The following is a 72,089-nucleotide window of genomic DNA, read 5'->3' on the forward strand; positions in this document are numbered from 1 at the left end:
ACTTGATATCAAGAACGTCGTCACGTGGTACGATTCCGGTGACCTGGATGAGCGGAGAGCGATGGTCTCCTACGAGTTTAGCAATGGGTTTTTCAAGGGTTTGGAGGTTGAGACGAATTTAGCGCCGGAAGTCGGAGACGATACAGACAGGGGCGCAACTTTGAAGGGGCTGGGGTCGCCCGACCCCCCAAACTTTTCGCTCAACAGTGGTATATATGTAGTTTTCGTATAAAAATTTTGGGTATGTACGTTTTCGAGCCCAGTTCAATCGAAATTTTTGGATATATACGTTTTCGACCTGTAACACCCAGTTTATATTACTAGATTTAATAACATAGAACCTTACATTTGATGCCAAAATTTAGTGTTTACAAAAACTTTCAATATTTTAAACCATAACTAGACACAACATACATGTATTGTTCTTACGAAATCATAATCAAGACGATAACTGCAGTTGTTTATATAGTTTTTAAAACAAAAGATCAAGTGCGGAAGCGTTTGTTAGAGTGTTCGGTTCGGATACATATGCTTGATCATCACCCTTCTACGAGAAACCTGAAAACTGAGCATTATCGACCAATGTTAGTATTATGGTCTTTGGCCAATAATATACACAAAACGGTGTGTTAAATCCAATTAAAGAAATCACGAAATATGAATTTCAGCTTTTGGAACTGGGGGCTACCGTAACTTACGGTAGCCACCGTAAGTTACAGTGGCTCCTGGAAGCTTATGGCCTGCCGTAAGGCAGGAGAATCCCACCGTAGCAATTTGTTGGCTACCGTAAGTTACGGTATCACCGTAACTTACGGTAGACTCTGCACATGTTTTCTTGCTTTGTTGTTTTTGTCATTACAATTCCATTTTTGCAGTAATTTAACCCTGAACGTGTTTATCAACTACCCAAGGTTAATTACCCATGTTCGGGTTATTACCCACTATCATGTTTCGCTTTCCCACGAGGGATCGCTTACGCATTAATCTATATAATTAAATCCAAGACTTCGTGTTTGTCAACTATTCTACTAGACATGTTTACCCACTGAAGATCTTAACTCCTATATTAGGAGTTTAAACTTCGTAACTAACTTAGCATGTCAAATTTACAACTTACACAATGATTATAACCATGCTTTATGTAGTGATGTCTAACTTTATGTTATTTACAAACTTGTTTCGACCCGTTTGGGTACTGAATTTAAGCACCTTACGGACATTCAATTTCCATGTTTATTACTTGTTTAAGACAATAGTCGAATTCATGACATAATGGTAATTCTCGATCATCATGTTTTAAATAATGACATAAGGCTAACAATATATATAATGTAATGAAACGATAAATTTCATACCTTTAAAGCACGCCTTTTCCCCGTGAATTCCCTCCGGCTTGTCCGCTTGATGATCCGGACTCTTTGCCTAGAAAATTCAGTTTTTAACTTGTTTAGAATTCTTTTCATGACCATAATCACATCATTTATGAGACATGATCAAAATCTGCGTTTCCATCAAATTTAGCATAAAAACCCTCACTTAGGCATTTCAACAAACACCTAATGGGTCAGATTTTTCTACAAACATTACCAAGTTCATGACTTGCAATTTAACATCCAATTTCACTCTAAATTAATAAATTTTACATACATCTTGACATCAATATTTCTGAATTTACTTTATCAATTCAGATTTAGTTAGATTAAGAGTCATAATTCTAGTATTCACCAAGTTTCCTTCAAGTTCGTTTGTCTCCTACATGAAAACCCCAAACCTTATAATCATGATGCAAGGTTTTGACAAGGAATCACCTAGGGTTTAACTCTAGACATCATGTTACTTCAAAATTCATACATGCATAACATATCTAGGCTTAATTTCAGTTTCTCCTTTCTAACCTAAGATTCAAGATGGAACAAAATCCCAAAATTTTACATACCTTTATGATCCTTACTACAAGGGGATCACTAATTTGCGTTTAGAACTTGATTTGGAACGGATTTGGGGTTTCAATTTGCAGATTTTAGTGTGAAGTTAGGGTTTGGAGAATACCCTGGTCGCCCCTTTCCTCTTGTTCGACCAGACACACCCACAAATGGTGTGTTTGGTGAGTTTTGTTACTAATCAGCCTATAACTTTCATTCTTTGGCAAATTTAGTCCCTCACTTATCATTTAGCTTTAAATGCTAGTGTTTTAACCAAGTGTAAGTTATTTCAAGACTTGTGGTTTTAACTACGTTAAAATTTCTACATGGTTATTTCTTGTTTATGAAATCCTTAAAATTCTAATATAAAGATTCATATTTTCGGGGTGTTACACGACCCCCATCGAAAACGTCAAGCTTTGCCGTTGGATACAGAGATGAAACAACGGTGAGTCAACCTTGGTACACGCTGATGGACGTTGAGTGTGGGGATGTCGGGTGTTATATCGTTGTTGGAGAATGAAAATTAAAGGAAAAGAATCTCAAAAGTGGCATTGGATTAATTAATGGACTTATATGTATCAAATTGGGATGCCGACATCAACGACAGAAAGTTGTAGGTGGGTTTTGATATGAGTTTTTGTTTTGTATTATTGAATATTAATTCTTTTTATAACCTACATCAGCATAAAATAAAAAAGAAATTTAAAAATAATGCCACATAGGCATGTTAACCTCCTATATAGGTAAGAAACATAACATTTAGAATATCTTTTGAAGTTTAATGACCTATTTGGTACAAAAATATATTTGAGTGACCTAATTAGAACAAAGTTGAAAGCTGGTTACTATTATACAAAGTTACCCCATCTCTAAATCCCAAACTTGTCCCAGAACTGCGAAAAAATAAATAAAGACTAAACCCAAACCCCAACCTCAAACCCATCCCAAATGTGTCCGGTTTCAGGTTCGATTGTCATTCCTATCTGAATCTATATGAAAACTATCATAAAAATACCAAAATCTGCATTCTTAACCCATAGCTCACAACTCTGTGGGCTAAGTTATAACCACACTTTTCTAATATCATCACTTTCACCAAAAAGCAAAAGCGATGTTTGATATTTCGCATCTAGCTCCTCCCGTCTCAACATTTCCAACTTTTTCATGCATGCATCCACATCATTAGAAAGATTATGTTTATCTTAACAGTTAACACATTTGCCACGTTGGTAATACAATCCCCAACGTCTATTAGCGTTAAATCTAATGTTTGCCTTATATTTCCATTTATCCCCTCTTTTTTTTAAACCAAACTGATGACTCGTTACTAACACCTTGAGTCAGTGGTTCCATCTAAGTGCATTCGATATCCTTAATACCATTTAAATAGTGGCCAAACACTTCCTCAAATGGATGAGGAGGTACAGAAAATGAGGATATATAGAAGATGGCCCCGATTGTCAAAGTCATTCGAAGCAGATCCCTTAAACAACTGAATACAAAAGTAAGGGTAAGAGAGTGGCGTCCTTCTCAAAGCTTCTACGTATTTATTGGACTGTGTAAAAAATATTATAAAAAACTATAAGATTATTTAAATATAACAATAGCTATTATTTAATAAAAATAAATACCTTCATTTCTATTTGCCATTCTTCTTTTGAAGTTAAAGGTCTTGTTACATGATTATAAACGATGTCGGTTTTGTTTTCAGTTTAATTTAATTACACTGGGTCCCTCCGACACATTACCGTCTCGTTGATTAAATCTCGAGTCAACCATACCCGTCCACCTATTTTCCGGTTTAAATTTAGGATGTTACATGAATCAAGGTAAATGTGAAGGTATGACAAGGGCAATTAAATCTAATTTTTTCATTTAGCGTGTTTTTTTTTTCAGCTTAACGAGTGAGAGGTATCTTAATGAGTCAGATATGTGTTTAACCTTTAAAAAGTGTTATTTTGATGAACCAAAAGTGGGTACCGGTACCGAATATACCCGGTACCGTTTGGTACCGGTATTTGAGTGTAAAATCCGGTAAATACCGGTACCAAACCGCTATCACACAGGACCAATACCGAAATGTCAAAAATCGATACAAAAATTGTATCAGATATCATTTGCTCATCCTTGCACAATATTACCAAACAACTCCTAAAACTCAAAAGGGTATAAGGGGCTGTTTGTTTACCTCTTAATAGGGCCCTTAATGGTTCAGACCCCTTACTGGTTTAATACTTAATAGTTCAGACTGTTTGTTTCGCAAGCATATGTTTGAATGGTTCAGACATTTGCCTCTGAATGGTTAAGCATTATACTGAGTCTGAATGGTTAAGACATCTAATATGAATTTGTCAGACATTTGCTTCTGAACAATTAAGCATTATACTGGCTCTTAATGGTTCAGAACTCTTACTGATTTAGCACTTAGGGGCTGTTTGGCAACTTCTGAATGGTTAAGTGCTGAGCCAGTAAGAAGTCTGAACCATTAAGTGCTGAACCAGTAAGATGTCTGAACCATTAAGAGCCAGTATAATGCTTAACCATTCAGAGGTAAATGTCTGACCAATTCAGATTAGAGGTCATAACCATTCAGACTCAGTATAATACTTAACCATTTAAAGGCAAATGTCTGAATCATTCAGACATCTGCTTGCGAAACAAACAGTCTGAACCATTAAGTACTGAACCAGTAAGATGTCTGAACCATTAAGAGTCTCGTTAAGATGTAAAGCCTTACGAGAGCCTGACAAAAAAATAATTTTAAAAAAATCTATAGGCTACCACGCTATATACAAACAAGAGGGATATTTCTCCTTTGAAACCATCATTTATCAATAACTCGAAGGTTCGTATCTCTTCTACTCTCAAATCTCCACAAACCACCGAGTTCTGCCGCCACTTGTGCCACCGCCGGTAAGTTTCCGGTGATCTCACACCGAAGAAAACACAACAAACTACCCGATGTCTAGAAGCTTCTAGGTTTAATCCCCTCTTTTTTATCATATTATTCGATTTCTAGGGTTTTGAAATTCATCCTGATTTGATAAAATTGAGGCTTTTGGCTCACTTATATGTTGATTTCACATCGTTTTCATTGAATTTTGTATCGTTATTCATCGGTGTAGAAGCTTCTAGGTTTAATTTCCTGTTTCCCCTCTTTTATCATAACGTTCGATTTCTAGGGTTTTGAAATTGATACTGATTTGGTAAAATTGAGGCTCTCGGTTCAGTTATACGTTGATTTTGCATCGTTTTGTTTGATAATTGTATCGTTATTTATCAATCTGTGCATGTTGAGGTAGAATTACGAGATAAGGTTTGAAAGTTTATTGATTTTGGGGGTTAGGGTTTTAGAGGGGTGATATATTGTTCTGTTGTTATACATGAGCAAGTATATGGCGGCAGGAAGACATGGGGGATACCGTGACAATGAGTTTAGGGAGCGTGAATCGGATTATGATGTTTCCAAGAGGGAATTGCCGTATTCGAAAGGGGAGTATGATCGGTTAAAGAATGGGAATAACCACAACCCAGGTTATGACAGGGACAGGGGTAAGAATCAGGTTCGGGCTAGGGTTAGGCATAGGGACGGTAAAGATCGAGAGTTGGTGAATGGTGGGGGTTACCGTTCTGCTTCTAGGAATTCTTCAGGCGATCACCGCCTCAGAGTTGGGGATCGAGAACCTGGTGAGTTGTCTAGTGACAGTGGGTCTGATGAAGCTGTTGAGTCGGAAATAAATTTTAAGAATAATGAGGGTTTAAAGATAGAAAACTGTTCTCAGTCTAATAGTAGTAAAAAGAGGAAATTTTCACCTATTGTTTGGGATAGAGATGATAAGGAAGCTAGTAATTCATCAGTGACTAGATCTTCACCAGCGAATGTTGTTCTACCCCCTCCTCCTCCATTGCCTAAATCCTACCGTCGATCACCTATAGTTCCTACAGCTATTGCACAAAAATCCCCTGTAGAAAGTAATAAGGTTCAGTCTTCAGGTAATACTCCAACTGATACTGGCAAGCATGATTCTCCTGGATTTGAACCCCGTATTGCGAAGCATGATTCTCCTGGAATTGAACCGCATGTTGGTTTATCTTCTTCTGCACAGGAAGAGCACCTTGGGTACAATCAGGATGTAGGGCCACCAGAAGATGATTACGTGCCCACACGGACAATAAGATCCTCTCGGTGGGCCGATGCCAATTCTCCATCTGATGAAGGTGAACTTTCTGATGATGACAGGGTCCAGCAGAAGAAAGAATCTTTACATGGGTCTGTTGAATATAGATCAAGAAAGCGGTCATCAAGTCCAGAGATTGGGGAGCATTATAGAGAAAACTCTGAACAAATCAGAGGACGATCATCCGCTTCGGGTGACGCAAGTATGAATGATCTTTCTGATAATGAGTTGGAGAGGAAGGAATATATGGATATAGATGATGAGCCGAAAAAAGATGGTACTGATCGGAGCTTATTATCAGAGTCTGATTCGGAGAATGGAGATGAATCTCACGGTACACCCGAGGCTGGGGGTCCCCCGTCAAGAAGTGTGAATATGCTGCAAGGTTGTAGAAGCGTTGATGAGTTTGAGAGACTGAACAAGATAGATGAAGGGACTTATGGGGTTGTTTACAGGGCTAAAGATAAAAAGACGGGAGAAATTGTAGCTTTAAAAAAGGTAAAGATGGAGAAAGAAAGAGAAGGGTTTCCTTTGACTTCTTTAAGGGAAATAAACATTCTTCTTTCGTTTCATCATCCGTCAATTGTGGATGTGAAGGAAGTTGTCGTTGGGAGCAATCTTGATAGTATTTTTATGGTAATGGAATACATGGAACATGATCTTAAAGCACTAATGGAGACAATGAAACAGCCGTTTAGCCAGAGTGAAGTTAAATGCCTCATGCTTCAGCTATTTGAGGGAACAAAATACCTTCATGATAATTGGGTTCTTCACCGGGATTTGAAAACCTCAAATTTACTGTTGAACAATCGAGGTGAACTGAAGATCTGTGACTTTGGATTGTCTCGTCAATATGGAAGTCCTCTAAAACCATATACTCATTTGGTGGTTACTCTTTGGTACAGGTGAGCAGCCAGCACTTGTGCAATATTTCTTTTATTATGTTTAAATACCATTTGCGAACTTTACCTCGTTACTATGCTTTTATGGCAAGATGTATTTGTTTTTCTGATTTCATTTCAATCATCAGATAATATGATTGATATTGGCATCCTTCTATTATAGCGGATGATATGTTTTCTTTCGTAATCTTATTTGGTGGTTTAATACCTTTTTAGGGCACCAGAGCTTCTGCTGGGAACAAAACTATATTCTACTGCAATTGACATGTGGTCGTTGGGTTGTATCATGGCCGAACTGTTGTCTAAGCAACCAATATTTAATGGGAAAACAGAGTTTGACCAGCTTGACAAGGTAAGTTGACCAAGGAACTATGCAGTTAATATCGGTTATCAGTCCCCATGTAAAATATCGGTGGCAAATATCGGTCAGAATATCAGTACCAGTATTATCGGCATATTGACCGATATATCGCCGATTTTTCTGATATCAGTACCTTTCTTCTTAGTTCTACCATTCGTCTTTCTTCTTATTGCTGCTATTAGTGTTTTAAGTCTTAATTATTAACTATTAAGTGTTTTAACTTTTAAGTCTTAATCAGTTCTTACTTGCTACAATTGTTACTTGTTTTGCTAGTTGCAAAAAGTTAATTTGTTAATGGTAGGTGAGTATACTGAATTGTTAGTGTTAATTGCTATATATATAAATTCTATATTATACTCCCTCTGTCCCATTAAATGTGTCTTATTTTGAATTTTCAAAGTCTTTATTTATAAACTTTGACTTTAATTATATATATTTTTGTGTTATATAAAATTTGATGAAAATTAACCCGATAAAAACACTTGTAAAACACACTCAAATCATACAACTTTCATCAAGTATTATCTAACACAAACAAAATTATTTAAGGTCAAAGTTTATAACTAAAGACTTTGAAAATTCAAAATAGGACACTTTTAATGGGACGGAGGGAGTATTAAAATTACGGATATCCCACCCCGATAACCGATACCTCAAATGTCGATCCTTGACCGATATCCGATTTTTTACCGCATTAACTGCTTAGCCAAGGAGTTGTATTTTACTGTATTATCATTAACACTTGGTCACTTCGGACTCTTATAATGACAGATATTTAAAACACTTGGCACTCCGAACGAGACTATTTGGCCCGGATACTCTAAACTTCCCGGAGTCAAGGTGAACTTTGTCAAGCACCAGTAAGTGTGAACTTTCGTGAATTTATTCATCAATGAAATAAAAAGTTCACATTTTCTTATTTTGCTAATGTTTTCCCAGGCTTCCAGCTTTGGGTGATTTTCTGGTCTGGCTTTCTAGCTTCTGTTGGCGACAACATTATTTACGTTTTCAATTCCCTTGGTTTTATTTACTATTTTACATTTTTTTGTAGGTATAATTTATTGCGGAGGAAATTCCCGGCTACGTCTTTTACTGGATCTCCTGTTCTGTCTGATGCTGGATTTGATTTGTTGAATAAACTTCTAACATATGATCCCGAGAAGGTATTACTAATTGGATAACTTTATGTGATTATGAGGTTTCATGTTTTTATATGAACATGACATGTAATATATATATATTTTAAATGTCTGAAATACTCCCAGAGGATAACTGCTGAGGAAGCTCTAAACCATGAGTGGTTCCGTGAAGTTCCGCTTCCAAAGTCTAAAGATTTTATGCCGACGTTTCCAGCTCAGCATGCTCAAGACAGGTATTTTAGCTGTAGATTTCAGAACTTTGATATGCAAATGTGGGTAATATTAGTTTTTTTTTTCCTCCTAAGAAGGTACAAAAAAATTTGGATTTTTTTCTATATTTAAGGTTATTGACTTCCAAGTTAGTTGCACTTTGGGTAACCAATATTATACGTGTTTTCTAGCTAACAAAATTTTACACACAAAAACACACACACACACACATACATACATACATTCATATATATATATATATATATATATATATATATATATATATATATATATATATATATATATATATATATATATATATATATATATATATATATAGGGAGGGGCTCATGCGAGAACCACCCTTATTGTGAGAACCTTGAGAACCAATGTGAACACAACCTAAAATAGCTAAAAAAATCTAAAAAAACCTAACCCCCCCCTCCCCCAAACCTAACCCCCCCCCCCCCCAAACCACCCAAGCTAAAATGCTAAAAACTAAACCCCCAAAAAAGCTAAAAAAATCTAAATTTTTTTTTGAATTTTTTATGTTAAAATCGCTACTTTTAGAAGCCAAAAAAAAAAAAAATTAAAATTTTTTTTTTTTTTGCTTCGAAAAGTAGCATTTTTTTATAAAAAATATTAAAAAATATTAAAAAATTCAAAAAAAATTTTTTTGTGTGATTTTTAGGCATTTTTGGTGTGTTCACATTGGTTCTCGCGGTTCTCACAATAAGAGGTGGTTCTCGCATGATCTTCTCCCTATATATATATATATATATATATATATATATATATAGGGGATGGTTATCTTGAGAACGCTAAATATTGCGAGAACCGTGAGAACGAATGAAAAAACCAATAAAAATCATTTTTTAATACAAAACTCATTATACTAAACTACTACATTAAAAAAAGAATTTACTCTTTAAATAATTCATCTCTTCTCTCAAAATCACTCTTGATAGATTTTTTACACGTGTAAATACAACTTTACACATGTGTAAATGGCAAACTTACACGTGTAAATTTTTCTTATTTACGAATACATGTAATTTTAAACTTCTTAATTTAATTTCTAATATTGTATTCGAATAATAATGATAAGTGTAAAAAAATGAATTTGAATTGTTTTTGATTGAGTTCTCGCGGTTTTTCATTAGTTCTCATGGTTCTCGACTTCTCGCAATATTTAGCGTTCTCAAGATAACCCTATATATATTTATATGTGTGTGCGCATCTGTACTGGGTAAGTGGGTGTTGCCTAAAATGGTTATTTTCACATCTATGTTTTAGGAAAGTGAAACTGTTTTACCCATAAAACAATTTTTACGAAAATTGGTTATCTCTCCATGCATTTAGTACATAAACTAGTCTTAATGTTCTGGAATTGTTTATTCGGCTATTTCAGGCGTACACGGAGGGTAATGAAAAGTCCCGATCCTTTAGAGGAGCAACGCCGGAAGGAGCTGCAACAAGCTGAATTTGGGACAGGTGGCTTATTTGGATAGGATAAAGAGTTTATATATCCGATTCAAATTTACGATGTACTAAAAATTTGACATTGTTGATTTGAGAGTCCATGTGCTGAGGTGGCATTGGCAACACTGGTTTGAGGTGATTATCATCAATGCTGCTTTTTAGCAGGCACTCTTCATCATCATCTAGGAGTTGACTTCTGCTTTAACTCTCAACTTGATACATAGCAGGTTGACTTCTTTGTGCAAGATGATACTTTTTATCAGTTGTTCTTTTGGGACTTGTGTATGTAACATATTTTTAGTTGGTTACTGTAAAACAGTTCATGGAATTGGATTTTTATTTCATATAAATTTCTTCTTAATCTTCTTCTTATATTGTGCTTTATAGTTTTTTTAATCTTTGTATTGTGTTTGCAAGAAATTGTCGGTGTAGCATGGAGTTGGCGTTCTTAGCTTTTCATTGACGGAGTTTATTATCAGAAATTGTGCTATTTCAAGGTAACGTCATAATAACATGGAATTTCTTAAAGGATTAATGATTGCTTAAAAACTTAAGTTATTTTATCGTGTTTGAATAGTGTTGAGTTTATTTTAGTTGTTTTTTTTTTGTCTAAAAGCAACCTGAGATCTTATTTTAAGCTTCACAAACCTATGTGATTCGAGTCAGACGAGTAGTTTCTAACATAGTTATTAAAAGCATTAAGCGCACTCAAGGCGCATAGGCCTCGCCTGGGGCCTAGGCGCAAGGCGCAAAAAAAGCGCAGGCCTGAGAAAAAAAAAGCGTACAACAAAAAAAACATAAAATATTTTTATATAATAGAAAATTAATACTATTCTTCAAATAAAATAAACTAAAGCTATTATATAACATTTAATATCGTTTATTTAGTACCAAAAGTTATAAAATGGTAGTTTATAATATCGTCTATTTAGTACCAAAAGTTATAAAATGGTAGTTTATCAGTGTAGAAAAATAGTTTCGTTAGATAAACGTAGAAATCTAACTAGAATCTTGCCAGAATTTAGGGAATTTGGCCGAAAACTCTCAAGAATCTAGGAATCTCGCCGGAACCTGCGCATGAACCATCACTTGGAGAATTAAAGCGCAATTGCCTTAAGGCGCAATTGCCTCGCCTCGCTAGGAAATTGGGCCTAGGCGCAAGAGGCGATGGCTTTTAACAACTATGGTTTCTAAACTTAATTAGTGATTTAAAGTTTTATTATTTTAACAAGTGATGAATTGTTAGTTTTCTCTCTCTATGAGTTGGGTTTCCTTGTTCTTAGTCTTCTTGTTTATCAAAAATCTTGTTAAACAAGTTAGTGAATGGTAATAAATAGAGATTAGTGGTCGAGGTTTAGGCGATGTTGACGACCTTTGGAGACCCTACATCTAAATCGTAGGAAATATATTGTACGAAGGGGAGAGAAGCATGCGGTATAACACATCAACGTTGTTAAGAGGATTTAAAAGCGACACTGTGTAGACGAAAATGGTGATTTGGGGGTGAGTAAGATACGAATCGGTGTAATTATTAGTAGTAAGGGACTAAGGGGTTAAGAGTTGTTTCTTTTATAATGAGGAATTTTTAGTTTCCATACATGATAGTTTTTTCAATTAGTTTTTTTTTTGTTTATCAATTTTCTTGTTAGAAATATAGAGTAATAAAAAGTAGAGTTTAGGGGTCGAGGTTTAGGCATTAGGGATGGTAGAAAGAGAAACCCTAACGGAAAATTTGAAACACGTAACTTCAGGATAGGCGAGGTGGTTAACTGCGCAAAAAGCCTGTATTCGAGTTTTTCCTTAAGTCGTTTCGAATGCTGCGAGTATCGGAGCTAAAGTTGAAATTAGTGGACTTAAGTGTTGCAGAGAAGTTTGGAAGGATCCAGTGGCTAATAAGTAATAAAACAAGGCCCGACCTAGTTTAACTTTGTAGGGTGACATGCTCTATTTGCTTCACCCCGCATGTTGAAGCAGCTCGCCTTGCGTTTGGGTTGCATTTTGACTACATAGGGGACGTGTAATGGGATGGGTAGGGATAAATCATAGAAATTTTTGGTCGGGATGCATAGTTATTAGTAGCGAATAGCCGACGATAGCGACAAGCTATCTATACACTACGTAGTGATAGGCTGACAGCGATAAAATAGCGGGCGCTATTTTATGTTTTGTTTGTCTTTGAAATTCCATATTTACTGCATCACTTTGGGAATTGGGATTACTTTTTATTTTTAACCTGCAAGTATTTGTAGTAAGTTGATACGTTTTTGAACCACATGAAGTAGAAGTGAGGGATACTTGGATTGAGACGATTCATCTTTCATGATTAAATTGGGTCGTAGATAAGAATTTTTTTTATTTTGCATGGTTGCCGTTGCTATTTCTTTTTCTGTGCTTTTTTTATTTTTAAGGAAAAATTACAAGTTTTGTCCTTTATCTTAATACCACTTATCAGGCGGTGTCCTTTTTAACGAATTTTGACAAGTTTTGCCCTTTACAAGGAATTTTGTTGCACGTTTTGTCCTTTAGTCTTAACCCAGTTAGATTTTCTTGTTAAATCTTGTCACCCAATGGTATTTTAGTCTTTTTACCCATTTATTTCAAGAGTCAACCTTAAAATATTTTGTTTTATTCTTTTAAATAATATTAAATAAATGGATAAAAAGACTAAAATACCCTTGGGTGACAAGATTTAACAAGAAAATCTAACTGAGTTAAGCCTAAAGGACAAAACGTGCAACAAATTACCTTGTAAAGGGCAAAACTTGTCAAAATTCGTTAAAAAGGACACCGCCTGATAAGTGGTATTAAGATAAAGGACAAAACTTGTAATTTTTCCTAATTTTAATTGTGTGGAAAATGCAAGGTTTATGATCTTGAATTTTTGTGACCAATATCTGCAACTGTCACTGCAGTATGAAAAGCAAGCAGGTTGTGGAGGTCACCCTGTGCAGCCTGGGACTTTTATAGTTTTCGTGTATTTTTCCATAATTCAGGTACTTTTTGTCCTTTTTAAGTCTCATTAAGTCATTATAACTACAAATCTCCATGTCTAGAATTTAAGTTTCTACCATACTAAAGCTGCTTTATATATGCTGAGATACTGAGTACTTTCTTAGGAACCAGTTATTTGTCCTCGTCTCTGCGTTAGATGTAGTTTTTGGTACATATTCGTTTGGGTTGGCCTGACTTGAAACTCCTTGTTGAAACATTGTTTTTTTCCAATAAGCTATAATCATGGGCGTATCTTTTTGGCGGCCCAAGGCGCTCCCCCCTTCCCGATTTTTCTTCGAAATTTTTTGTAGTGTAAAATATTGGGATTTTTAAGAGTCCGGCCCCTACTTTTCGTCCAAGCTCCGCCACCAACTATAATCGTGTCAATATTTTGTTAAAAGGATTTATACATTGATAATACGAGTTGGGGGCAATTTTTGATTTGCCCGTTTTTAGCTATTTTTCGACCCGTTAAGTATATACCCTAATTGACCCATTAGAACTTAAGTTGATCGAAATTGTCACCTATAGAGTGAAACAAATGTATGTTATTTATTTTAAGAATAAACTACAAAAATTGTACTTTTTGTTTGTTAAAGTTTATGGATTGCCCCTAGACTTGTTTATTCTCATCGATGTGAAATGACTAAAATACCCCCTTCTTCTTTCCCTTTGATTTTCTTCTGTTTCGTAGATGGTCAAATTTTTGTAAATTTATAGAACGGGTCAAAACGGGATATGCAGGTTGGGTATAAGGTGGATATTACAGGACCGAGTCAAAGCAGATGGTTAAATAAAATATATAATTATACCGAGTGCTTTACATGATGTAGTGCATTTTGAACACTTTTTCAACCCTCATGACCTATCTGTCTTCCGTTATAAGTTTATAACCAACTTTATAAATTTCAGCCCCTTGTCACGTTATATATAGCATGACCCAAGTTGAAACCGTAAATGTGTGAATTTGCAACCTCTACTTGTAAGGATGCAGGTGGTTGATACAACGATACATGGATGTTGCATGACAAAGAAACTGGTTTTCTAACTTTGCTTGATCAGTATGTTTGCTTGTTCGTAAAAGATCTGTAGGTTTTTGTTGATCTATCTAGTGCTTGTGATTGGTAAGATATAGATTGTGGCGTGTTTGGCTTAAAATTAATTTGTCTGACAACAAGGCAAAAAACAGCTGATTCTTCAAGCTTCGACTAGTATCATGGTTCGGATTGGAAATCTGGATTTACCTGTTTTTACCGATCCAGAAAGAATCAAGACGTCCCATCCGGATTGTTGGGCCGAGCTAGATACCATGCATGTGTTGTACTACCATGGAGATATCGGATATCCTATTTGTAAAATTGCCTTTTGGGTCAAACGGGTTGTCTTTGTATGTATATGCTTATGGGTCTTGATGGGTTGAAGGTAAATGAAGTAATTGAATGGTAAAATTGGATTTTACAACCACCTTTAGGTCACCCGCGAGCATTTTCAATTTTCCATCGTGCCCTCACCCCTAACCACTAATGCTCTCATCGCACCTTTGCACCGACACCACTGAACGGTTCTTGCTCAGGATTACGTTTAACAACCCTGAAAGATAAAAATTAACAGCCTTGTTAACACCGAACGAATTTGTAACCTCATATTTAACTTTTAAGACATGCTTTAGAAATTTACTAGAAGATATGGGTGACCACGGCTGCCACCACTTGCACAAGAACCACTTATGGAGGTGTGCAAAAAACCGAAAAAAAAAACATTGTAAACCGAAGCGCATCCTTAACTAAAAAGACCGTTTTGAAATGTAAACCAATACATTTGTGAATTCGGTTTTAGGTTTAGGTATTGGATATATTGAAACCGGTTTGATTTACAGATTCTCAATATCATTTGGTTTTCGGTCATTGAGAAAAAATATTCAAAGTCGAATAATCTGATCCAGATAAGTCAACAAAACTAATATCTGCAACCGTATCATGAGTGAGCTTTCGAGTCGAGCCATGTTTGTTGAGAACAGGTGCTTTTTCGCAATGGTCTTAAAGTTGCAATTAATTTGCGTCTAGTTTGACCTCCAATGGAAACTTCTTTGAATTTTCTTAAGTTATCATGTATTTTGCCTTTGTTTTTACTTGAATGTAAAATACATCGAGGATTAGTGAGTATATACTTAGAAAACTAGTTTTAAAGCTTTCTATTCTATACGGATCGTCATTTTGGTCGAAATATGATGATGACGATATTAATTGTTTCGGCTAGGGGGTCCTTTCTCCTGTTTTTTGCTTCGTAGTGTTTGAAAACTTCCAAAAAATTGATATATATTGAGTCCCCCCCCCCCCCCCCCCCCAAAATCTTTAAAAATTCTGACCCCTATTTAAAAGTTCAAGCTCCGTCACTGAGTGAGTGGTACATAATGATTTAGGGAAAGAGGCCACGTTAAAGGTTGATGAGACCATATGAGTCATGGATTGAGCTGAAGTTCTATGATAATCAAAACATAGTATATCGAGCTATATTTGAAGTTTTATGATAACTAAAACATAGAATGAGTTATACTGGCTATTCTTTCACTGAGCTACATCTTTTGGTTTTAAACACACTTCAATTCTACTAAGTTTTTTTTTTTGAACGGCGAATTTGGATCACTGACAAATCACTGGACTTTCATCGTGCCACGAGAGGAACCACCCGATCATATCCATCTCCACTAGGCATAATGCCTATACACCAATTCAAGAGGAAACCCAATAAATATGAGAAAACCCTCCTTGTGGGAATCGAACCCAGGACCTATTGTTCTCAAAGCTTTATCCCACCCCTAAAATGCCATTAGGCTATAAAGCCATGGGCTTCAATTCTACCAAGTACTAATTCATACGAGTAGTATTGAACTCAAAAGACAAAATAAGTTGCACCCATCTGAACTTATAGTTGAAGCATGGTAGTCATGGACGGACCTAAAGGTTGGCGAAAAGGCCATTGTTTTAGGTCACCCAAAGGGACCATTTGTTTGCGAATAAGAAGAAATTGATTGGGGTTCAAATATGTAGTTTAACAACAAAAGAGAAATTAAAACATGATGCAAAGGGGCTCAATAACTAGTGAAGATCTCCTAGTATTACGTAGGGTGATGTTAAACATAGCTTCTTATATGTTGAACGCACCAATATGAATAAAAATAAAGATAATGAGAGTGTGTGATTACGGGGAGGAGAGTACATTCAGAAAAAAAATAATATAAAGGGTATGTTTAACATAATCCAGATAACATTTATTTTACTTTAATTATTTTTGAATTTCAATCTCGTTTCTAATTAATTCCGATAGTTATATTTGTAAGTCCTTGTAAGTTATGAATTTTTGGAACTTATTTATTTGTTTACTTTAGTTTATACGTTTCATGATTTATTTAAAATCCTAGATTACAAATTTGCTTCTAAATTTCCCAATATTCGGCTACTCAGTACGGGGACGTCCCGGCCCTGTCGAGCCACGTCGCCGCACCTGCACACCGTTTCCACAGGGACGTCGGCGTCGTGAACGTCCTCCCTAAGACGACGTTCCCGCGCCTCTCTCTTCTTCTTTATACAAATATATACATACATATAAATATATATAGCCCATTTTAAGATATTTTTTAAACTAAACTCGGACTATTGGGCCCACTGGTTTCATTGTTTCAGTCTGTGTTTGGAATCATGAGTCCACATCTTTGTTACATATCTCTTTCAACTCACTCAATCAAACCCACACAACTCAAATTACTATTTACGGAAAACTTTTAATTTTGCTTGTTATGTTTTTTTTTTTAAAAAGAGAAAGATACATAAAAAAATATCCAACGATATTCACCTTTTGTATGAACAAAAATTGTCCCATGCATGTTTACCTTACTGGAAATCAAATTAATTGTTAAATCATATACAATCTTAATAAATATAATATACTATAATATAATATAATGAGGTAATTAGGAGAATCATAAAAATAATAGTTCAGTATTTAAGATTCTAAGCCGTTTTAAGATGAGTTTAAAAATAAGTGCGTGCGAGTAATGAAAATTCGAACATATATTTTGAGCATTCACAACTCTCCATCAAATTCCACTTTATAATTACGCTAAAAATTATACTTTCTGTCTTATTTCAATTAAATAATATTTTTAATTCCTTTATCATTATTAACTTTTCTCTATTTTTCACTCACAACCATTTTCAAAATATATTAAAAAATTATAGAGAGTAAACAGTGTCTCCTCAAATATACAGATAAATGATAACATTTTCTTTATTTTTCACTTACAACCACCTTTTATAATATAAAGACTACTTTCACATATTTTGGTGTAAAGGATATGAATCCTCTATTAATCACATAAGATAGTAAACGGTCAATGAGTACACGACCAGAGGCGTAGTATTTAAGGGGCCGGGAGGGGCGCCCGACCCCCCGAACTTTTCGCTCAGTAGTGTTGTACATGTAGTTTTCGTATAGAAATTTTTGGGTATATACGTTTTCGACCCCCCGGTTCTATAGAATTTTTTGGATATATACGTTTTCGACCCTCCCGACAAAAACTTCAAGCTTCACCACTATACACGACACATGACACATGAGATCGGAAATAAGACACGTTACAATTAGCTAAGAAACATTGATTTCCAATACCCGACCCATTCCCGACTCATCACATCACGACACATGACATACATGAGATCGGAAATAAGACACGTTATAATCGGATACAAAACATCGATTTCCAAAACCCGACCCATTCCCGACTCATAACATCTACATTTCTCACGTGTCACATCTTTTTATATTGATATTTTAGAATAAAGACATACATATTTTTGTGGCCATGACTACCTCTTAACTACCATTAACTTATTGTTAAAAAGTGATAATTTTCAAACAATAAAATCAAAACCACAATGTTATCTTCAAACGATAATGGCGGTTTCAAACTCTCATTCACAAAACGGTTTCTGCTCAAAAACCCTAATCTTCCATAGCCTCAGACCTTCATCTTTTCTTCCTCCACAAGCTACACATTTATCAGTAACCGACTTCATCTTCTCTCTCCTCAACACCACCACAACAACCGCCGGATCGCTAATCGACGCCACCACACGCCACCGTATCCCGTACACCGACGTCAAGCTCTTCGTACGCAACCTCGCCGCTGCACTCCGTCAACCGCCGGTATCTCTTACGAAAGGTAATTGTGCTTTTATTATCTCTCATAACTCATCTTATCTTCCGATTCTGTTTCTCTCTCTGTTTTCCATCGGTGTAACCGTTTCTCCGGCGAATCCTGCTAGCTCGATCTCCGAGATTTCGCGCCAGATCCGGATTTGTAAACCGGTGGTTATTTTCGCTACGGTTGAATCGGTTCGGAAGGTATCGGAAACCGGTTTTAATAACCGGATCGTTGTAATCGAATCGAGTGAGTTCGAATCGATGATGCGAGTTGATCGATCGAACGGATCTGAGTTCTCTGATGTCAAAATTGACGTTTCGGTTTCGCAGTCGGATACGGCGGCGATTTTGTACTCGTCAGGAACTACCGGAAACACTAAGGGAGTCAGATTGACGCATCGGAATCTGATATCATCGGTTGCCGGAGCAATAACGAGTCGGAAAAGTACGTGTTGTGATTCTCCGGCGGTGTATCTATGTACGGTGCCGTATTTTCATGTGTACGGATTCACGTTTTGTGTGAGGATGGTGGCGTGTGGTGAGAGTTTGGTTTCAGTAGCTAGGTTTGATTTGAGGTTGATTGTGAGGTCGATTGAGGAGTTTAGGGTTTGTTATATGGCGGTGGCGCCGCCGGTGGTGGTGGCGTTGGTGGATGGAAATAATGAGCGGTTGGTGAATGGAGCTGATTTGAGGTCTTTGGATACGGTGTTTAGTGGCGGAGCTCCGCTAACGGTGGCCGTGATCAGGAAGTTTAAACGACGGTTTCAGGACGTGTCATTGGTGCAGGTTGGTTGCATACATGCATGAGAATATGAGATTGCAATATTACATCATGCAATGGTTATTTACTTATTTATAATTAATTCTTTTCGCATTAAAAAATGAAACAAAGAAATAAATATTAAGAAGCAAATTCAAACACAACATAAAATTAGGAGTAAAATGATAAAATAGTCCTTAACTTTAAAACTTTTTGTATATGTGTCCCCAAAATTTGATATTTTTGTTGTTATTTCCATCTAAATCGCTAACTTAATTAAAATTAAAATGTATCGTTAACTTCTGTGGACGATTTTAACAATTTCTCAATCCTCAACGACGATTTTAACACTTTCCTTTATTGTTTTGTCTTTTAATTGTAGAAGATTTATTTTTATATTTAAATAAAAACAAGTATAAATAAAATATATAATAACATGTACACACATTTATATATTTACACACTTATTTTTTAAAAAAAAAAACTCGTGTTTTGTACGTGTTGAATAAATCTAATTTTATAACCAAATAATAAAAAAGTTGTATTTTTAAAAACCTCGTGTATTACGCATATTGAATAGATGTAATTTTGTATAGTAAATAAAAAAAATATATATCCTAAAAACCATGTATATTACACATATTGAATAATTCTAATTTTATATACCAAATAATAAAAAAATTATATCTTTAAAAGAACTAACAAATATACTCGATACGCAATGAATATAATGATTACAGAGATGATTCTTAAAAAAAATGTATGTTTGGGTTTGTGTTAAACTTTGTGAGGATTTTTGCTTGGATTAATGTTTTATTTAATGATTTCAATCCCGTGATCCTTCCTTTTTGTAGTTGCAAATGTAAAAAGGATCAACCTACAATAACTATTGAGCTTTAATCACGTAATATAGTATAATCAATTAGGTTCTTTTAATGAATGTGTAATCATGTAATAAGCATAATTGTAATAACATCAATTATAACAAATCATTTTGAATGTGGAATCACGTAATAATTTATGTTGAATGTGTAATAATACATAGTCCTTGCCCTACTACAACCATAGATCGCGCCACTGCCACCACAGGCAGTCGTAATTACCCTCACCGTCATTGTTGTCGCTATACAACATCGGCTCCACCTATAACGGTGGTGCACTTTTATACGTTAATTTCTGATGAAAGAGCAGGAAGGGAGCAATCTCATGGGAAAGATTGTAATTAAGCAAAAGTATGTTTTCAAGCGAAACAAAGGATGGGCAAATCTCACGCGAAAGTTCCAGACAAGTTTCCACGCTGTAGAATAGGGATGAGCACGGTACCCTTTTGGTACCAAAAGTACCAGTACCGAAAAACGGGAAAAGTAGGTACCGGTTCTGAATACACCGGTTCGGTACCAGTATTTACCAGTGTTTTACCTGAAAATACCGGTACCGGTACGAAAAAAACGGGGAAAGTGGGTACCAGTACCGAATATATCCGGTAACAAATGCTTATCCCTACTATAGAATTTGGTTTTGGTCCACCAATCTCAATTCACAAGGCTCCAAAATGTAATCTGGCATCTGGCTTGGGCTTAGTGGCAAAACTTGAGATTTCTGACGGGGGTCGAAAACGTATACATCCAAACAAATTTATAGAACTGGGGGGTCGAAAACGTATATACCCAAAATTTCTATACGAAAACTACATACTCTCTACTACTGAGTAAAAAGTTCGAGGGGTCGGCCACACCCTCCCGCCCTACTTAAGCTGCGCCCCCTGCTTAGGCTTCTGTGCTAATTAGCTTGCGGAGGACTATTAGGTTATATTAGTGACTAGTATTGTAATATGGTGCATTGGTGTGTCTATATTAACCATTTCATGTAATCCTACATCATAAATAATGGTATACAACAAACAAATTTGTGGTCGAAAGTAAACGAGTTATTTTAACCTGCTAGGCTTTTGTTTAAAATAAATGATTTACATGGTTCTTTGTACGTTCCCAATATTCAAAGTAATAGAGATGGGAGAGAACGTTAGTTTACGTTTTGAACTATAAAGTGATACAACAAATGAAGAAAAAAAAAACGAATAAATAATAGTATAATTGGTATATTCGGTATAATGAAGACACGGGCCATAAGTTGTTAGGTATGAAATCGTATCAAACATAAGTTCATTATTGATGACTTATATTTGAAAAAGATGAATTATGTATATTAATTAATAGATTGATTATAACATATGTTCAAGCTTTTACATGTTGGATCAGTTCTGTTTAAATGTAATGGAAAATATGAATAATACCTGTTACAGCAGACAGGCCAGCAGAGAATCCAGTCAGAGATGCAGCCATTGAGTTCGACATAATTGTCAGGATGATCTGGTTCCTCCTTAGGGTGTAAGTTATGATGGTGATGAAAACCGAAGTAGGGTAATTTCGGTTATGGGGAGAGAGCCGATTTGTTTGATGTTATGAGGGTTGTGATTGTGTAATGTGTGTAACCCTTTAACTCTCTAATAAGCCCCTTATTTATACACCCAAGAGGAAACCCAATTAGTTAATAAGGGTAATATGGTCCATCAACAATTACCAACTAATTATTAATAGGTTAATAAATATATTTTGATCTAATATAATATAAATGATTATATAGGCTACAAGATTAAATATTACATTTTATATATTTAATCTCACATTCTCCCACTTAGCCAAGTAATCATTTATCATGAGTATTAGGTAAGCCTGGCCAGGAGTTAACACTCATTTTAGCTTTAAACCAAGAACTATAGCAGAGAAATACAGCCGTTGAATCATCATTCGACTCAGGACCCCCATTAGTCATACTATAGCCTCAATTTAAAACCTAATAGTTACGATCAAAATATGTATAAGCCCTTTAGCGTCTGATTTGTATTTATATTTGTCTATATGTCATTACACCGGCAGAACATATGTTAGAGACATACAAAATCAAACTGAGGAAATTTTATTAATTAAAACATAAGCTAGTACAATATGCCATTAAACAAGGTCTTTAGTAAGTCCCATATTCGATACATGTTCTTCGAAAACTTTAGGTGGGAGACCTTTAGTCATCGGATCCGCTAGCATATCTTTAGTACTAATATACTCTATACAAAGATTATTTTCCTCAACACGTTCACGTACGAACAAGTACTTTGTATCGAGATATAAACCAGCTCCAGTCGAACTGTTACTGTTCGAGAAACTAACGGCAGCTGAGTTATCACAGTAAAGCTTCAATGGTCTAGAAATGGAATTAACAATTTTGAGTCCAGTGATCAGATTTCTAAGCAACATTCCATGACAGGTTGCGTTGTAAACAGCAATGTATTCTGCCATCATTGTGGAAGTTGTAGTTAACTGTTGTTTATGACTCTTCCATGAGATAGGTCCGCCTGCTAACATAAAGATGTAGCCCGAAGTGGATTTCTTGTCATCTTTGCATTTGGCAAAGTCAGAATCAGAATAACCTACCACTTCTAAGTGATCACTTCTTCTATAAGTCAGTTTATAGTCTTTCGTCCCTTGCAGATATCTGAGGACCTTCTTAGCTGCTTTCCAGTGATCTAGGCCAGGATTAGTCTGATAACGGCCTAGCATTCCAGCAATATAAGCGATATCTGGGCGAGTACAGACTTGAGCATACATCAGGCTCCCGACTACTGACGCGTAAGGTATCTGGCTCATTTGCTCCTTTTCAACCTCTGTTGTCGGACACTGGAATGAACCGAAAACATCTCCCTTAACTACTGGAGCGACGGAGGGTTTGTACTGTTGCATGTTGTAACGTGTAAGGACACGATCTATGTAAGTCTTTTGAGACAATCCTAAGATCCCTTTGTGTCTATCTCGGTAAATTTCGATGCCAATGACGTAAGAAGCATCTCCGAGATCCTTCATGTCGAAGTTATGCGAGAGTAACCGCTTCGACTCATGCAACATGTCTAAACTATTACTTGCCAATAGAATGTCATCTACGTAAAGGACAAGTATAGTAAAGTTACTCCCACTCATCTTGAGGTAGGTGCATTGATCCACTTGATTCTTCATAAAACCTTGCCTCTTCATGACTTCATCAAACTTGAGATACCATTGACGTGATGCTTGTTTTAACCCATAAATGGATTTCTTCAACTTACAGACTAGATGCTCCTGACCTTCAGGTTTAAAGCCTTCAGGTTGTTTCATGTAAACATCTTCGTCTAAGTCTCCGTTAAGGAAAGCAGTTTTGACGTCCATCTGATGCAGCTCTAAATCAAAATGAGCTACTAGGGCCATAACGATCCTTAATGAATCTTTACGAGAGACAGGTGAAAACGTCTCTTGATAATCAATTCCCTCTTTCTGAGTGTAGCCCTTTGCAACCAATCTCGCTTTATAGCGTTCAACGTTCCCATTCGGATCCAGTTTTGTTTTGAACACCCATTTACAACCTACAGGTTTGACACCGTTGGGTAATTCTACCAAATCCCAAACGTCATTTTTCTTCATGGATTCAAGCTCATCAATCATTGCTTTGTTCCATTCAGAAGACTGATCACTGCTAATGGCTTCATTATAAGAGATAGGATCATTGAGCTTTCCAGCATCCATTTCAGTCAGGTAGGTAATATAATCATCCCAATTAGTAGGCCGTTTTTGCCTAGATGACCTCCTGAGCTGATTTTCGGGTTGAGCGTTGTCTTGGTTTTGAGCGTTTGATGTGCCTTCGTTATGAGGTATAATGGGTTCTGGTTGTGGAGTTGGAGTTTGTGCAGTGACTTCAGGTGCAGTTGCATGTGGTACAAGAGGAGTAAACGGAGTAATGGTAAGCGACGAGTCTCTCCCCCCGCGTCTTGTACTTCTTGCAATTCTTCGTAAGGGTTAGTACTGCTCCCACTGACCTTGAAATCCTCCAGGAACGCAGCACGCTTGGTTTCAACAATACGGGTGACATGGGAAGGACAATAGAAACGATAACCCTTTGAATGATCAGGATACCCGATAAAGAAGCAGGTAACTGTTTTAGGGTCAAGTTTCCTTAGGAAAGGATTATATAATTTTGCTTCAGCAATGCAGCCCCATACTTTCATATATTTAAGACTCGGTTTCCTTCCTGTCCAAAGTTCATAAGGAGTTTTAGGGACAGACTTAGAAGGAACTCTATTGAGTATATGAACAGCTGCTTTTAATGCTTCAGTCCAGAGGAATAATGGTAAATTAGTGTTGGCTAACATACTGCGCACCATGTTCATAAGGGTACGATTTCTTCGTTCAGCGACACCATTCTGCTGAGGTGTACCAGGCATGGTGTATTGGTTCACAATCCCCTGGCCCTTACAAAACTCATAAAATGGACCAGGAGCTTGACCCACATCAGTATGTCTTCCATAATATTCACCGCCTCTGTCTGATCTCACAACTTTAATCTGACGATCTAATTGCTTTTCAACTTCAGCTTTATAATCTTTAAAAGTTGTAAGAGATTCAGACTTTTCCTTTATAAGATACAAGTACATGTAACGAGAATAATCATCAATGAAAGTGATAAATGAAGTATGTCCTGTGATGCCAGCGATTTGATAGGGACCACTAATGTCAGTGTGAATGAGTTCTAATAAATTAGAGCTCCTAGTGGCACCTTTCTTATTCGCTGATGTCATTTTGCCTTTAAGACATTTGACACATGTTCCAAAATCGGTGAAATCGAGAGGAGGTAAGACTTCATCCTTTACGAGACGATTTAATCGTTCTCTTGAGATGTGGCCTAAACGTTGATGCCACAACATAGATGAAGTCTCTAAGTCTCGAATTTGTTTCTTTTCCATCTTTGTGAGTGATTCATTAATATTATATGACAACAAAGATTTGGAAAAATTATCATCTAGTTCTAATCTATAGAGACCACCATCCAGAATGCCAGTACCATAAACAACGGAATCATAGAGAATAGAGAGTTTGCGATGACCATGAGAAACGACAAAACCGTCCATGTCTAACTTTGGTCCTGATACAAGGTTCCGAGTTACCTCAGGAACATATAAGGTATCATAAAGTTTAATACATAAACCAGTTTTCAAAAATAATTGTAATGTTCCTATGGCCTTCACTTCTAATTCCCGATCATCCCCAACTTTAAGTGTTCTTTGGTTTCTTCCCAGCTTCCGGATTGTAAGGAATCCCTGAAGTGAATTGGTTACATGAACCATAGAACCAGAATCAAACCACCAAGAATTAGCAGGAACATTTAAATTAAAGGACTCAAGTATCATGAAAAATCGTTACCTTTCTTAGCCAGCCACTCCTTAAAGTCAGGGCATTCCTTTTGCTTATGTCCTGTTTTCTGACAGAACTTGCAATAGGGTTTGCCTAAGGAGTTCTTAGAGCTGGAAGGTGTACTTGTATTAGGATTTGGATTTGGCTTTTGAACCTTAGAAGCATCCTTTCTATGATAAGAGTTCTTCCTTTTCTTTGAGCTGGAAGTGGTGAAGTTAGCAACATCAGTAGTGCGATCCATCTTCATACGCTCTTCCTCCTGCACGCACATAGCGATCAGCTCACTCATCGTCCATTTGTCCTTCTGAGTGTTGTAATTGATCTTGAAAGCTTCATAGGATGAAGGAAGCGAAGTGATGATGAAGTGAACGAGAAAACCATCACTGATTTCCATCTCTAGGCCCTTCAGCTTATTGGCCATATCATGCATCATCATGATGTGTTCGCGAATGCCGCTCCTCCCATCATACTTAGATGTCACCAGCTTGAGGATAAGAGTGCTAGCGTGTGCTTTTGATGTTCCCTTGAATTGATCCTCCACAGAAGCCAGATAGGTTTTAGCATTTTCAGAATCAGGAATGGCCCCTCTGATTGAGTTATGAATGGATTGCTTCATGAACATGAGAGACATGCGGTTACACCTAGTCCATTTATCATGGACTATCTGCTCAGCAGCAGTACTGGTGGCGGTAAGGTCCGCTGGCTTATTCTCTCTTAGAGCATAATCAAAGTCCAGCAATCCTAGAGTAAGCATGAGGGCATCCTTCCATTCAGCAAAGTTATCACCAGTCAAAGGTGGAATCCCGCAATTGGGTGCTGGTAGTGGAAATAAGATGAGCAAGTTATGATACAAAAGAAGAAAACCTAATGTGATCTAATGGGCTTGTTACACTAAGGCAGGCATAAATAATGACCATTTTAATTATGAAGCTGTGATAATGTCTATTACTAACATCAAAATAATAGACTTAGTAAAAATTCTACTTAAACGAAGACAAATCAGCTTTGGCCAGAAGTGTAATCATTTAAGTATGTGTGCAAAGCAATCGTGACAAATCAGCTTTGGCCAGAAATGAGACAATCACTTTAGTTATGCACTTGTCAAGCATGCTAAACATAAATGAATTAAATCAGCTTTGGCCAGAATTAAGACATTTCAGGTTTGTAATGCATACTTAACATAGCCTTTTATAATACTTGAACAATAAATAGATGTATTAAATCAGCTTTGGCCAGAATTAATACATCAGAAGCTCATCCAAGTTAAGCTATTTTGGTTTTGTAAAAAGTTATCTGATTCTGATTAAGTATTGACAAAACCAAGTATTTAATAGCAAACCACCTGTTAGCGCGGATCGAACTGTGCTGTTATGGTCTCGAGTCGCAACCTTAGTCTCGAGTCGCAACCTTAGTCTCGAGTTGTGCTGTTATGGTTTCGAGTCGCAACCTTAGTCTCGACTAATCACGTTATGGTTGCGAGTCGCAACCTTAGTTTCGACTAATCACGTTATGGTTGCGAGTCGCAACCTTAGTTTCGACTAATCACGTTATGGTTGCGAGTCGCAACCTCATGGTTGCGAGTAGCAACCTCATGGTTGCGATAAATCACGTTATGGTTGCGAGTCGCAACCTTATGGTTGCGAGTAGCAACCTCATGGTTGCGAGTAGCAACCTCATGGTTGCGAGTAGCAACCTCATGGTTGCGAGTAGCAACCTCATGGTTGCGAGTAGCAACCTCCTTAACAGCTGTTTTGTGATAATAACTGAAAACTCGAAATTTAAGGGATTGTGGGATAATGTTTCCTGTTTTAATGCTGATCTAAACTTATCAAAATATTTCGAAAATAATAACTGATATCTCTTTAACAGTTTTCGGAATTTTATTAGATAAAAATAAGATCAAAACAGTAAAAAAAAACACCCACTAATCCAAATTATATTCCAAATCTTAGGGAATTTTCGAGTTTTCTTAGAACATTATGATGAACCCTAACAAAATAAGAACATAATCTGGAAATCCGAAACCTGATTTTAATGGTTTTGTAAAGGATTTCGTGATAATAAGTTTAATCTTTATAATTTCGAGTCGGTTTATCAATTAACAGTTTCCGAAAACAGGGATTTCGGTCACAAACAACCCGAAAACAGTTTTTGATTTTTAAGGCTTAAAAAACTTCCGTTTTCCAGATTTTGATCCAAGAATAATGGATACGAAAACAGAACTGGTTTATCAACATATGCTCTGATACCACATGTTGGATCAGTTCTGTTTAAATGTAATGGAAAATATGAATAATACCTGTTACAGCAGACAGGCCAGCAGAGAATCCAGTCAGAGATGCAGCCATTGAGTTCGACATAATTGTCAGGATGATCTGGTTCCTCCTTAGGGTGTAAGTTATGATGGTGATGAAAACCGAAGTAGGGTAATTTCGGTTATGGGGAGAGAGCCGATTTGTTTGATGTTATGAGGGTTGTGATTGTGTAATGTGTGTAACCCTTTAACTCTCTAATAAGCCCCTTATTTATACACCCAAGAGGAAACCCAATTAGTTAATAAGGGTAATATGGTCCATCAACAATTACCAACTAATTATTAATAGGTTAATAAATATATTTTGATCTAATATAATATAAATGATTATATAGGCTACAAGATTAAATATTACATTTTATATATTTAATCTCACAAACCCTCAATAAAAGTTGGTGCTTTATTTTTCCTTTGTTTTGGGAGTGTTGATTGATGAACTAACGCTATTGCATTGTGGTTATTTGATGTTCATTAGACGTACGGATTGACCGAAACCACAGGTGCAATATCAAGAGTTGCAAGCCCATATGAGAGCACGATAGTAGGCACAGTCGGGCGGCTCATAGCTCATTGTGAAGCAAAGATAATTGATCCCAACACCGGGGTTAGTTTGCCTCCAATGAACCATGGTGAACTATGGGTTAGAGGTCCATCCATTATGAAAGGTAAAAGATATATGTCGATTGTGTCTAGATGTCATTAAGTTATTTTTACTAGAATTTGTATAAACAAAGGTAATTTAATATTTGCCGACTCTATTTAAAAAAAAATTGAATCATTGAATGGTTTTGAAACACATTATCATTATATGTTTCTGTTGTCTACTTAATGTTCTACTTAAACATAACAACATCAACACAAATCAATTAAAAAATAATTTGGCTTCAGTTTTTTTGGTAAACATTAATGTAAATTGACCAAGTTTGTCATGATATTCATCATTTTCATTATTGAACCAAACCAAAACAAACCAACGTGTATATAGCCTCAGGGGTCCTCTCAAGTTTTTTGGGAGCCCAAAACAAATAATATAATGGAGTCCCTTTTAGTAAAAATAAAAATAAAAATTTTGATCCTATGAATCATTTATCGTGTTTATGCATAATTAGAAAATATAAACCCCACCGTCAACAATTTCTAAACACAAATTACCTACATATAGTTTTTATTTATTTATTTATTTTTTTAGAATTTAGGGGTCCTGTGAAAGTGGAGACCTAAAGTCGTTGCTTTATTTTACTCCCACTTAAGGCACTTTTGTGTGTATCTAACTGTTTAATTCGAAACTGTTAAAAAGTAAATGAACTCTTGATATGCTGATTATTTTGGATTAAACATTTTGGAATTGAAAGGTCGGTTTTAATTTGAGTGATTAGGATATGTTGATGATAAACAAGGTATAAATACAATGGTGGATTCGGATGGATGGTTGAGAACTGGGGATCTTTGTTTCTTTAACAATGAAGGATTCTTATTTGTTGTAGACCGGTTAAAAGAGTTGATTAAATATAAAGGTTATCAGGTACTTTTCTTCAACATCTGTATAAATCCTTAGCTAACGTAGAGGTGGTAAAAGAACGGTTACCTAGAATTTTGGTTTCTGCGGGCACCAAGTAATTTATCAAAAAATACTAACTAGTAAAAAGAAAACACTCACATATATGATAAAATGTGCAAGCACAATCATACCATTGATTAATTAAAAAGGGGAGGATCAAATGAGAAGAAAATTATTGAAAGAAGAAAAAACGAATAAAGGACATTTTAGTAAAATGCTATTTCATTTATAACCCATCTCATTAATTTTTCTCTCTTTAATTAATTAGTCAACTAATTATTAATTATCTTACATATAATCTACAAATCTACATATATTAAAATTTTCCTACATATACTCTACACATTATAGAATTTTATCATATACACCTCTAAAAATATCCTACACAACTCGTAATTTATCTTACACAACTAGTAATTTATTCTATACTTTAAATTAAGTTGTTTTTTCATTTGAAAATATATTTTGAAAAAAAGTTACAAATTTAATTTAGTTAGTTATTAAAGGAGAATAATACAAATTAATTATCTATGTAAGTTTACCAATATATCCTTATATTAAAATTAAATGCAAATGTTAAATGAAGTAACATAAAGCATTCTTATTAGTTGAAACTTTTTGTTTCTTAAAATTTTTATTTTTCTCATTTTAACCATCCACTAATCAAATATAGGATAAAGAGTAAATTACTTTTTGAGTCCCTGTGTTTTAGTGGTTTTAACCACTTGAGTCCAAAATCAAAAAGTTTAACGTCCTGAGTCCCTAGCCATTTATTTTATAACGTTTTGAGTCCAATTTTTTGTTAATTTTATAATGATTTGAGTCCAAAAAATTGTACTCAAAAGGTTAAAATTTGGACTCAAAAGGACTCAAATGGTTAAAGAAAATGCTTATAGGGACTTAGATCGTTAAACTTTTTACTTTTGAACTCAACTTATTAAAACCACTAAAATACAAGAACTCAAAAAGTAATTTACCCTAGGATAAAATATGAAAAAATACAGCCAAAAAGTTGAATACTACTTCAAATTATGGGATGGGCCAAATTAGTTGTTATATGTTGGACTTGTGAAAAGTTTTGGGATCACAAGTACAATTTTATAGGCTGGATGGTTAGAATATCTCAACTTATGGTTAAAATTTTATATTGATGGTGAACTAGTATGTAATAATTCCATCTAGAGGTCATTGACTATTGATAGTTTCATCTTTAAATATTCCTCTATCAGTCCCACATTTCACCTATTTTTCCTACACCAGTCCTCCGTTAAAAAAAAAAAAACTTAACGAAGTTAAGCTTTTTTCCAAATTACAAACAAATTTTTAGGGATTTTGATCAGAACGACGATACAAGTCCATTGATGTAAAACTTACCTCGAAAGGGTGCTCCAAATGACTTGGTTTTTGTTAATTGGAAATTTAAACACCCGAATTGAAGCGTCGTTTTCATCATTTGGAGCACCGTTTCGAGGTAAGTTTTATATCAATGGATTCGTATCGTCATTCTGATCAAAAGCCGTAGAAACTGTTGTAATTTGGAAAAAACATAACTCCGTTAAGTTTTTTTAACGTGGGACCGGTGTAGGAAAAATAGGTGAAATGTGGGACTAGTGAGGGGAATATTTAAAGGTGAGACTGTCAATGGCCAATGACCTCTAGTTAGAATTATTACAGGCAAATTCCCCTATATTAATTAACATGATTTGGCCCAAAAACTTTTATCTAAATGAAATTTTCATACACACTTTTGTCTAAAATTAGTGTGCGTAAGCATTAATATTAATATGAGGGATTTTAAACACCAATTTTCTTTTTAGCCCGTTTTGCTAGTTTATTTATTTACTATATAACGATTAGGAAGTTTTGCTAATAGTAAATACTTTTGATTAGTGTATATGGGTCTATGTTTTAACTTTTTTTATAGCTTTTTTAAGTTTCAAATCTACTCTTTACACTATAGATAATATACGTTTTTAACCTAATACTTTTATTTTCTCTTATGACTTTCTTTCATTAGTTTTTTTTTTTTTTTTTTTTTTACAAAAACTAAATACGCAATATAATTCTTTTCTTAAAACGGATCGAGCCGGTACCTATTGAAAAACATTAGTACCGGTATTGGTACTACTAGAACCATTACTGGTATTCGTTTACTATGGTTTTAATCGATATAAAACATGTGTCGGCATCCTTTTGGACTTATGACGACTTTACTTTTTAAGTTTTTTCTTTCGGTTGCTATATCGAGTATTGGTACTATATCGATACCGTAATTAACCGAACCAATATCGACTAGATACCCACCATTAACGTTATTTTTACCACCATGTTTACGTTCTGTTTAACATTTATTAAAAAACGGGTCACCCCACCGTAAAACGCGGGTGTAACCCACTAGGCGAATAAGTGGAGATCGCTAGTTCGATCCTTGAACTGAGCGGTTTTACCTCACCGCACTGCCGTGCCTTCGGGCGAGTGTTCACGGGCTTCGGCCCTAGGTGAGGGTTTTCCCCGGTTCGGAGGCGAGTGTATCCCGATGTGGTGAATTTCGCTAGTAGCCCATTTGGAGGATTCGGCCGTTCAAAAACAAAATATAATCACTTGAAGTCCACATCCTCTAGTGATTATTCAAATATGTGATGACTTTTGTAAGCTATTTGAGGTGAATGTAGGTACCTCCAGCTGAATTGGAACAAATTCTGCATTCGCATCCCGACATTACTGAAGCAGCTGTGATTCCGTAAGCGTTTCATTCCACCCCTTAATCTTAATGTCCACAAAAATTAAAGAAAAAAAAGGCAAATATATAATAATGGTGCATTGGTGTGTATGAGTGATTTTGCAGGTATCCAGATGAGGCAGCAGGGCAGGTACCCATGGGGTTTGTGGTTAAAAGAAAAGGAAGCACCATAGATGAAACCCAAGTGAAAGATTATGTGGCTAAACAGGTAGGTATTTTTATTAATTAATTTTGTTTTGATTTAATAGGATAAATTATAAAATATTAACAAAGTTGTAATATTGTTCTTGTAGTATAATCAGTCATAATTTTATTTGACTATAAAAATCATTTAATTTTCATTGTTGTCTAATTATTGTGGAATTTTTGGTAAATGTTTAAATTGCATGGCTTATATAAAGAATATTCACTAAATGTTGAATTTGAGTGATTTTTATATAAATATAAAATTTTACTACAATGAATCACCTCGATTACTATTAATTTACATGTACCCTAATTTAATGAGTTAAATGCCATTTTAGTCCCCATGGTTTGGGCTATTTTGGCAGTTTAGTCCAAAAGTTTCATTTTCGCCTGTGTCTAAAAAGGTTTCATTGTTGGCATTTTAGTCCATTGGGTTAACTTTATCCATTTTTTATGTTAACGAGAAAGGCAATTCGGTCATTTTATATGGCCGAATTGTCATTCTAGTCAATAGAATTACATATAAAATGACCGAATTGCCCTTCTCGTTAACAGAAAAACTGGATGAAGTTAACCCAGTGGACTAAAATGGCAACAGTGAAACCTTTTTGGACCCACAGGCGAAAAATGAAACCTTTGGACTAAACTGCCAAAATGACCAACCACAGGGACTAAAATGGCATTTAACTTTCTAATTTAATTGTTAAACTAATATAAGAAAAACAATTGAACTAGGTTGCACCATACAAGAAACTAAGAAGAGTTTGTTTCATAGATTCAATTCCAAAAAATGCACCAGGAAAGGTATTGAGGAAGGAGTTGATGAAGATGGCTGTCAATTCTAAGCTTTAATTGGTGTTTGGTTAATGACTATAAGTATATAGACTGGGTATGGGTATCATTCTAGATAGGAGCTCTGGAAATGTTTGAGAGGTCTAAAAATTGAAATGTAACCTGTGTTGTTTATTAAGCATATTTTCATTCTAGCATTAAACCAGTTTACATGTATTAAAATATGTAATATTTATAAAGCTCCAAAAAGATATGGTTATAACTAGGCATGAGCAAATGGTATAAAATACCGATCCCATCCCGATACCGATAATCCCGATCCCGACATGTTTCGGTATCGGAAACGGTATCCACATTTTGGTTTTTTCGGTATCGGTACGGTATCGGTAAAATACCGACTTTTACCCTCACAATACCGATACCGTACCGAACCGACATGTTTCGGTATTGGTATCGGTATCAAGTATTCAAGAAATTTCGGGATCGGGATTATCGGTATCGGGACGGGATCGGTATTTGCTCATCCCTAGTTATAACTAGTAAACCATGGGTGGTAATTTCTAATACGACATGGAAAATAATTGGGTTTAATAAAAAAATGAAAATACAATCAGTCATTAAAAAAAAATCAGTTTAATAAATGGGTCTTGTTCGAGTAAACTTGTTAAATAAACGGATCATGTTCAGGTTGATGTTTAACCTGTTTCATCATTCATGTCACAACCCGTTTAAACCATTTATTACAACCACCAACTTATTAACTCATTTACTACTTGTTAACATGTTGGAGTTGTTTACATAAATGGGTTATACTTGCTATGTTTGTTTTATACAATTTTGTGTGTCGGGTTATGGTTGATATCGTTGACACAAATACACATACAAGTTGTGACGATTCACCCCGCCAACCCAACAAGATTGACAACCTTAGTTAAACAAATTTTATTTTGATTACTTTTAAGTTGAAAAAAATGTATTTATTGCAATTAGAATTACCAAAGTTTGCCAAAAAAACGCCTCCGGAGGGGAGAGCTTGGGCGTGCTTTGGACGTGGATGGGCTTAAAAACGTCCCAATATTAATGAGTACGCACGGTCTTGTACATATTAAAATAATATATGTGTGAATATAATAGAAACACAAAAAACATATATTAACACAGACTTGATAAAACTCACTAGTTACAAGTATAATTGTAAAAATACATATTTGAAATAATTGGAAAATATATTAGTGTGACAAATACAACAATCATACCAATAACTTCAATGGTAATGAATAATTAGAAAAATACATATTAGAAATAATTGGAAAATATATTAGTGTGACAAATATTACATACATACCAATAACTTGAAGGGGGATGATCCTGCCATAGATTAAGTATGCATTAAGGCCAGAAATGGTCGTACCTTTTGTCAGATATCTTGTTAGACTCTAAACGCTCATCCAGATTTTCAAGCAAAGCTTGCTTTATCTTTTACCTGAAAACTTGAAACGATGACATGACGGTAAATCTTGAAGTACCCGATCATCCAAATAGTTTTATAAAAGTGTTATTATCTATCACACGTTTAATATCTTTTAAATAACCCCAACTTTCACCATTTGACTACTGATAGCACTACCAACTTACAAATTGTACCTCGCCACTCCCAACTTTCAACTTATTTTCCTGTCACTCCCAAACTAACTGAACCCTAACCCAGTTAGCTGACGTCAGATATCACACCACTAAACAAGTGCCACATCAGATGGCACGTCATCAAAAAAGCTACACCAGATTCCACGTCATCAAAAAGCCACATCAGATGCCACGTCACTGAATAAGTGCCACATCAGATGTCACAACACTAAATAAGTGCCACGTCACTAATAAGTGTCACGTCATTAAAAAGGACACGACAGATGCCATGCCATGTCACTAAACATGTGCCACATCAACAAAAAAACTAACTGCATTAACGTTGAGTTAGTTTGAGAGGAAAATAAGTTGAAAGTTAGGAGTGGCGTGCTACAATTCGTAAGTTGGGGGTGCTATCGGCTAAATGGTGAAAGTTGGGGTTATTTAAATCCAATAACCTAACATTTTAAAGATCGAACTTCACAATTTGGAGGAAGAGTAAATTACAAAAATCGTCCTTTATGTATGTCACTTATTGCAAACTGTGTCCTTTATCTTCAATAATTACAGAAAACGTACTCGATGTTTGCAAACCCTTGCAAGTTATGTCCTTTAGCCCTAACTCATTTAATTTTTTGTGGTTAAATCTGACCAAATGGACCCCACATGAGGGTATTTTGGTCATTTTACTCTCATGTGAGGTCCATTTGGTTAGATTTAACCACAAAAATACCCTCATGTGGGGTCTATTTGGTCAGATTAAGCATAAAAATTAGCTGACTTAGGGCTAAAGGACATAACTTGCAAGGGTTTGCAAACATCGAGTACGTTTTCTGTAATTATTGAAGACAAAGGACACAGTTTGCAATAAGTGACATACGTAAAGGACGATTTTTGTAATTTACTCTTGGAGGAAACACAAATAGTTAACAAAATAATTCATACATAATTATTTTCGTACGAGATCTAAAGTGTTGCAAGAACATACCTTAGTTGTGACTTTCGGCTTACGGACTCTTCAAGAGATCATAGTGTCCATAATCATGATAAAGAACACTGACTGGGTTCTCCTTCCCGTATTCCTGTCCATATTCCGCAATAATTTTAATAGAATTTGTCCTTTTATCCCGCATGTAAACTGTTATAGGCACCCTGTAAACATATTAATAATAGATATATCATATTCGTTGTACTTGTGCATCCGTATGCATCTTAATCAAATCAAGGAAATTTTCAAGTGCATTAAGGTTTTGACATTATGGGCTTACGAAAATGGTAACAATATCGTTTCTTGTTGAGGTTTGAACATGGCAAGTAACATGTAAAGTTGCATCAAATTTAATAGAGTAAAATGCCATTTTCGTCCCTGAGGTTTGGCCTGTTTTGTGATTTTCGTCCAAAGGTTTGTTTTTCCGCATCTAGATCCAAAAGGTTTGAAATCTTGCGTTTTCATCCGGCTTGTTAACTTCATCCATTTTCCTATGTTAAGTCGGGTATTTTCGTCTATTTCATTTAGTAGAGGTATTTTGAATACTTGTACGTATGCTAAATGCTTGTACTTAAAGTGAAAAAGACCGAATTGCCCTTTAAGTTAACAAAAATGATGAAAATACCCCTGACTTAATGGAGAAAAATGGATGGAGTTAGTGAACCGTATGAAAATGGCAAGATTTCAAACCTTTTGGATCTAGATGCGGAAAAACAAACCTTTGGACGAAAGTCGCAAAACTGGCTAAACCTGAGGACGAAAACGGCATTTTAATTAAAACATCCGCTTGTTAGTGATTTAAAAGTATAGAGGCCGTTTATTGTACAAATTGCCTTAACGTACTAAACCTCAGAACGAAAATGGCGTTTTACTTAAAACAGCTGCTACTTAGTGATTTAAAAGTATAGAGGCCGGTTATTGTAAAAATTGCCTTAACGTACGATGCGTACGAGATGCAATATCAACATGCGATTTTGGTTTTTGTAAAATAAAATGCGACTTCTTTACAACATGCGAAATTGGTATTTTTTAAACATGCGATTTTGCTTTTACAACATGCGATTTTTTTTTTTTTTTGACATGCGAGATTTCCCTTTCTAGGTTTATATCGTGTGAACTTGCCATAACGTCCGCTCGTACGTTAAGACAAATTGTACGATAATCAAAGAAAATAAATTAGAATACATACTTAAGGACATGTGCTGCCATAAGCAGTTCTGGTTCTCCGCCCCATACATGTGACCGTTTCATATGCGAGACATAAGTCTCAAAATCACCTTCAAGAAACCTGAAGAACGCATCACAAAATTTCCTTATTTATCCACTAATGCACATTTCAAAACATTCATAGCACTGATCTTCAAGATTTGTCATTAAGGATAGAAGTTTTGTAGACAAGTATTATGATTAGTAATCAAACAGTTATGTTGAACTAAGCATCTTATCACAAGTTGCATTTGTTTTGGGTGAAAAAAAAGCAGTTTCTAATAGAAATTAAAAATATAGGGTTATTGGATTTTATCACCCCCAATTATTGGCTATTGGCCGCTGTCACCCCCAACTATCACTTTGACACCCGTCACCCTCAACTTAACACTTAGCGTGTTCTGTCACCACGTCGTTAACTGATCACTAACTTTTGATCATGTTACTATATTTTTTGGGGTGTCTTATGGATCTTAGGAAGGTTTTAGGGATCTTAGGACACCCCCAAAAGTATAGTAACAGGATCAAAAGTTAGTGATCAGTTAACGACATGGTGACAGAACACACTTTGTGTTAAGTTGGAGGTGGCGGGCGTCAAAGTGATAGTTAGGGGTGGCAGCGGCCAGTAGCCAATAGCTAGGGGTGATAAAATCCGATAACCCAAAAATATATGTGATAAAGTTCGGATTAAAATGCTTTTCAATCATTACAACTGAAGAAATGAAAACACTGAACACTATCCAAAGATTTGTCTTACCATTCAGTTTCAGTCCGTCTCTTGATCAACTCCTTCACAACCTATCAAACGAAAACACTGATCACTCTCCAAAAATTCGTATATATCAATATATGAATAACATAAACACATATGAATATATTATGATAGAGTGTCAAAGAAAGTATTTTAACAGGAATTATTGGGGATTACAGCTCCAAAATTTAACATGAACAGCCCAAAAATAATAATAATAAATAATAAAACTCCTGTAAAAACGGATGAAACTTCATCACTGACCTAAATATATAGAAATTAGAAGGTACACCCTATTGTTTCAGATGAAGAGCAACAATTTAAAGTTTAAACATTTAAAATCATTTGTACTCATTTCAAGTTCAAAATTGAAATAGTGATGATGATGATTAGGGGTGTAAACGAGCCGGGCCGAGCCCGAGCTCGACTGGGCTCGAGCTCGGCTCGTCATGTTTTTTTGAAGTTCGAGCTCGAGCTCGGCTCGGTTCAAGCCTACTTATTTGAGCTCGAGCGCGGCTCGCGAGTAAAACCCAAAGCTCGAGCTCGGCTCGCGAATAAAACCGAAAGCTCGAGCTCGGCTCGAGCTATTTTAAGAACAACCTCAGAAGAGCTAAAAACTTGGCTCGATCTCGCTTCAGTATCTCTTAAACGAGCCAAAGCTCGGCTCGCCAATGCTATCATCATTATTATTATATTATATATAAAATAAAAAAATTTGTTTGAGCTCGTTTAGGCTCGCGAGCCTAAACGAGCTTTGTATTTCAGGCTCGAGCTCGGGCTCGGGCTCGTTAAAGCTCGGCTCGTTCGAGCTTTTAACCGAGCTAATAACGAGTAGCTCTCGAGCCTCTGGGCTTGTTTACACCCCTAATGATGATGATGATCAAGTTCAAAATTGAGGTCAAATAGTGTTCTAAACGATCTCAAAACTTGATGCCAAATAGTGTTCTAACTTGATCACCAGATTAAATTTGCAAACTGCTAGGTCACGCTTCCCTTTGAAAATCACAAAATCAAATCTAATCACCGACAAATCTACGATTCGCAGAAACATAGAAATAGATGTCAGATAGTGTTCCAAACAACCTCACAATTGATGTCAAATAGTGTTCTAAACTGGTCACCAGATTAAATTTAAAAAAAATGCTAGGTCACACTTTCCCTATAAAAATAAAAAATCTAATCTAATCACCTACAAATCTACAACTTGCATAAACATAGAAAGTGATGTCATACAATCATCTTAATTGCTACAACAAACTAATACAAAAATCTAGATCTGAATGTATGTATAAATTATAATACCTTGGTTCTAAGATCATCAGCAAGCTCCCGAGTAACATTCTCCTTCGGAACTGGCTTTCCTGCTCGCAAACAAGCACCATGAACGACAGATCGAAACATGCATCTTCCATCTCCAGTTATACCTGTTTCATAGAAACAAATTTCAAACAAAAAATCATTCAGCTATGCTGCTTGAAGACGCATAAATCTCATGATATCAATACATAACCAATCACTCGCGCAGATCAGATAGAACCGAACATACTAATCACATCCGAATTGCTAGCAAACGAAGATAATATTCTAGGTTTTGACACGAATATATGAAATTCAAACTAGCTTAATTGATGAATAATTTCAAACAAAAAATCGTTCATGAGTTCATCTATGCCACTTGAAGAAGTATAAATGATAAATCTCATGAAAACACTACATAATCCATCACTCGCACAGATCGGATAGAACAGAAGTACAGACCATACTAATCACACCGAAATCGCCAGCAAACGATAATTTTCTAGGTTTTGACATGAATATACAAAATTCAGCTTAACTGATGAATAATTTCAAACAAAAAATCGTTCATCCATGCTACTTGAAGACGTATAAACAACAAATTCTCGTGATCGTATAGAACAGAACATACTAATCACAAGGAAAACGCTAGCGTACGATAATTTTCTAGGTTTTGGCATCAGGGGCGGATCTTAGTGGAGCCGTGGCAGGGCCACGGCCCTAGCAAGTTTTTCGGCCGTAGTGCTAATTTTCCGCATTTCTATCGAAATTTTGTATATATACTATGTTCGGCCCTGGCAAGTTTTTCGGCCGTAGTGCTAATTTTAGTGCCCGTGTCTTTCGGCCCTGGCAGGTTCAACGGGCAAGATCCGCCACTGTTTGGCATATGAATATACGAAACTTTAGCTTAATTGATGAACAATTTCAAACAAAAAATCATTCATCTATGCAACTTGAAGACATATAAATGATAAATCTCCTGAAAACAACACATAAGCAATCACACGAACAGATCAGCTAAAACAGAACATACTAATCACACCAAAATCGCCCGCGACCAATAGTTTTCTAGGTATCGAGTTTCGACATGAATATATGAAATTAAACTCGCTTTATTGATTAGTAATTTCAATCAAAAACTCGTTCATCTATGATCTATGCTACTTGAAGACGTATTGATGATCAACCTCATGAAAAAAAATACATAATCAATCACTCACACAGATCGGATAAAACAGAACATACTAATCACACAGAATATACGAAATTCAGCTTAATTGATGAATAATTTCAAAGAAAAAATCATTTATCTATGCAACTTGAAGACGTATAAATGATAAATCTCATGAAATCAACACATAATCAATAACTCTCACAGATCTGATAAAACAAATACATACTAATCACACAAAAATCGGTAGCGAACAATAATTTTCTAGGTTTTGACATGAATATATGAAATTCAGCTTAACTAATGAACAATTAATGTTACTTGAAGAAGTATAAATGATAAATTTCATGAACTCAACACATAATCAATAACTCGCACAGATCTGATAAAACAAATACATACTTATCACACAAAAATCGGTACCGAACAGTAATTTTCTAGGTTTTGACATGAATATATGAAATTCAGCTTAACTGATGAACAATTAATGCTACTTGAAGAAGTATAAATGATAAATCTCATGAACTCAACACATAATCAATAACTCGCACAGATTTGATAAAACAAATACATACTAATCACACAAAAATCGGTAGCGAACAATAATTTTCTAGGTTTTGACATGAATATATGAAATTCAGCTTAACTGATGAACAATTAATGCTACTTGAAGAAGTATAAATGATAAATTTCATGAAATCAACACATAATCAATAACTCGCACAGATCTGATAAAACAAATACATACTAATCACACAAAAATCGGTAGCGAACAGTAATTTTCTAGGTTTTGACATGAATATATGAAATTCAGCTTAACTGATGATCAATTAATGCTACTTGAAGAAGTATAAATGATAAATTTCATGAAATCAACACATAATCAATAACTCGCACAGATCTGATAAAACAAATACATACTAATCACACAAAAATCGGTAGCGAACAGTAATTTTCTAGGTTTTGACATGAATATATGAAATTCAGCTTAACTGATGAACAATTAATGCTACTTGAAGAAGTATAAATGATAAATCTCATGAAATCAACACATAATCAATAACTCGCACAGATCTGATAAAACAAATACATACTAATCACACAAAAATCGGTAGCGAACAATAATTTTCTAGGTTTTGACATGAATATATGAAATTCAGCTTAACTGATGAACAATTAATGCTACTTGAAGAAGTATAAATGATAAATTTCATGAAAACACTGAAAAATCAATCGCTTGCACGGATCGAATAAAACAAAATACATACTGATGAGACGGAAATCGGTAGCGAACGATAATTTTCTAGGTTTTGACATGAATGTATGAGATTGAGAGTGGCTAAATTGATGAATATCTGGATTGAAACGGAGAAATTTACCTGCAGAGATGAAGAATTAGGGTTTGGAATGTTAAAAGTGGAGTGATCTGAGAATCAAATTCGATCTGATCGATATGTTTCCGTAGTGAATCTTTACGTACGGTTTACATTCATTGCGCCTGATATTTGGACGATCATTATTCAAAATTGCATGCAGGATCAAGTGGGAATTACTGGGCCTCCTAGTTTATTTGTTGGGCTGAATGATCCAGTGACATGAGGGTGGTTTCGAAAAATATTAGTAGGTATGTAAACGAACTGAATCGAACAAACAGGAACGAGACCATGTTTGTGTTCGTTTATTAAAGAAATGCAGGTGTACGTGAACTGTTCGTGAAAACACGACCATGTTTGTGTTCGTTTATTAAAGAAATGCAGGTGTTCGTGAACTGTTCGCGAAAACACGTCGAACAAAAGTTTATGTTAGTGTTCATTTTTTAAGGAAATTAAGTTGTTCGGGAATAGTTTGTGAACACTGGTTACGAACACGAATTACCATAAATAAACACAAATGAACATATGTTAAGATAAGGGTTTACATTTTTACTATTTTTTAAATATAATTATAAACTAATGTTTGTGGGGGAATAAAGTAAAATGGTGAGGAAAGTGAAATATAAAAAAACATATAAAAAAACTTAAAAACATTAAAAACTATTTTTTATATTTTCTAAATATAAAAAAAACTTTAAAAACTTTTAACAAATAACAAACGAATACGAATGAATGTAAATGGGCATACATGAACGGACATAAACGAACATATTACCGAACTTTCAGGAAAGTATTCGAACGAACTAGACCTTTGTTCGTGTTCGTTCATTTAGTAAATCGAACAAAGTGTTGTGTTCGTGTTCGTTCATTAACTAAATGAACTTCCCGCCAAACGATTCATAAACTGTTCGCTAAACGTTCATTTTTCAAATGATGGCCTGGAAAAAAAATAGGTCCAGGGGTTTTCGTGTTTAGTTTTATAGGTTTTATCTTTATTTGTTTTTTATTTGTTATATACTCTTGGTTTCTAGCTCCTTTTCTTGTTTTGTGATAGCTCTATTTTGCCGTTAAAAAAACAACATTCAAAGAGGCGTTTGGAATTTTGTATTTTAATAATCGTTTTTTATATTTTAAATAAAGAAAAGTATTTTTTTTTCATTATAATATCATTCCACACGAAAAAGGGCAATTACAAAGCAATGGCAGGTAGTCGAGCAACAAGTTGCGCCGCCACCCCCTTTTGAATAGAAAAACCAATTCTACTAAATACAAAGTTTGAAACCTTTGGCGACGAAGAATTACTATTAACGACTTTTTGAACCCGATTCAAAAGTCGTACAACGTTAGGAGCGAGACCACCAAAGGTATCAAACGCAAACGGGACAAACACATGTTGATTCTCCAGGCAGGCTTTCTCATGTTTTACCACTTTGCTCGCCTCTGCCTTGAGCACCGCTTGCCCTACGACAAAACCCTTGTCTTTGAGCCCGACAAAGGGGAGACTCCAGTTAGATCTACACAAGCGTGTTTCCCCCCTTCCCATCCAAACACAAGGATGTCCGCTGGGCGTAAAGTGGACCTCCCCTCTAAGGGGTCAGTCGGGAAATTTACTGGAGCCTCTTTTTTGGCAGAGATCCCGGCCCGCTTAAGAACATCACATAACATATCTCTCACCCAATCATGCCGATATTTAAACCCTGGTAGCTCTTTACAGTGGATCGCGTGCTCGCCGAAAGGTATCATAGGTTGTGAATGAGCAAGAATCAATTAACGTGATAATAATATCTAAAAAAATACATGAATGATCTCTATTTCGGGCTCGAGTTTGGGCTCGATAACTAAACGATCTCTATTTCATGCTCGAGCTCGGGCTTAGGCTCGGCTCGTTTGAGCTTTTAACCAAATTAATCACGAGTAGCTCTCGAACCTCTGGACTTGTTTACACCCTTAAATTCGACTCAACTCAAATTGGCGTAACATATAACTTCAAAGCAACTGAAAATATATAATTCAGTAGGTCCTAATTAGCGGGAGATGTGGGTATTTCCTATTTTATCATAAGGTTAAGAAAAAAAAAATAAAATAAAGGAGTAAACTGCCATTTTGGTCCTTATGGTTTGGTCATTTTTGTCACTTTAGTCTAAAACTCAAATTTTTTGCATCTAGGTCTCTGTGGTTTCAGTTTTATTGCCATTTTGGTCCAAAAATGAAATCAGATCATATTTGTCTTATAAAATACTGCTATTTTGTCCTTTTCTGCAGCGGTAAAATGATCATTTCTTTTTTTATAAATAAATACCATATTTTATAAGACAAATATGACCTAATTTGCCCCTGAGAAAAATGACAAAATTGTAAGATTTTATAAGACAAATATGACCTGATTTCATTTTTGAACCAAAATGGCAATAAAACTGAAACCACAGAGACCCAGATGCGAAATGTTTGAGTTTTAAACTACAGTGGCAAAAGTGACCAAACCTCAAGACCAAAATGGCAGCTTACTCTAAAATAAAGGATGTAAATGAACTAAAGATTCATGGCATAAAACTATAGGACAGGACACTCTTTCATGATTTCCGGGCTTCTAGCATTGTCCGAATCTATCGGTAGGTACGATCATACATAACTAAAAAACCTCGATCTTCCCTTGTCAATTGGCACATAACTTTCCGACATTTTCATCCTACGACTTTTCAAACAAATCATGGTTTCCTCAATCTCCATATCCACAACAAAACATCTCCTTCATCAACGGTTTCATTCTACCAAATAGTTTTATGGGTCTCGTTTCAATCTCTATACGAACACATTTCTTAGCGTTTAACGCCTTTCCATCCGACGTCCCACATCCCCTTCCCCACGCCACAATGACTTCTCATAGACGTCGCGTTTTGGTCACTTTCGCAACATTAATCACGGCCATAGTACAAAAAATCCTTAAAAGAATGCATATTCCCACAACGCCGATAGGGGAAAAAGCGAAAATTTTGTATGTGATCGAACATAATTTGCTAGCGATCCTCTCGTTTTTCGATGATCATATTATGGTGATCGAGAATCTGACGGAGAACGTTTTCCCATCATCAACGCGTGTGTTTGACAAGATAGATGACATGGTTAAAGCCTCGGAATGTTTACCTAAAAAACTTGATGAATTTTTTGATAATGATGTGCCGACTTTCATTCAACGCGTACCTTTTCTTAATCGCGTTATTAAAAAGGACGATAAGGAAATCGTGATTGATATCACGTGTCACGGGTATAGAGAGGAGCAAGAAAACTCCTTTGAATATGAAAATGTGGCGAAACCAGACCTTAAAGAGGAAACATCTAGTAAAGATGACTCGACGAATACTTCAAAACCGGTTGGTAACTCGAGTCTCAAGGACGTTATTGACGACATGAACAAAGAAAACGAAACCATGGAAGATGCCAATGGCGAGTTTCTTTATAGTGCACGAGCAAATAGCAGCGCCGATGATATCCATCAATCCGAAGACCAAGATCAAGAGGATCCCATCTTCGACTTATTCGAAGCGGGTTGGCACATGTCTCCGCGGGCCATCTCTACCTCATCTGTCAGCATGAAATCCCCTGACCGCGTCATGTAATCGTTCGTAATCTTAGTTTTGGACCGGAGATCTTTAGTGTTGTGACCCAAAATCGCAATAATCAGCTTTTAATATTTAGAGAAACGAATATTTCTGATAGTGTTAGGTCAATAATTACATTTAACACGTTTCATACTGACCGTAACGTGTAGGTAGGGCGTGTATGATACTAGTTTTAACAATGCTGATTATCAAATGATGAAATAAAATCTCTCTTGTTCTTTCTTTTTTTAGTGAAATGTGTGTTTTTCATGATTCGATTTTAGATTTTCATAACCGCTTGATTTTACTTGTCAACGATCATGTAAATACACGTGATATGTAATCTTTTCTAGTATAACATACTATTTATTAAAGGTAAAAAATATAAAGGTTGATGTTAGTTTTGGTTCGATTAATTCAGTTATTATTGAACTCTTAATGGTTCATACCTCTTACTTCTTTAGAATTTAATGTTTCAGACTGTTTGTTTCACGAACAGATGTCTGAATGTTTCAAACATCTTTCTCTGAATGGTTAAACATTATATTGACTCTGAATGGTTAATACTTCTTATTTGGAATGGTTAAGCAAGCATACTTTAGGCTCCTAATGGTTATGGTTCAACACTTAACAGTTCAAACCTTTTACTGGTTTAGACTTTAGTATTTACCCATTCAGAAGTTGCCAATTATATGCATACTTTGTGTTGCTAAATCTGTAATTAGAAAATGTATTTTATTTTTAATTTGTTACATTATATGTTAGTTAACAAATATGGAGCATCTTCGATATATGTGCGCTAAAGGAGTAAAGAGTGTGGCTTCGTGGAGCTGAGGTGGTTTCATGGTCACTAGTGAAACACTGCCTCCCTCATTGGTGAATGGTGATGAAAGTGGAGATTTCTGCGAAACACTTAATAGTTCAGTTATCCGAAAAAGCATATCTTAACCATGAGGTGGTCAATTGGTTCGGTTATACGTCAGTTTTGATATTTTTGGTTATGGTTCAGTTATTTAGTTTTTCTACTCACCCATTATATTACAAGATTGGTTTAATCATTTTGATACTTACTTTTCTAAAATTACACCGCGGTCCCCGTAAAACTTACAAGAGGCAAGATCTGTACATCTCCTTTTGTGGTAAAATGAAAAAAAAAAAAAAAAAACTACATAAACATACAAAAAAAGATTAAGTGGAAATTTTCCTTTTTACATCTTTTAACCATAAGAACCAAGAATTTAACATTGGTACACAGAAAAACTCTTGTTCTTCCTCCAAAAACTCCACCCCCTCCCCAACTTCTTCCTCGACGTCGACTTACTCAACACCTTCCGCTCGTCACCGCCATCACACCGCCCTCCACCACCCTGAACCGCCTCCACTGGCGGATCCCTCTGCCGTTGCTCCCGGAAAACCATCAACAACTTTTGCGCCTTTTGTTTCCCTCTCATTGTCCCATTAACCGAAATCGCCACCAAAGAAGGTATAACCCCTTCTTGGAGCACCATCTCACAACACTTGTCACTACCCGTGCACAAAATCAACAAACAAGCCGCAGCCTGCTCCTGGACCTCGGGTTCACCCATGTCAAGCAATGCGGATAACCCGCTAACAAGACCCGGGCCCGTTATGATCTCGTCTCGGCCTGAGTTAGTCACGGCTAGGTTTATTAACACGGCTATGGCTTTCTCGGTCCATGAGTTCGAACCCATGTCGGTTAGAAACGGTAGTAGGGCGGGTATAATTCCGCATGAGATGAGTCGTGGGATGTTGGAATGGCATGATGAGAGGTGGTAAAGAGTGTGAAGTGAGTCGGTTTTGCATTGGGAATCGAACGGGCCTTGAAGAGCGTTGATTAGGAATGGGACCGCCTCACTGGAGCCAATGATCGGTTTGGCTTGGTCTAAACATGAGAGGTTTAGGTACAGGGCTATCGCAGCGTTGACCGATTTTGACCCTTGGATCATTTGCGTAAGTAGAGATAGTATCCCTGCTGCTAGCATCATTTCTTTGTTCCTGAAACGGTCAAACGGGTCAGATATAAATATTTCCCTACAAGTGAAACAATTGACTCGAACGGGACACACTTAAAATTCGCCCAAAGTATATTTTAATGCATACAACCTCCTATACTATTTCTATTCAAAAGTTCAAAACTATCAAATTAATTCAAGTTAAGTACACGGATGGTCCCCGTGGTTTGCACTTTGTAACGCATTTTGTCCCCATCCAACAAATCTAAAGGTTTTAGCATGTCTAGTTAGGGACCATCTATGTACTTTTTGAAAAAGCTAGGGACTAAATGTGTTACAAAGTGCAAATCACAGGGACCATCCGTATACTTTTGGAAAGCTAGAGACCAAATCCAAAATTTTGGTAAACCACAGGGACCATCCGTGCACTTTACTCAATTAATTGTTTAAACGAAACGAACAAAAACTGTTCACGCGTTAACCCGACCCACCCATATTAAAAGTCCCGTTTTGACCACCTAACACCCCCCCCCCCCCCCCCAAAACCAATTTTTGGCGCCACTAATATATTTGTACTAACGCAAAAACGTACCTATTATTGTCAACCGCAAGGTTAAATAAAGCCATTGCTCCACTTTCTTGAGCAATCTCATTTTCTTCATGCAAACCCAATTCCAAAAACCTTAACAACGCTTCAACAAAACCGTTTGCACCCATATAGATCCGGGCCTCTTCATCATCCTTCAACAACCGTCTTATTTTCTCAACAACCCTACACTTTTTCCTTAGCTTCTGTTCCGTGTTCAAAACCGTCAAGAACTCATCGTACGTCTCAAACACATCACCCTCATGGTCAACCGTCACCGCCACATCATCACCACCACCTTCAACCTCCTCAATTACACCACTTTCTTCAAAAGGAAAAGGTGCAACTTTCATACCCATGTAATTACACAACCCACCGTTTTCCACTGGTTTCGAATTTACCGATTCACTTTCGGACAGTGAGAGCCGCCAGTAGTTCAAATCAAGTGAATCGGGTGGTCCATCGGGAATTATTACTCCATTATGTTCGCACCAGCTGGTTACGAGACCCTTGACGCAGTAATTAGGGGTCAAACCGAGATGAGCCAACTGTTGTTGAGTTTTCGGGCAGGTGTTGTGCCCGTCACTGAACCATTTCTCAATGCAAATTCTCTCGTATGTCTGCCCGGATGCGATTATTACCGGATCATACATAAGTTGTAATGAAATCGGGCACCTTAGTTCTTCGGGCGGGATCGGTACCTGCCCGGACCGCCTGAAGTTCGGTTTGAAATTAAAAGAATTTAATTTCGAAAGTTGTCTCTCAAACGCGTGGGTCCCGGACCCGCTGTAACCCTCGAAAGAACCATGTATTGTAGGTGAACACGGGGTTGAGCCTTGTGAATCATTATCGTCTGAGAAATCACTTCTAAATAATTTTGAGTATTTTCTCATGAGATGTAAAAGATACGCAACGATTGATTCTTTTCGTTTATCTTCTTCGATTCTTGCTTTTTCTACAAGTTTCTTGAGGGCCCGTCTTTCGCGAAGGGCGGCTCGTGAAGACGTAATCCCGAGCTTAGATGCGGCTTGATGGAATGTTTCTAATTCATTGTTGTCGCTATTATTGCTGAAGTTTTTACCTTGTTGAAGTAATCCGATAATTTCATCGCCTATTTGTTTCTCTAATGGATCTAGTGAAAACTCTATTCCTTCGAGTTCGCTTAACATATCAGAAATCTAGGACATGGGAATTCATAGTTAGAGTTGGACCATACATAAATATAGTGAAAGGTTTAAATACAAAAGGCTTTTAATGTGCGACGGTACGCGACCACCAATATAACGTGCGTAATTAGGGTTAACCCAACCCATGCGTAATTATGCAAATAACGTGTGTAATTATGTATTATAACATGCGTAATTATGCAAAGTTAATTATTATTGTGCCACCGCGTTCAATTGAAGGCCTAGATTAGATCAGATGTGCGGTTGAGATGCTCCCGTACGCATTGCACGATAAGGTGGTCTTGTACGTTAACCGGCCTCCATACACACACACACACACGCACACGTATATTTAGTTAGATTAGATCAGATGTGCGGTTGAGATGCTCGCGTACGCATTGCACGATAAGGTGGTCTTGTACGTTAACCGGCCTCTATACACACACACACACACGCACACGTATATTTAGTGATGACTGATGAGTTCAAATGAGAACCACTAAATATTTATGAACCGTTTTGTTGTGAATACACTAAAGTTCGTAATCATTCAACAAAGGGCGTATTCGCCAACGAATAATATGGTTCCAAAATGTCTAGTGGTTCTCATTTAAACCCACGGACCCACACACGTATTGGTTAAAAAGGTTTGACAAAGTATCTGCAAATCATAATACCTGACAAGCTATAGTTTGTGGAACTATATCTTCAACCCTTCTAAGACCATCTTCAAGAGCCGATCTTGCCCTTTCAAATTTTAAAACAACAGAGTCTCCTGTTATAGCCTGCAAAATATAAAAGTTTAATAATTGCAAAAACGATAACACTGAGCACCCGAGATCAAATACCATGTCATGTAAATAATCTAAATTTCATTTTAAACTATTGATAGTGGGAGTATGAAATAATATAAATGAAAAAAATAGAGTATTTACCAAGTAAATTTTGCTACATTCAGCACAATGTTGAAGGATCATTTTCGTTTTCTCTAATGCTATGTGCAAAGCGCATAACGCTTGAATCCCTGAAGTGCTTCGCGGACGAGCGGCTTCCAATTCTGGAAAAACGCTTAACACTTTGACGTAGATTAGAGAAAGTGTTTTGCACATTTCTCCATGTAGCTACAGTAAAACCATTGTCAGTCTTACATAAGGTGAAATAAGTTGTTTTCAACATAGTTATTAAAGGCGCAAGGCGCACTCAGGACGATTTGTTGGGCCCGGGGCTTTATTTACGCCTAGGCGCACCTGGGCGCTCACTTTAACAATTATGACATGAACCATAGTTATTAAAGGTGCGAGGCGCACCCAGGGCGATTTGTTGGGCCGGGGGCTTTATTTGCGCCTAGGCGCGCCTGGGCGCTCGCTTTAATAACTATGGTTTTCAATAAGTTAATTATCTACTTTTAACTATAAACATAAGTTGTTTAAATACGCAAATCGTAAACGTCCTTAATAATTCTTTTCATAATATGCAAATCATCAAAAGAATTATTTTTATACCTTTTTAAAATACAAAAACTCAAAAAGAAAAATCAAGGTTCCCACTGTCCCCAATTAGGTCCACCATCCAGTCATCCACTCATACTTAAAGATTCCAACACATATATTATCTTGGTGGGTGTTATGGATTCCCAATTTAAAAGGTTTTTTTTTCTGCTTAATGCGTTTCTAATGGTTGATAAGCATATTATAGTGTTTAATAAAAAAAAGAGTGAATTTCAAAGATTGTCCTTTATCTTTATACCCATTTTCAGGCGCTGTACTTTATGTTCAAAATTGACGAGTTTTGTCCTTTATGTTTTCATATCATACACGTTTTGTCCTTTAGCCCTAACCCAGTTAGTTTTTTCAGTTAAATTTGGTCATGTGCTTTGCACATGAGGGCTTTTTGTCAATTCAAAGGTTGCGGAAGCTTTCAGCTGTAAATGTGCCGTTGAACTTACCTTTGAATTGACAAAAATGCCCTCATGTGCAAAGCATATGATCAAATTTAACTGAAAAAACTAACTGGGTTAGGTCTAAAGGACAAAACGTGTATGATATGAAAACATAAAGGACAAAACTCGTCAATTTTGAACATAAAGGACAACGCTTGAAAATGAGTATAGAGATAATGGACAATCCTTGAAATTCACTCTAAAAAAAATGATGACACTTTGAAATAAGTTGTTTTTAATAAGCAACTGGTATGCTTATTTTAAACTGATTACTAAAGGTTATAAAATTTCAAGTTTACCCTTACGATGAAACGATTTGTTTTTTATTACTAAGTTATCTAATCCGTTTAGAAGCCGAAGTCGTTAAAATAAGCAATTCGCCAATTCCAAACACCTCTTACTAGATCCTTGATCGATTAGTGATTTATCGCGAAATCTGGTTCTAAATTTTGAATATACAAAAATGGAAAAAGGAAAAGGAAAAAAAAGGTAAATGGATGCTCACACTCACAGACATTTTCATGTACAAAGTACAAACAAACATCAGCGGTTGACTATCGCTGTTACGAATAATATAATCAGATTACATTAAAAAGAACCCTAAATTTACCTTTGGTTCACCAAGAGCAAACAAGTTCTCTTCGATCTCGGAATTTTCCATGATTAACATCTACCAAAAGATGATTCTTCTTCAACTTCAAATAACCTGAAATGATCAATGATTACCTATCAAATTTATTTATAATTTACATTTCTACTTTCTTGTTAATTCAGTTCATCATAAGCTCATCCAATCATGAGTATCATCAAATGGAGTAAAATAATTAAAAAATCTCCAATATTATAACATAATTAACATTTAACCTATTATTTTAAATTTTTTTCAATAAGAAGTAAGGCTTATGTAAAGAGTTGACCAGCAAAATACATCAGCAAAAAGAAAAAGAAAAAGAAAAAGCAAATTGACATGAATCCATTTCTGGTAACAATATCAGTAAATTGCAGAAAAGCAAAATAAAAATATAACAATTTAACACCAATCAAGTTTCATAAATTCAATCAATAAATCACAACAAACAAATACATCAACACATCTACAAAATTACGGTCAGTAAATCACTAAATTACACACTCAAATTAATAAAAAAAATATAAAAAATTAAAAATTAAAACATCCAGATGAACACATTCGCATAAATCTCAACAAAACAAATACATCAACACATCTACAAAATTACGATCAGTAAATCACAAAATCACTAAATTACACACTCAAATTAATAAAAAAAATAAAATTAAAAACATCCAGATGAACACATTCGCATAAATCTCAACAAAACTTCAATAATGAACGAATATTCTATAAAACCTAAACACGATTATTAGTTTATTACAATCTCCATCACAAATCAACAATTATATCGAAAATTTCACATCAACGGCACCAAATTAGGTCAAAATCGAAGCAATAATGATGAAATTTACAGCCGAATTTGCGTGAAAACTTACCAGAACGAACAAGCTTCATGAAACGAGCATTAAAACAGAAATTAATGCGATAATAACTGAATCTGTTAGGGTTTCGAGCACGCAATCAGTATCCATTCGATTAGTGTTGTTAAATTCGCGTGTGATTTGATAAACAGTTCACAGATTGATGCAATTTGTTGTGAAATTGAATGAAAAACAGAGTTTTAGGGTGGAGATAACGAGTGGCTTTAGGTGTAAAGGTTATTGGGGATATTTTTGAAATGAACAAATGGAGATCGAATAACTGAATATTAATATTAATATTAATAATAAATAATAATCATTATGTTTATATGTTAGGTTATATGAATATTTTATGGTTTTAAACATTCGATACATGTTATAATATTTTTAAACGGTTAGGACAATGTATTTAAAAATGTATAGATAGTTTATTTTATTTTTTTTATTTTTTTAAAATGTGGTAGTTCACACTCAATGGTTGGGTTAGAATTAAAAAAATATCTATGCAAAGTCGCAAACTAATAACTTAACAAGTAAACTCACTTTGGTTTGAAATTTATACGAGCCACTGATTTCTTGTTTGAAAATTATATTCTCTGGTTAGTTTTCAAACTGTAGACTATTTAGACAGTACTAAAATAAATTGCGTTGTTGTGATAGTTATTAGTTTTGAAAATGTTACGTAAATGATTTTTCTGACAATTTAGGCAAATGTTTTACAACTGTAATAGATATTTTTGAGTTATTAGTGTTAAACTGATAATTTGAATTTGTGATTTTTAGAAAGTCGTTTTTTGGATAATAAAAGACGAATCTATAAGCTTTTGTTAAACGAAATAAAGCAATATTAATTGGTATAAGAAGACAAGAAGTCAAGTTGTTATAATTTTAATCCGTGTAATATTGTTTCACTTATTTATGGTTTTATTTAAAGCACTTTGAATTATTTAAGGAAAAACATGAATTAAATCTTTTAGTTTAGCAACCGTTTAACATTGTTTCACTTTTTATGGTTTTTATTTAAAGCATTTTGAATTATTTAAGAAAAATATGAATTAAATCTTTTAGTTTAGGAATAGAACAATGATAAAGAATGCTAATTTTGCTTCTTAAATCGAAAATGAAATAATAAACGTCACTTTTATCAAATAATGTATTTTGAGTATGCATATGATTGTAATTAATAATAGTTCGATGTCACAATCTCAATCATTATCATTAATCTTTTGAATTTATTTATATCATTTTCACTCGATCAAAATACTTTATATCCCTTACTTTATTGGATTTTTTCTTGATTATTGATCCTTGTCTTACAAGATCCAAACTGAAATAGTATGAACCAAGCCTTTTCAAAAGGCTTACAAATTAATCTTCTTTAAATATATATATAAATAAAAAATAAGGTACTTTAATTAAAATATAAGGAAAAAAAAGTGAAGAGAATTTTCCCGCTTTTGTTTCTCCCCGCTCACAGGCCGACAGTTGCCGACCTCCCAAGTTTGTCGGTTAACAGATCTGTCTTCATAACTACGGCTTTAAAATACCCATAATGCCCCTTGCCTTTTGTATAATTACATTTTGCAATTAATTTCTTTTTTTTTTTTTAACCACAAACATTGCTTTCAATAACTTTTAATATGTTTTTAGATGTGTGATTTTTTGACATTCTGACATATGAAATTAGTAGGTTTGGTTTTAGGATAAACAGGTTGGGTCCTTCGGATAGTTTAGATTTGAATCAATAGATCTGAGGAGTCAGTGACGGATTCATAAATTTTTACTAATGTATTCCTTTGAGATATTATCACTGTTTTTTCCACATCATACAAGACTTTCATTAATTCTCACTACTTTTTTTTCTAAACTGATTGGGTTCCTAGAAACCCACAAAATGTGGCTAAATCCGCGGGTGTGAGAAGCTAAGTGAGTAAGTGTGGTGTGTTCGGACTTCGGGATGATCTTAATGGTTCGCAGATTGACACGTTAAGACACTTATATTTTAAATTTAAAGAAAATTGGTTTATGTCTTAAGTTATACAGATTGGTTGTTTGTCAAATTTAACAAGATCAAATAGAAAATAAACATAATTATTTACATACGTTTGAATTTTTAAGTTGCATATTTGTAATATCATAGTATTAATAAGCAAAAGATTAAAAAAATCAAGTTAAGGGGGCCGTGTTCATGACTTTATGTTAACCCAAAAGAACTTATGTTGTGGTTAAGTTCATGTATCTGACATAACTCTTGTATTTATATTGTATTTTGGTTCGCATCAATCTTTTTTAAGTTTGTGTTCGTTTTCATCCGTCAACCCATAAATATAATCCATTTAACACCCTTTAATTTATTATTAGTTACTTATAAATCGCCAGGTGTTTTTTCCATGTTGAAGGAATGGATTAACATTTTAAAATATTGATACCTGCACATCTACTGAATAATAATAATATAAGATTATTTAAAAATCAAAAGATAGAAATAAAAATAATATACTCGGCTAATCTTGAGTGGGTCCCGCATTACACGGTGGATCCGGTCCGTGCATTTATAGATATACCAGAATGACTCATAAAATATAATAACAGATTAACGGAAACTTATGTATGGAAAATTTATATAGTGTTTTCTGTGTATATGTTTTCTTAATGGTAAAAACTTTTATATATAATATAGAAACTGGGCTAGTTATATATAATATAGAAACTGGGCTAGCAAGAAGCTGAAAACTCGAAACAATACATATAAAGATTAAGAAATTACATCTTGAAGGTTAAAATCTAGCCACCTATCCCATGTAAACTGTAACATATGAAAACATATGTGATTCGGTTTATGTTACGTACTATGTAAAAAATATTCGATATGGCTTATCCTGTATTAGATGTATACTACGGCTGGACGGTATGGGGACCGTCCAGCTTCGTCCTCCATCCGTTGCCTTCCCCCTCTCCATTGCGCCCCCTCTCCGTCCCGTCCTGATCATCGAGATGTCGCCGTTTGCGACAGACCAAATATGGTGGGCCCCCTTTGTTTGTGTTTGTGCTAAAGGCATGGTTACTTGTACATAGTGGGATGGGGTAGGATCATCTAGGACCATCCTCCATACCCTCTAGTTTTGTGGGATGGACCATCCTTGGGAGGAGTATGACGTGACGCCTACGTGGCAGATCATCCTCCCTTGGAGGACCATCACCATACCCTCTAGCCTAAAGCATATATAAACATTGCATGATTATGTAAAAAGGTAAAAGTTCTACTGGTTTCACTAATTACAAATTATAATATGAGCATTATACATTTGTTTGTCTCTATGATGATTGTAAAACACTCAAAAGCCACTTATACATAATCGCTAAACTCATAACTTGTAAACCGGTGGATTTAAAAACATAAAAAAGTTTCATAATCATGCAGTTTCATAAATCATAGTTTAAAAGTTATATATGTATGTACACGTATTATTAAAAAAAATGGAGTGGTTCAACAAGTTGGTGCTATAACTTATCAATTCAAATTAACGTGTCAAGAGTACTCATTTAAAACAGTTATGTATACGAAACCAGGTCTAACTGGCCACTACAATCAGACTTTAGGAACATTTGGAAAAACAATGATATGACCTAACCACTGTTTATTTGTTTATTTAGGACATGCTAAAACAAAATGGTATAAGTGTTATAAATTTGCTAATGAGTAATAAACACCTTGTGTTTTATGGGGTCCTATGGTTTGAAATTAATTAATTCATTGAATGTATTGAGTAAGACAACTTTGTTAGAATTTAGTTGTTAAAAGTCTACACAATAGTTGATATTCGTTGAAGTATTAATATATCTTTATTATATGTTGTTAAATGAACCCTATGCCCCTCATTGCTCCAATTCAAATGAAAATTAAGGGTTAAATACCTTGATGGTGGTAGCATTTAATGGAAGTGTTTATTATAGATCCATATAATATGCCAGAATTTAAAATGGCATATTCTTGGAATTAAATATTTCTACTAGTTATTTTAATGTATTATTTTATATTTTTTAGAATAATGGGTTAGTTCAAATTTCATGGAGGATGTAAACATAAATAATATAATTTTTACATAAATAATAGCATACACGAGGAATACACGTGGTTGTGGTCGTCGTTACTCTATTTCCGATAAAAAAAAAAGAAAAAAGAAAAAAAAAACTTGCTAAAATCTCCAAAAGATCCGTAATCACCGGTTGTATTTCTTAAACTTACTTCACCTGTTTTATTCAACAATAATAAATATTTAATTAGAGGGCGATAAACTTTAATCACCGGTTGTATTTCTATATTAATCACCGTCTACATAATTGTTTACTTACACTTTATTTGTTTAATACATAAAATGATTACTTAGGACTTGAATACACAAACACTTTTTAACTCTACTTAGGAGCATCTACAACGGTTAAACCTTGTTCATCTAATAGACCGTCTAGTTAATATGTTACATTGTTCTAAACCACCAACACTCCAAATCCCACTTTTTTCTCATATAATAAACAACTCCAAACCTTCAAATCACACCTTACTTTTTCCTTAAAAAAGAATAGCATTGTGAGTGAGTAGTCCCCACTCTTCCAAACCACACCGGTCAGTGGAGTGGACCACCTCCTCCAACAAGGAGGTTTGTTTGGTAATTGGTTTGTTTGAGCAGACTCCACAACGGACCGTTGTGGAAGCTCTAAGTGTCACATCACCTGTTTTTTCACATTTCGCTCTATCTCACTTCAAGAAAATGGTTTAATATCTTTAACTTCATCTAATCATATTTTTCGAGGTTTTTGGTTTAAAAAAGAAAAGCATAATTAATTTAATCTCTTAACATCCTAACATGTTAACATATAATCCCTTTAATGTCCCTTAACACAAAGAGAAAGTGATATGCAATACCAATTAATATGTCATGTCACCTTAAACACCGATATGTTAGAGTACACCATATGACCTTAAGAATGGTTAGTTTACAAAAAAACCACCATAAACTTGAAAACCAAACAAATCAATCAATTTTTTTTCTATTTCTTTTAAGTATAAAGTTAGTATTGTAAAAAAAAATATAAAACAAATAGAAAAAATACATATAGTTCACGATGCTACATAAATGTAGCTCGGGAAGTTACATATATGTATTTGTTTGCAGTGTTTTACAACTATGTTATTAATTTGGAAAACTTTGAGAAAACCACTTTAAAGCAATAGTTTGATATGACTCGAAAACATATAATGTATTAAGTAGTTTGTTATAAAAATTGTTATATAATTTGAATAAAGATATGGATTCAGATTTGAAAAATATGTTTAAATTGAAAAGAAATATAAATGAGGTGCACGTGTCTTTAGTTGGTTAGATCATGTTTTTTAATACTAGTTTGGTATGGGATAATAATAAGCTCAATTGGTACAGGAAGGTTAGGTACTTAAGTTTGATATTGTTTGTGTGTGCCTTTTATTTTTAGGTATGTGTAATGTGTGTGATAACCATATATAGTTAGATATAATTCATATGCAACAACTAAAATGTTGGTTTATAATTCATACCCATTCACAATTTATCGCTTTATCAAGAGATAGATATAGTGATTCATCATGAGTGTATAACCATGGCTTGGGTCGGTTTTTTCTTTTTGTTGCCAATTATATGCATACTTTGTGTAGTTAAATCTGTAATTAAAAATGTATTTTATTTTTTAATTTGTATCACTATATGTCAGTTAACAAATATGGAGCATCTTCAATATATTTAGGCTTGAATAAAGGGTGTGGCTTCGTGGAACATCTCGTTGAGTTGAGGTGGCTTCATGACCACTAGTGGAACACCGCCTTCCTCATTGGTGAATGGTGATGGTAGTGGAGATTTTCACGAAGTCCACGAGCCATGAAAAATAATTTTAAAGTTTATAATTAATAAAAAAAAGGGATAGTGAACAACACCCATGGATGATAGAGGAGAGAGATGGTGGAAGAAGATGCTAGCGTAACCACACCCATCAGTCGTACTATGTGTATTATCACACTAATATCGTGTAACTTGTCCAGAATTAGCTCTGCTATTTTCATTAAACAGTCATATTATTTTAGTGTGGCGATCAATCATTGTCTTATCTAACCTAATAGTTGGGAAGTTTTGTATTTAACATTTCAAATTAATGTAACTTTACTTTACACTCTTATTGTGTTTTAGCTAATTCATATTGTTGAACATATTTTATTATGAAAATATGATTAAATCATATAGAATATATAATTATAGATTCTCAATAATATTCTAGCTATACGGATATGATTTGATTTCATTTTTGTCAGAATAGTAAAATTATCTATGAAGTGAACTCGTAGGATATCAACATCATACACTTTTGAATAACCCATAAATTCAATGATGAATTACCCTACGGAAAAAAATGTTGGACAAACAATGAATTGTTTACTTGTGCATTCACCACACACACATAGGCAATGGGACATATTTAGGCGTTTTATTATAACGTTATAAAATTTACCATATGATGAAGATGAGTAGGGACAATACTTGGAGTGAGTAAGCCACGTAAGACCGTACGATATAAAGGGTTGAAAAGTGATACAGGCATCTTTGATAAAGTGTATGTGTGAAGCATGACACGAGACTAGAATATTGTGTGTATTCTCTAAAATCATGGTTGGATTTGGAGTGCCCATTCACATCGAGTGGGCACACTCAACATCTAAATACATCTATCCATATTAAAAAACGAGACACATATTGATATTATATTTAGAATATGTTGTGTGCTATCACAAGTATACATATAATCGTCACGCCACTACTGAATGACAAAGACATAGTAGTATGCAACTTATCTTATACATAAAGAAACAAAGGTATGAGATATAATACATGCTCTCCGCTGCCATTTGATACTTATACGCATATCCTTTACATGTAAAGGATATCATCATCATCATATACTGATGATATCTTTTACATGACTGACTTGATATCCCTGCGTTTGTTCGGTGCACCCAAAATACATCTTTCTATTTCGGTAAGGTTTACTTGATCTATCCACTCAAGAGGAAATCCATGACATTACTTTTGTAAGGAGCATCCTTACCGTATAAGTTCATATTATTAAATAATCCATGTGATTAACTATGTAGTAGATACAAAATGTTTAAATCAAATCAAAATGACCGAAATGAATATTTTTATTAGAGTAAATAAATAGCATACCCATATTCTAAAGAAAATATCTTTTTGCACTATATAATATGAAAATTTAGTATGCACATTTTAGATGATCTTGTAGGCGCAATAGGACAGAAAAAAACTAGAACTAAACTGTCTAAATGGGGTCGGTCATGATGTGGGACTAGTTTAGTTTCAAACCACATTGTGAACTAATACCTTTTTAAGTTAATAATCTTGATATGAAAAAAATGTAAAACTTTATTAGCATATGATCTAAAGTTCGAAAACAAAATGTAAATGGTTTTTTTTTTTTTTTTTTTCAAACCACATGATGATTAAGCATTATACTGGATTTTAATGGTTGAAACCTCTTACTGGTTGACTACTTAATGATTCAAATTTTTTACTGATTTAACACTTACCTATTCAGAAGTTGTCAAACAACCCCTCATTCGTGTAAGCTATGAATTATAAAATGTCAAAAATGTTAGAAAACGATTGAAGGTGAAGTGAAGCTATAAACCACAAAACATGCAATCATCCAAGTTATGGAATCCAATGGTTAGCATTTCTAACCCATCTATAAAAAATCTACTGCTTCAAGGTCACGTCATTTTTCTACAACAAATATTTTATTTTATTATGGACATAAGGGTAGACGGTATGGATTGTTTGAATAGCTTCGGTGACTACTTTCACCGATCGGTGAACCACCCCCACTTGTTTGAGTCACCGATTGTTTGAATGTTTTCGGTGTATACTTACCGATGTCGGAAGAGGAGGGAATGAGGAGGGAGGGGGTTTAATGGTGGGTCCCAACCCCTTTCAATTAATCACAATTTTTTTTTTTAATTCTTTACCACTCTATAGGTGTTTGAACCATACCCTCTGATTAGGGCCGGCAATTTTACACGAATACACGACACGAACCTACACGAAGTTAACAGGTATCGTGTATGGCCTTAACAGGTATCGTGTACCAAACAGGTAGACACGATATTACCTGTTAATTTCCGTGTATAAGCAGGTTAAATACTTGTTTACCTGTTAATACCCGTTAGTACACGATAAGAAATTAAATTAAATAAAACTCATCAGCCATGTGCGTGTGGGTTTCTTAATTCCTTTCTATTTTCATTCCTCATTCAATTCAAAAAAAATAAATAAAACCATAAACTCCCTCTGTAACTCTCAGATAGCATGTCATGTTCGTGTTTTTGTTCGTGTTAACAGGTAATTTTCGTGTATAACAGTCGAATAGTCATGTTAACAGGTATTAACATGTAATTTTCGTGTATATCGTGTCGTGTTCGTGTTTGAAAAAAGGACATGATAAGTTATCGTGTCGTGTTCGTGTATCGGATTTCGTGTATCGTGTCTTATCGTGTCGTGTCTTATCGTGTACGGGTATACACGATATTCCAGCCCTACCTCTGATTGAGTGCAAAACGAAGACTGAAATAGAGACTTGACATGGCATAGTATTATTGGACAGAGAATAACTCAAACACCCTAGAGATTGAACCATACCCTCCACCCTAAATCCAATTTATGCATAATACATGGACACACAAAGAGGATGACACGTGCCACTGAATTATTGGGTAAAGGACAAATTGCTCATGAAACTATGAAATGAAAGTACGCGATATCAACACCGTCCATGTGAAATGCACGTGCCTGTTTGTTTTCGTGTTTCAAAATCAAAACTCGAACCTAAAACATTGGATTACCAACGTTAATTTTAATTATTCTTTTTATCTTTTTTAAATCGCCAACTTCTATAAAGATATAAAAAAGAACCCATGAAATTAGAGCCGTCCCCGAAAACTCACAAAAAAAAGTTGGGCCTCAGGCAAAAAAGAAGAATCGGGCCCAAACTTGTGGTTAAGGGGAAATAAATTAAAAAAAATAAAAACTTAGTGGTGTAGTCAAGACTTGAACTTGTGACCTCTACATTATCTTTTTGTATAACAAATGGATACATATACTAAATATATAATTTAATAAATACATATAAAAGCTTATAAAACCTTTCGGACCCTTTGAAAATTTGGGCCTCGTGCGACGGTACGGATTAGCCAGCCCAAGAGCTGGCCCTGCATGCAAGACGCCAAGACCCCAAAAACCACCCTTTACATGACAATGTCTCGAATATTAAAGACTCAAAGTCACACTAGTTACCTTGATCTAAGGAATTATACATCGACCGAATAGTAATCCACAAAAAGAACATTCTTTGATCACATCTACAACGACTGAAACTAGAACAAAGTTATTATAGACGGTCTTTACAAAAAAGAAATAAGATAAACTCAAATATCACTCATAGCAAAAATAATAATAATAATAATAATAATAATAATAATCGGAAAAATATGATTAATGTTTTGATAAAGAGTTATTAGATTTTGATAATCTCAACTTTCATCTATATCGATAAGTTGAGATTAATTATATTAAAAAAATCAGAAAAATATGATTAATGTTTTGATAAAGAGTTATTAGATTTTGATAATCTCAACTTTCATCTATATCGATCAGTTGAGATTAATTATATTAAGGAAATGTTTTAATACTATCATAACTTTAAAAGTATTTTTCTTCACCGATATCATGTTGACTGTAACGAAGTTACTTTTTTGATATGTGGTTTGCCACAAAAGCATGTCACGTCGTAAAAAAGTTAAAGTTTTACCAAATAAGCAAGCCGCCACATCAAAAAGTTAAAGTTTTTGCCACATCATCATAAAAAATAACAGGGTTAACATTCAGTTAGGACTTAGGAGTGTCTTTAAACATCTACTTATAAGATTAATCCCGACTAACAAATAAAAGTTAGGATTATTAATATTCAATAACCCTTTTATAAAAGACGTTTAATACAAAATTAGTTTTAATACGTATTTTTTTTATAAGATATGTATATTAGTTAACCTTTCAACTTTCTTTCTCTAATACTTTATCTCATAATGTAACACCCCAAAATACGCTATCCATTTATGCTACTTTAAGTGTCTAAATTTTTTTATAAGATATGTATATTATTTATATGAAGTCGGTGTGATAAGGAAGATCAGGTAATGTTTGCTACTGGCCAACTCACTCTCCAGGCGAAAGATTGGTGGGATGCGCATAGCAAGGAAATAGGGGAGGATAGGCTCCAAACGATGACTTGACAAGAATTTAAGGAACCCTTTATGAGATACCATTGTCCATAGTCGGCTATTGATAAGATTCAGAAGGATTTCTTGCGCCTCCGACAGAAAAACGAGTCAATCAATGAAATATCAAATACTTTCATGGATAAGATGAAGTTCTGTGGGGATTTTGTGAAGACTGAAAGAATGAAGATCAATCGCTTTTACGGGGTATTAAAGGCGGAATTTAAGGAGTTCATTATTCCCTTGAAATGTGAGACCCTGGATGAGCTTATCAATCTAGCACGAGATAGAGAAATTGAAATGAAGAGGCAAGAAGAACGTGGCGAAAAGAGATCAAGTGAAAAAGGTGCAAGTTCGAATCCATCTAAAAAGGGGAAGTATCAAGAGCAAGGAAGGAAAGATAAGTCGAAGGGTGGTATTACTCCATGCAAGACTTGTGGAAAACTTCATACGGGAGAATGTCTGTTAGGCAAGAAGGGGTGCTACAAATGTGGTAAGGAGGGACATTCGTCTTATCAATGTCCAAATAACCCGAAGACTTGCTTCAATTGTTTCGAAAGGGGACACATTAAATCGGAATGCCCAAAACTTCAGCAAGAATCGAAAAAGGAAGACAAGAAGCAAGAGGGTTCTAGGGCTAAAGGAAGGATGTTCCAAATCACGTCCGAGGAGGCTAAGGTTCATCCGAATGTAGTTTCAGGTATCTTCTTATTAAACTCTATGCCGGTTTATGTATTATTTGATACCGGAGCAACCATGTCGTTTATTTCTAGGGAGATAGCACATCATCCCTCGTTTAAGATTGAATTAATGTCGGTTCCCTTAGAAGTAGAAATAGCCGATAGTAAGAACTATTTGTTATACGAGATTTGTAAAAGTTGCAAGTTCACTATAGAGGACGAAGAATTTGATATCGACCTTATACCCATGGATTTGGGGGAATTTAAAATGATAGTGGATATGGATTGGATGGCCCGACACCAATCGGAGATTAATTGTGAAACTAAAACAATAAATGTTCAATCCCCAAGTGGAAAACGGTTAAATATGCAAGGCGGGAGAAAGGTGGAGGCGAAACTCTGTACCCTCGTTCAAGCTGTTAAGTATACACTTAACGGGAGTAGGGCATTCCTAGCTTACGTGGTAGATGCTCAACAAGGTTTCCCGAAGCTTGAAGATGTGGAGATCGTGAATGAATTTCCGGATGTATTTCCGGAGGAATTGCCGGGACTCCCTCCCGAAAGAGAAATAGAGTTTCAGATCGAATTGAATCCGGGTGCAAAGCCGGTGGCGAAGGCTCCCTATAGACTGGCTCCCACCGAGATGCGGGAGTTAATGACACAACTACAAGATTTGCTAGATAAGGGCTTTATACGCCCGAGTGTGTCGCCTTGGGGAGCGCCTGTTTTATTTGTTAAGAAGAAGGATGGGTCGATGCGCATGTGCATCGATTATAGAGAATTAAATAAGTTGACCATGAAGAACCACTACCCTTTACCTAGAATTGACGACCTCTTTGATCAATTACAAGGGGCGAGTTGGTTCTCTAAGATTGATCTGCGTTCGGGGTATCATCAAGTCAGAATACGAGGAGAAGACATTGCAAAAACCGCATTTAGAACCCGATACGGACATTACGAGTTCTTAGTTATGTCCTTTGGATTAACGAACGCTCCGGAAATGTTTATGGATCTTATGAACCGGGTGTGCCGACCTATGTTAGATAAGTCCGTGATCGTATTCATAGATGATATCCTAATTTACTCGCGAAGTAAGGCTGATCATGCGAGGCATTTGCGAGAAGTACTTGAAATCCTCCGTAAAGAAAAACTTTATGCAAAATTCTCAAAGTGCGCCTTCTGGCTCAGGGAGGTGCAGTTTCTGGGCCATGTAATCAATTCGGATGGTGTTCTGGTGGATCCGTCAAAGATTGATGCCGTAATGAAATGGGTTTCCCCGAAAAATCCAACTGAAATAAGAAGTTTTCTAGGCCTCGCGGGGTACTACAGAAGATTCATACAGGATTTCTCGGAGATAGCCTTACCCTTAACCAAACTAACGAGAAAGAAAGAAAAGTTTGTATGGGGTAAGGAACAGGAGGAGGCATTTCGAATATTAAAGGAGAAACTGTCAAGTCCTCCGGTCTTGACTTTGCCAGACGGGACTGAAGATCTGGTTGTTTATTCAGACGCTTCACAGCAGGGTTTAGGTTGTGTTTTGATGCAAAGGGGAAGGGTTATTGCTTATGCTTCGCGACAATTAAAGCCCCATGAGGTAAACTACCCAACACACGATCTGGAGCTGGCAGCGGTAGTGTTCGCCTTAAAGATCTGGAGACACTACTTATATGGTACGAGATGTACAATTTACTCGGATCATGAAAGCCTCAAATATTTCTTTGAACATGAAGACTTGAATATGAGGCAACGAAGATGGTTAGAACTGATTAAAGATTATGATTGCGACATCCTTTACCACCCGGGAAAAGCGAACGTAGTGGCGGATGCACTAAGCCGAAAGGAGTCTCCACCTTCGATTCGTGTGAGATCCATGAAGATGATAGTTACACCACGTTTGCTTGATGTGATACGAGATTCCCAAATAAAGTCGCTTGGAGCGAAAGATTTAAAGAAAGAAAGATTAAAAGGTGTGGTCGATAAGCTAGAAGAAAATTCGACCGGACTCAAGACGAGATTCGACCGAATTTGGATACCTCGTTTCTGTGAAGTTAAGACTGCGTTACTTGATGAAGCGCATAAGTCACGATATTCGGTCCACCCCGGGGCTACAAAGATGTATCGGGACTTGAAGGCCAACTATTGGTGGCCGGGCATGAAACGCGATATTGTTAAGTATGTGTAACACCTCGAAAATTCACGTCCTATAATGTATTAACACGTGTCACAAGCTTGGACATGCGAAAGAATACTCTAGAGGGACTAAAGTTGACAAACATGGAAAGTATGTGAATCCAAGGGTTCAAAATGTCAACAAGGGATAAATACACTTTACAGTAACCCTACATGATGCTCATACCTTCAAACGAATAAATCATGGATCATACGGAACTAAATGTGGAAGAAAGTGAGAGATTACAAACTACAGGGGTTAAATGTGCCAATATGTTTAAGTTATACCTCTGAGTGACCTTTTAGCAAACCCGAAGCTTTGTAACGGTAAATTATGCTCACTAGAATACATGATAAAAATTTCACCAAGTTTCGTTATCATATGAGAAAGTTATGACAATATTCGTATACGAGGGATTAAAAGCGACAACGTTAAAATTTATGACTTTTCGGGTAACCATAAAGTTACCCAAGGACTTAACAAAGTTTGGTTATGTCTTAAGGCCCTTAAAAGTCAAGTTAGAGGGCTCAAAGTGCAAGAAATCATGTTAAGATCAAGTGTAGAAGGACCAGGGACCAAAATGGCAATTATTGAAAGTTGGAATTCAGGTCAGCCGGGGCTAGGCGGCCCGCATAAGACTCCTTAAGAGTCTACGCGGCCCGCGTGAACATGCCAGATGCAGAAACTCGTTTTTGTTGCCTGTTCAGCCCATGTAAACGTCATATGCGCCCTTTAACACTTCCAAGAGCTGCCTAAATTAATTCTTAGGCCTTAGGAACACTTGTTGATCATCAGGGATCATTTATAGCCTTATGTGTCATGATCTTAGGCAATCAAAATCACTATAAAAAGGCCTTTGATTGCAACTTTGTGATCATTCTTCCCATCTGCTTTCTTGGAGCTTCCTGGAGCAAAAGAGCAGAGCCAAGCCATCTCTAATAGTGCATTAGACTTCAGTAAGTGTTCTTAACCTTTCTTAGTTGAGTTTTTGTTTAGTTATAGCTTAGAAGTCAAACCATCGTAATTAACGGTTGACTTATCGATAAATCATTAATGGTTCAGTGTTTAGTCGAACCAAAGGTAGTTATAAGTTGGTAATCATGTGGGCTTTAAACCCTTAAAAGGGCACCCTCTGATTCCCATCCTAAGCAGATCAAATGTCGGGTCAAAGTTGCCTAGAAAAAGTCAACAGAATGCTAATCTTCGATTTAACGCATAATTAACAATGTAGAAGGCGTGTAACCTATTTTATCACTCATGTAACTTGGTAATAAGTATAAGAACTGATCTAAGCTTGTTTGATCCGACAATTTTCTGTTTAGACCCGGTTCGGAACCGAAAGTCGCAAAACTTTGACTTTTGCTTTGACTTTAGTTCTGACCCGATTTAGATAGGTTTAGAAATACCTTAAGGCTTCATAAGGACCAGGTTACATGTTGGTATAACCTTCTGAGCTTGGTTCGTTGTTTGCCCCATTCGTTTACGCGTTTCCGTTAATTGCCTAATGTTGACCAATATGCCCTTGTGACCATAAAACGAGAATTTTGGAAAGTGAAAGGACAATAATCCTTATTACTAATTTATAAAGTTGTCCCAAAATTTTCACATCAGTTGGAGGTCTAGATTAGGAGTTATGCTCATTAGCGTAATTATAACGCCTTTTAGTAATTAAACGACGCAATTAGCATAAAGCCTATCTAAACCCAATTTTTGACACCAAACCTTTTATCCACTGATATAATATAATATTTTGAGATTTTTAAAGATTTTTAATTATTTTTAAAGTGATCATAACCTAAGGCTATCGCCTTAATTCGGTAAATACTGATTATACCCTTTTTATGTATAAAATGAGTTTTACATAGTATTTTGACACCAATCCAATTGCTACTGATTTTATATAATAAATGTAGCATTTTGAACTTAATAATCTGATTTTAAAATGACTTTTTACGCGTATTGAACGCATAGTTTGGGTTTAAAACCATTTTGTCACATAAGACTTATCATCAACTGATGTAACCTGTTAAAATAAGTTATTTTACTGATGTATTCAGACCCGAGTTTCAGAACTATAATTAACCTCTTTTATAATCTTTAAAATGACCAAAATACCCCTACGGGGCGTATTATGAGGTTAAACTCGTTTTGGGCATAATGGAAGGTATCATAAGGATATCACAACATATTTAGAGCATATTGACTTAGGAAACCTGTGTAGGACTTTTACGGTTACCCGTTACGCTAATTACGCGTTCGGTTCGGTTTATGTAACTAGTCTGCATAAATTAGCCGAAACGGGTCAAACCTTGTCATTTTTATCTCAAAATTCAGAATGTGTTTAGTTTACCCATATTGTATAAGTCTCCAAACTTGTCAGGTCTAAATCACATTCTATTCCGGTCTTCGCTTAATCACGCGTTTTGAACCGTAAAACTTTCCTTAAAACTAACCGGTCTAAGTTACGACTTAAATAAGACCCGTTAGGAATCTAATAGGTTAATAAAAACCTTCGTTCCAGATTGAGAGGCCCAGTAGAAGTACGTGTGCTTGCTGATTAGAATATACGGCTGAGTATAAATTGCATTGCTAGCTCAGGTAAATACTTTTAACTTATTTTCCCTATACGGGCTTGGGATACGGTATTATAATAATACCGCTTGGTCGGGTATTGAATGTTTAGTCGTATTGTGATCAAATTATTGAGGTAACCCGCTTTAATCTGTATTGTTTGAAATAAAAGCCTTTAGGGGTTAATGACCATGTCCCGGATATCCTTGACATCATTGTATTATAAAATGGCCACGTCTTATACACGAGGTGTAGGCATACCCCTGACAGTGCATAAGGGAAACGGTATCTCACTCTCTTGTGGGCCTATACTTGTGGCGTGTCTGTTAATCTTGACTCGGTTTCTACATCGGGCCCTGAACGTACAACGAACATGTAAATCTGTATACAAGATTATAAATATAATTGTCCCAAGTTATAAAAGATATGTTGTGCCTTGTGCATTCAAATCAATTTTAGTAAACCTTTTCAAATGAGTCGGTTAATTGTATTTACCAGCGTAAACTGGCGTATTTTCCAAAAAGGTTAAGTGACAGGTACTGAACGTAATTGGCTGGAAGCTCAGGGCGTTAATAAGGAATCTTGCAAGTTCTAGATGCCTAAAGTCTGTTGAACAGTTTTCTTTTATTTGATCCGCCTGTGGATCCTTTACTTTCCGTTGTAATACTTTGACATTACTTTATATTCGGAATGTAAAATATTTATCTTTGCTTCCGCTGTGCATTTATATATTGTGTTGTTTGACCATGATGACATCATCTACGTCACGATACTCCCCACCGGGCCCACCGGTGATACGTGGAAATTCGGGGTGTGACAGGTTGGTATCAGAGCCAACATTGAGTGAATTAAACACTAGCCTTTTGTGTTTAATCTCAATGACACAGTAGCACATTCCTTTAAAACTTCTAAGTCTAGACTTAACATAGGAATACTCTCAATCCTAATCTGGAAATTATTGCTTCCAACTTTTATATATGGGATACGTCGCCAAGCGAAGAAGCTGTATAAGAATTTCTCCTCATCCGGGCCTTGAAATGCTGAGCTTCGTACCGCGACTAGGATAAAACGTTAAACCAGGGAGAAAACATTCAGAGATAAAGTGAAAACTCCTTTTGCTGAAGATCGTATCTTTAATAAGTCCTTATAAGGACATGTTTATCTTTTAGTCCCTTCATGGACAACATCATTCCTTTCAAGTCTCGTTAGGGCAATTGTATACTCCTTTTAAAATCATTTGAATATTTATCTAAATTACATTTTTATCATTTTATGTGAATATACTATATAAAATAAATCAAATATTTATCCCTTTTCATAATTGATCTACCAGTAAATATATTGAAAGAATCTTAAAGGGTAAAACCTAGCTTGTATGTCATTAAGGACCTAGCTATGATGGTAAAAACCTGTTTAAAAGAGATTCAGATTCTTGTTAACATCCGAAAACATGTTGACACTCCTGACAACAGTAATACGATAAAATTACACTTGTCATCTTTACATTGGGAAATTCCAAACCCTTATCTAGCCTAATGATTTAGAATCATGGCTTAAAACATCAAATGAAGATGATCATATTATAAACATCCACAAGTGATGAAATGTCTACGGGCCATACTTATTGTCCTAAGGGACAAAATACAGTTGATGTCTTTGACTCTCTGTCAAGAAAAGGTAATGAAATATGTTCAAACCTTAATGCCTCGATTCTCTGAAATCATGGCTTATGAATTAAAACAGTCCTTGTGACTTGGCCTTTTGCGCCACTTAAATATCCTTAATGTTTTATAACTAGGATAAATTATAATGAGAATACTAATTGAATATAATTAACAAATTAACCAATATGGTTTATATTACCATGGTTGATGAATCGTCAAAAATGATGATTCCATAATAACCCCTGAGTAAAAATTATCATTATGTATGTAGCAATCAAGCTACATGGCTGGATCAGATGAGGTTAACAGCCACCCGAGGGAGAATAATGATGCTCCCAGAGTTAATATAACCGGTGCGGAACTGCAGGCATTAATAGATAATGCCGTTACACGAGCTCTCGACAGACAGTATGATGAATCAAGTGATACACACTCTAAGACTCTATCTGTGGCTCGTAGTAAGCCCCTTTCTAAATCACACGAGTCAAAGGAAGACGATGTTCGTAACTCGTCAAAACAAAGGAGTGTTCCATCAAGACAGGTGGTGCTTCATCGAGAGGCACCAGTTAAGACCTGCTCATATAAATATTGTGTCTCCTGCAAGCCCAGAGACTTTACAGGAGAAAAAGGAGCCATCGATTGCATGACGTGGCTTGATGAGATGGACACCATTGTGGATATTAGTGGATGTGCAGAGCAAGACATTGTGAAGTTTGTTTCACAATCTTTTAAAGGAGAAGCCCTAGCTTGGTGGAGGGCACTGATCCAAGCTACAGGAAAGATCCCTTTGTACAACTTGACTTGGGATCAGTTCATTGCTCTTATCAAAGAAAATTACTGTCCTCGACATGAAGTTGAGAAAATCGAGACTGAATTCTTGACATTAGTCATGGAGAACTTAGATTGTCAAGCATACCTTACAAGTTTCAATACCATGTCTCGATTGGTTCCTTACTTGATCACACCGGAACCAAAACGAATAGCTCGCTTTATTGGGGGTCTAGCCCCAGAAATAAAGGCAAGTGTGAAAGCATCGAGACCTACTACGTTCAGGTCAGCGGCAGACCTGTCGCTATCTCTTACACTCGATGTAGTCAGAAACAAGGCTGCCAAAGCCTCTGAAGATGGAAAGCGTAAAAGGGAGGATGAGGATTCCCATCGCTCCGATAAGAAGACAAAGAGGAACTCATAGGATAAGAAGAGTTCCGGGTTTAAGGAAGACAGCAAGCAGTCGGGTGAGAAGACCAGGTGCGAAACCTGTAGGAAATACCACCTGGGGAAATGCAGATTTGAATCTCAGCCTCTACCTTGTGGGATTTGCAAGTCTAAGGAACATAAAACCTTGGAATGCAAGGAGTTGAAGGACGCAACCTGCTACGGTTGCAACGAAAAGGGGCATATCAAAACTAACTGCCATAGAAAACAGAAGAAGCCTGAAGAGGCCAAGAGGGCAAACGCATGAGTCTTCAGGATGAACGCCCAGGAGATGGTGCAGAATGATAAATATATAGCAGGTACCTTTCCTTATCAAGCAGTTTATGCAGAAATTTCTTTAATGCTGGCACATATGATTTTTTTAATGAATGATAATTGTTGAGAACTGTTGTCTCCGCCTGTTTAGGACTCCGGTCATTTAATGTGAGGTGGAAATGGGCCGATGATACTCGAGAAAACGCTCCAACAAATCTTAGATTGATATTTTGTATCTATTAGGAATCACTCTTTTCTGATATCCTTATGGCAAGCTTTCAAGCTATCCAAAATTCATCAATATAATGATGACAGATGTGACATTTTGATCCCCTGTCAAAAAGATGATGAATTAGGTCCAAACCTTAAATGCCATTGATGGTCTTTTGTGACCTAGGCTAAACATAATGAATATATATTAAATAACATTCATTAAGAATGTTAGTACTATATTAGCCTGTATGGTCTATAGATACCATGGTTAGTATATGTTAAGGCCACCAGGATGAAGAATAACAGTTGTTGGATTGCAACTAAGAGATTGTTTTATTGGTGTTAGGAACCAATATCGAGTATGGCAAACCCAGATAAGACAGCCGTTGATCGTGTTATGAATGATGCAACACATGCCAATGATGCCACGATTGTGAGCCTTAGAATTTCCGAAGGTGTTCTTAAAACTATGATAGACACAGCTGTTGGGAAGGCTGTGAAGGAGGCTGTGAAAAAGTTCAAGGAGTCCCATGCTACTCGCTCCAAATTTTATCTAGGACCACATTTCCTTACTCATAAGGAGGATCTTGTTCATGCCTCAAATGCAAAAGATGAGCTAAAAAGGAAAAGGGAGGAAAATAACTCCCAGAGCTCTATGAAGAAAAGCAAACAAAAGTCCAACCAGAAACCAGTATGCAAGACCTGCAAGAAGCGCCATTACTGGAAGTGCAGGTTCGAACCAAAATCCCAATCGCATCCAAGGGCTTGTGGGATCTGCAAATCA

At 35.6% G+C, this 72,089-nt stretch overlaps 5 protein-coding genes across 17 annotated transcripts; 3 read left to right on the plus strand and 2 right to left on the minus strand.

Annotated features, from left to right (window-relative positions):
- The first annotated feature begins 4,714 nt into the window (after nt 1–4,714).
- Nucleotides 4,715–14,636, plus strand: LOC110871586 (cyclin-dependent kinase G-2). Of its 9 annotated transcripts, none has more exons than XM_022120270.2 (9): nt 4,715–7,008; nt 7,222–7,357; nt 8,138–8,226; nt 8,418–8,529; nt 8,632–8,738; nt 10,127–10,424; nt 10,615–10,694; nt 13,110–13,190; nt 14,176–14,636. In XM_022120270.2, the coding sequence occupies exons 1-6, from the start codon at nt 5,309–5,311 to the stop codon at nt 10,224–10,226; spliced, it is 2,244 nt and encodes a 747-aa protein (XP_021975962.1). In that variant the 5' UTR covers nt 4,715–5,308; the 3' UTR covers nt 10,227–10,424; nt 10,615–10,694; nt 13,110–13,190; nt 14,176–14,636. The 9 variants fall into 9 exon arrangements, with proteins under 9 accessions (XP_021975962.1, XP_021975964.1, XP_021975963.1 ...); XM_022120272.2 differs by having other exon boundaries at nt 14,183–14,636; XM_022120271.2 differs by having other exon boundaries at nt 14,101–14,312.
- A 3,411-nt stretch (nt 14,637–18,047) lies between these two features.
- LOC110871587 (4-coumarate--CoA ligase-like 9) lies at nt 18,048–33,238 on the plus strand. Of its 2 annotated transcripts, none has more exons than XM_022120278.2 (6): nt 18,048–19,173; nt 28,206–28,395; nt 29,107–29,252; nt 31,961–32,028; nt 32,134–32,236; nt 32,990–33,238. In XM_022120278.2, exons 1-6 carry the CDS (start codon nt 18,139–18,141, stop codon nt 33,023–33,025), a joined length of 1,578 nt encoding a protein of 525 aa, XP_021975970.1. In that variant the 5' UTR covers nt 18,048–18,138; the 3' UTR covers nt 33,026–33,238. The 2 variants fall into 2 exon arrangements, with proteins under 2 accessions (XP_021975970.1, XP_021975969.1); XM_022120277.2 differs by having other exon boundaries at nt 32,950–33,237.
- Nucleotides 33,239–34,198: 960 nt separating this feature from the next.
- LOC110871589 (OVARIAN TUMOR DOMAIN-containing deubiquitinating enzyme 4) lies at nt 34,199–41,593 on the minus strand. Of its 4 annotated transcripts, none has more exons than XM_022120279.2 (6): nt 41,310–41,593; nt 38,877–38,998; nt 37,581–37,621; nt 36,807–36,905; nt 35,618–35,781; nt 34,199–34,496 (listed from the first exon to the last, which is right to left on the minus strand). In XM_022120279.2, the coding sequence occupies exons 1-5, from the start codon at nt 41,356–41,358 to the stop codon at nt 35,637–35,639; spliced, it is 456 nt and encodes a 151-aa protein (XP_021975971.1). In that variant the 5' UTR covers nt 41,359–41,593; the 3' UTR covers nt 34,199–34,496; nt 35,618–35,636. The 4 variants fall into 4 exon arrangements, with proteins under 4 accessions (XP_021975971.1, XP_021975972.1, XP_021975973.1 ...); XM_022120280.2 differs by having other exon boundaries at nt 34,199–34,489; nt 41,310–41,592; XM_022120281.2 differs by having other exon boundaries at nt 41,421–41,588.
- Nucleotides 41,594–44,088: 2,495 nt separating this feature from the next.
- LOC110870707 lies at nt 44,089–45,129 on the plus strand. The gene has a single exon (XM_022119883.2). The coding sequence runs from the start codon at nt 44,195–44,197 to the stop codon at nt 45,026–45,028; it is 834 nt and encodes a 277-aa protein (XP_021975575.1). The 5' UTR covers nt 44,089–44,194; the 3' UTR covers nt 45,029–45,129.
- A 919-nt stretch (nt 45,130–46,048) lies between these two features.
- On the minus strand, nt 46,049–52,431 carry LOC110871590 (U-box domain-containing protein 45). The gene is made up of 6 exons (XM_022120282.2): nt 52,184–52,431; nt 51,285–51,380; nt 49,671–49,856; nt 49,413–49,520; nt 47,576–48,747; nt 46,049–47,026 (listed from the first exon to the last, which is right to left on the minus strand). Exons 2-6 carry the CDS (start codon nt 51,342–51,344, stop codon nt 46,249–46,251), a joined length of 2,304 nt encoding a protein of 767 aa, XP_021975974.1. The 5' UTR covers nt 51,345–51,380; nt 52,184–52,431; the 3' UTR covers nt 46,049–46,248.
- Between the last annotated feature and the right edge of the window lie 19,658 nt (nt 52,432–72,089).

The sequence above is a fragment of the Helianthus annuus genome, chromosome 8, assembly GCF_002127325.2.
Source record: "Helianthus annuus cultivar XRQ/B chromosome 8, HanXRQr2.0-SUNRISE, whole genome shotgun sequence".
Taxonomy (NCBI): Eukaryota; Viridiplantae; Streptophyta; class Magnoliopsida; order Asterales; family Asteraceae; genus Helianthus; species Helianthus annuus.

What these genes read in the sequence shown, in the direction of transcription:
- LOC110871586 (XM_022120270.2), top strand. Translation starts at nt 5,309, where the DNA reads ATGAGCAAGTATATGGCGGCAGGAAGACATGGGGGATACCGTGACAAT. An exon ending in TAACATATGATCCCGAGAAG is followed by an intron (nt 8,530 to 8,631) that starts GTATTACTAATT and finishes AAATACTCCCAG; the next exon opens with AGGATAACTGCTGAGGAAGC. An exon ending in GCTCAGCATGCTCAAGACAG is followed by an intron (nt 8,739 to 10,126) that starts GTATTTTAGCTG and finishes CGGCTATTTCAG; the next exon opens with GCGTACACGGAGGGTAATGA.
- LOC110871587 (XM_022120277.2), top strand. Translation starts at nt 18,139, where the DNA reads ATGGCGGTTTCAAACTCTCATTCACAAAACGGTTTCTGCTCAAAAACC. An exon ending in AGGACGTGTCATTGGTGCAG is followed by an intron (nt 19,174 to 28,205) that starts GTTGGTTGCATA and finishes GATGTTCATTAG; the next exon opens with ACGTACGGATTGACCGAAAC. An exon ending in AAGATTATGTGGCTAAACAG is followed by an intron (nt 32,237 to 32,949) that starts GTAGGTATTTTT and finishes CAATTGAACTAG; the next exon opens with GTTGCACCATACAAGAAACT.
- LOC110871589 (XM_022120279.2), bottom strand. Translation starts at nt 41,358, where the DNA reads ATGTCAAAACCTAGAAAATTATCGTTCGCTACCGATTTCCGTCTCATC. An exon ending in AGACGGACTGAAACTGAATG is followed by an intron (nt 36,906 to 37,580) that starts GTAAGACAAATC and finishes TGCGTTCTTCAG; the next exon opens with GTTTCTTGAAGGTGATTTTG. An exon ending in ATGGCAGCACATGTCCTTAA is followed by an intron (nt 35,782 to 36,806) that starts GTATGTATTCTA and finishes ATATGTTTACAG; the next exon opens with GGTGCCTATAACAGTTTACA.
- LOC110870707 (XM_022119883.2), top strand. Translation starts at nt 44,195, where the DNA reads ATGGGTCTCGTTTCAATCTCTATACGAACACATTTCTTAGCGTTTAAC.
- LOC110871590 (XM_022120282.2), bottom strand. Translation starts at nt 51,344, where the DNA reads ATGTTAATCATGGAAAATTCCGAGATCGAAGAGAACTTGTTTGCTCTT. An exon ending in CACAAACTATAGCTTGTCAG is followed by an intron (nt 48,748 to 49,412) that starts GTATTATGATTT and finishes CCCATGTCCTAG; the next exon opens with ATTTCTGATATGTTAAGCGA. An exon ending in CTTGCGGTTGACAATAATAG is followed by an intron (nt 47,027 to 47,575) that starts GTACGTTTTTGC and finishes TGACCGTTTCAG; the next exon opens with GAACAAAGAAATGATGCTAG.